Source organism: Gopherus evgoodei, chromosome 2 (genome assembly GCF_007399415.2).
Source record: "Gopherus evgoodei ecotype Sinaloan lineage chromosome 2, rGopEvg1_v1.p, whole genome shotgun sequence".
Taxonomy (NCBI): Eukaryota; Metazoa; Chordata; order Testudines; family Testudinidae; genus Gopherus; species Gopherus evgoodei.
In genome coordinates, this window is record NC_044323.1 from 6,187,609 (window position 1) to 6,259,697 (window position 72,089).

At 45.9% G+C, this 72,089-nt stretch overlaps 1 protein-coding gene across 1 annotated transcript; it reads left to right on the top strand.

Moving 5' to 3' along the window:
- Window positions 1-32,207: 32,207 nt before the first annotated feature.
- Window positions 32,208-55,073, top strand: ARF1 (ADP ribosylation factor 1). Its single transcript, XM_030549864.1, has 5 exons — window positions 32,208-32,315; window positions 49,332-49,516; window positions 50,603-50,713; window positions 51,541-51,665; window positions 53,577-55,073. The coding sequence occupies exons 2-5, from the start codon at window positions 49,369-49,371 to the stop codon at window positions 53,736-53,738; spliced, it is 546 nt and encodes a 181-aa protein (XP_030405724.1). The 5' UTR covers window positions 32,208-32,315; window positions 49,332-49,368; the 3' UTR covers window positions 53,739-55,073.
- The last annotated feature ends 17,016 nt before the right edge of the window (window positions 55,074-72,089 follow it).

The window sequence follows — 72,089 nt, forward strand, 5'->3', positions numbered from 1 at the left end:
ACATGTACTCAGATTAGTTAGGGAGGTATTCTGCCCCTCCCCATTCCAACCTATGTTTGCCATTTTTAGAAGGGGATAATCGTAGCTATTCTGAGTTCTCACTGGCAATTGCCATTCACTCGTGATACCATTTCATTAGCCAGCCCCAGACACAGGAATATCTAGGACACTTGCAATTAAATAAAAATTCCTTTGGTGTTTTCATGTGTGTCTTTCTTCCTCTTGTGCTTTGACTTTATAATTATGCCCACCTCTTTCTATGGAACACTGACTCCATCAATCTCAAAGTGCTTTCCCACGTTCAGTATCACCAGCCCCATTTTACAGATGGGGAAACCGAGGCACAGCTATGTAACATGACGTGTCCACATGCCAGGTCAGTGACAGAGCTAGGAAGAGATCCCAGACTACCTGATTCCCACTCAAGGGCTTTATCCATTGGGCCACTGTATCTCTAGTCTAATGATCTCAGGGTTTCCCCAATGCTCAGGGACATCTTTTAGGGCTGCTGCTCAGCACTTCTAAGTTGCCCCAGTGGTACCGTGCTAGTGGAGGACAGGTATAGCATATCTCCACTGCTCGCTCACAACATAGACTCATAGACTCTAAGACTGGAAGGGACTTCGAGAGGTCATCGAGTCCAGTCCCCTGCCCTCACGGCAGGACCAAATACTGTCTAGACCATCCCTAATAGACATTTATCTAACCTACTCTTAAATATCTCCAGAGATGGAGATTCCACAACTTCCCTAGGCAATCTATTCCAGTGTTTAACTACCCTGACAGTTAGGAAATTTTTCCTAATGTCCAACCTAAATCTCCCTTGCTGCAGTTTAAGCCCATTGCTTCTTGTTCTATCATTGGAGGATAAGGTGAACAAGTTTTCTCCCTCCTCCTGATGACACCCTTTTAGATACCTGAAAACTGCTATCATGTCCCCTCTCAGTCTTCTCTTTTCCAAACAAAACAAACCCAATTCCTTCAGCCTTGCTTCATAGGTCATGTTCTCAAGACCTTTAATCATTCTTGTTGCTCTTCTCTGGACCCTCTCCAATTTCTCCACATCTTTCTTGAAATGCGGTGCCCAGAACTGGACACAATACTCCAGTTGAGGCCTAACCAGCGCAGAGTAAAGCAGAAGAATGACTTCTCGTGTCTTGTTTACCACACACCTGTTAATGCATCCCAGAATCACGTTTGCTTTTTTTGCAACAGTATCACACTGTTTACTCATATTAAGCTTGTGGTCTACTATGACCCCTAGATCTCTTTCTGCCATACTCCTTCCTAGACAGTCTCTTCCCATTCTGTATGTGTGAAACTGATTGTTCCTTCCTAAGTGGAGCACTTTGCATTTATCTTTATTGAACTTCTTCCTGTTTACCTCAGACCATTTCTCCAATTTGTCCAGATCATTTTGAATTTTGACCGTGTCCTCCAAAGCAGTTGCAATCCCTCCCAGTTTGGTATCGTCCGCAAACTTAATAAGCGTACTTTCTATGCCAACATCTAAATCGTTGATGAAGATATTGAACAGAGCCGGTCCCCAAACAGACCCCTGCAGAACCCCACTTGTTATACCTTTCCAGCAGAATTGGGAGCCATTAATAACTACTCTCTGAGTACGGTTATCCAGCCAGTTATGCACCCACCTTATAGTAGCCCCATCTAAATTGTACTTTCCTAGTTTATCTATAAGAATATCATGCGAGACCGTATCAAATGCCTTACTAAAGTCTAGGTATATCACATCCACCGCTTCTCCCTTATCCACAAGGCTCGTTATCCTATCAAAGAATGTTATCAGATTAGTTTGACACGATTTGATCTTTACAAATCCATGCTGGCTATTCCCTATCACCTTACCACCTTCCAAGTGTTTGCAGATGATTTATTTAATTACCTGCTCCATTATCTTTCCTGGCACAGAAGTTAAACTAACTGGTCTGTAGTTTCCTGGGTTGTTTTTATTTCCCTTTTTATAGATGGGCACTATATTTGCCAGGCAGAGGAGTGCAGGACCCAGATGAACTGGCCAAGAATTCCCTTCCAGTAGGGGAACTCTGCTGGGTATTTCTGTCTGTTACCACCCTTTGGCATCACCCAATTGGTGCCAAGGGGTTGTAACATCGCTAAAAAATACGGTCTTCTTTCGGAACAGCCCAAGTGCGAAGAAGCTTTAAAGAGGGTAAATTTTCCTGTTTGGCTGCAGTGAGTGTGCTCCAGCATATGCGAGTATAAAAACTGAAAGCCGCATGCCCTAGCTAGTCTTTGTGCATGAGAGTCAGGTATAGCACACACAGGCTCAGATGAACGTGTGCATGGACATTTAGCCTTGGACTTTGGCCTGTCCATGGTCCAGAGAGCTGAGCCTGTGGGATCTGGTAATTTGCTTGTACATTAAGGGAGTGTGAATGTCCGTTCCTACCCCACCCATGTCAGATTCAAACATTATTTCAAAGCAGCTGGCTCATGGTGAGATGATTGATCCATGTATTAAAGTCTATTTCTGTGTATCTATAGGATCATTATGGTCATCTAGTCACACCTCCTGCATAACACAGGCCATAGATTAATGGCCAAATTCTCAATAGAATTACATCATCAGAGGATCAGGCCATGAATAGTTACTGCTGGGCCAGTACTGATGTTCAGTGTCCTAAGAAGCCAGCTAATGCCATGATTTTCCCCACTTTCTCTACTCAGGTAAGGGAGGGGCTTGTACACACTACCACTTAGGTCAGTATAACATATGTTAATCAAGGGTGCAAACAATCCACCCCCCGAACGACGTAAATTACACCAACCTAAGTGCAGGGGCGAACTGCGATATGTCAGCGGGAGAGCTTCTCATGTAGACTAGCCCATAGAGGAAGATTCAGCCATGAACTCTGTTATGGCATGAAGAGAAAGGTCTACGTGCCATAAGCCAACTGAAATCAAATGGCGATCCAAGTACTCAGCACCTCTGAAAGTCAGGCCCCCCAAGGTTTCAAATTGGGTCTAAAAACTGACCCCCTTGAAGCCAGAGGCCATCATAGAAGATTTGGGGCCATAACATTTCAGGTAACCATACATGTTGGACTAGAAGGGGGCTTGGTATAGAAACAACGGGCCCAATTCTCACTCCTCTACTCTGAAAAGTCCCACCACAGCTCCTGGGGCTGTTTACTCATGTTCAGCAGGGCCTGACCATGCAAAAGTGACAAAATAGGTTCCGTAGACATGGGAGATGGAAGAGGCCTAGTGCACTAGGTTGTCCAGTCCAACCCTGAAATCCTAGCTTGAAATCTCTGGTCCTAAATCATTCTCATCTCCTTGAATACAATTAACAGCTCCCTCTCCCCACCACCCCTTTCAAGGATTACTGGATGCTTATCAGCATTTGCAATCCAAAGCAGCAGTGGAGCAGCAGATTTCTGCTCAATGAGCAACTGGAGGGAGTCGGGTGGAGGGAGCGTTGTCTGGGTGCTGGGAGTTCTTTAAGACAAAAAAGGGCAGAGCAGAGGGAAGAATGCAGCATCCTGTCTTTTGAGAGAGGAACAGAAGACAAACTCTCGGCCTTCCACGCCTCCTTTCATATCGGTTAACGTGCCTCCGAGGATTTTGTTCAGATCATATCTGAAAGACGGCGTATTCAGTCAGGCCTGTAATGATAGAAACTGAATGTGCTTTTGGTTTCCCTGTTGAATGGATCCCCCTCGTAAATGAAGATTTTGAATGGGAGATTTGACCACAACATAGGATAGCCTAGCTCTAGGGTATTTATATCCGTATTACACATTATGAGGCTTTGAGACAAGAAGTTACATAGAAAAATCCTTTTGTCCAGCACCACATAATCTGTTTTTTTGTTCAAGAGACCAAGATAATTGGAATTTAGAAACACCACCTTAATGCTTTTCCAGTGGTCATGGACTTAATTCTGAGGAGAATAACTCCCTGCAGTTATTGCTATAAAGCAATGCAACAATTCAGATAAACCTTTTCAGGCTCTGATGCCTTCGGGCCCACCCAGGCGCCAAGAGAACAAAGCTGTCCTACCACAAGCTGGGAGGGTTGCCGATCACATGATCAGAACCACATGGTCTATTGCCAACCACATGGGGTCAACAGCAATTGGATCATTATGGAAATATTAAGGGGGCTTCCCCCACTCACCCACCCACCCATTCACCATTGTAGGTCGAATCCAATTAGATGAGGACAGATGCTGCTTAGGAATGCTGGGCTCTTTACCCTCATTACAACTTGCATTCATATTGTCCCTTTCATTTTTATGAAATTTAAAAGAGTTGGGGGCAGAGGAGGGGGTTGGCCCCTTTGTTTCTTGCCCAGATTAAGGATCCAGGGAGGAAAGAGAACAGTGCATCAGCCTAAGACTTAAAGAGAGGCAAAGACAAACACAACTGGCCAGGGCAGACCTCCACCCTTTTGACTTTCATGTGACGTTCGCTTCTTCTCTCTGCTCCTCTCAAAGGTTTCAGTCGTGCTATGAAGCCCACAGACTATACTTGGTAGCTCAGCCCTCACACCGCATAGAGCCATGTGAAGTCTGGCTGCAGTCGGGGGAAGATATCATGCCATAAGGTCTGGCCATCATCAGAAAAGTGAGTGTTAACAATGACACCCCTCCCAGTCAAAATGGGCAAGATTCACTGGCCAGTCCACTAAGTTGGCCCAAAGAGCATAAATCACTTGCATCTGTCTAGCTGGGGATTCTCCCAGTCTGGAGAAGTTCCCAACCAGCATAAGAGCCAGTGTGGTCAATTCCTATGCACTCCCACTGCAACCTGAGTGCAGGCAACGTGGTGGATATGTGGAGGGCAGGCCAGGGTTGGGACTGGAGTATAGCAATCCAGCTACCCACAGCTGGCAGACAGTCTCTTGGGCAGCTAGCAGACAGTCCTATGACCAACCAAGCAGAGAACCAGGCAGCTGTTAAGTGGCTTCCTGGCATGGTCCCCTCTGCTACACTAAGTGGATCTCAGATTCATCTAAGAAATCTATCCCAATATCTTCTCCATCTGGGTCTTGTCAATTAGCATCACAAATTATGCTGACAACCCCCTTGCAAAAGTAAGGGTGGGATGGATCTGAATTACATTGTCTCTTATGTGTTATCAACAAAGTTCTGGCTGCAGAACACTCATTAAGGAAAGGAAGGAGTGAGAGCCACAGAAAGACAATGGACTTCCAAAAAGGCAGACTGTAACCCATTAAAGAACTGGTACTGACAGTCCCAGGGGAAGAAAATCCAAGGGATAAAGGAGTTCAAGAGAGTTGGCAGTTTCTCAAAAGAGACAATATTAAAGGCACAACAGCAAACTATCCCGATGCAAAGGAAAGATAAGTTGACGAATAAGAGGTCAATATGGCTCCATCAGGAGCTCAATAATGACCTCAAATCAAAAAGCAATTCTATAAAAAAGTGGCAAAGAGTCCTGTGGCACCTTATAGACTAACAGATGTATTGGAGCATGAGCTTTCATGGGTGAATACCCACTTCGTCAGATGAATGGACAAATTGCTAAGGAAGCATACCAAAGAATAGCATAAGCCTGTAGGGACAATATCAGAAAGTCTAAGGCACAAAATGAATTACACCAAGGCCATAAGAACAGGTTCTATAAATACATTAGGACCAAGAGAAAGATGAAGAAAAGTGTAGATCCATTACTTAGCAGGAAAGGAGAGGTAATAATGGCTGCCATCCAAGAAGGCTCAGGTGTTTAGAGACTATTTTGCTTCAGTCTTCAATAAAAAGGTAAATTGTGATCAGATACTTAACACAATTAATATTAAAAACAAGGAGGAAGGAACGCAAGCCAAAATAGAGAAAGAACGGGTTAAAGAATATTAAGATAAATTAGATGTATTCAAGTCAGCAAGACCTGATGAAATTCACCCTACAGTACTTAAGAAACTTGCTGAACCATTAGAAATTCTTTTTGAAAACTCATGGAGGAGGATGAGGTCCAAGAGGACGGGAGAACAGCAAACATAGTACCTATCTTTAAAAGGAGGAGCAAAGAGAACTGGGGGATTATAGACCCACCAGCCTAACTTCAGTACCTGGAAAGTTACTGGAACAAACTATTACACAACCAATTTGTAAGCATCTACAGGTTAATAGGATTATGAGGAATAGCCAACACAGATTTGTCAAGAACAAAACGTGCCAAACCAATGTAATCTCCTTCTTTGACAGGGTTACTGGCCTAGTGGATGAGGAAAGCTGTAGATAAATTTGCAGATGACACCATAATGGAAGAACAGGATTAGAATTCAAAACAATCCTGACAAATTGGACAATTGGTCTGAAATCAATAAGATGAAATTCAATAAAGACAAGTGCAAAGTACTTTACTAAGGAAGGAAAAAATCAAATGTACAAACACAAAGTAGGAGTTAACTGGCTAGGCAGCAGTACTGCTGAAAAGATCTGGTGTTTATAGTGGATCACAAATTTCACAGGAGTCAGCAATGGGATGCCGTTGCAAAAAAAGCTAATATTCTGAGGTGTATTAACAGGAGTGTCATATGTAAGACATCGGAGATCACTGTCCCGCTCAACTTGGCACTGGTGCAGCCTCATCTGGAGAACTGTGTCCAATTCTGGCCGCCGCATGTTAGGAAATATGTGAACAAATTGGAGAGAGTTCAAAGGAGAGCAACAAAAACAATGAAAGGAAAACCTATAAGGAAAGGTTAAAAAAATTGGGCATGGGTAGTCTTGAGAAAAGATTGAAGGAGGACCTGATAACAGTCTTCAACTAAGGTAAAGGTTGTTATCAAAAGATGCTCATCAATTGTTCTCCATGTCCACTAATGATGGGACAAGAAATAATGGACTTAATCTGAAGCAAACGAGATTTAATTTAGCTATTCGAAAAAACTTTCTAACTATAAGAGTAATTAATCTCTGGAATAGGCTTTCCAAGGAGGTTGTGAAATCCCCATTGTTGGAAGTTTCAGAGAACAGATTGGCCAAGCACCTGTCAAGGATGGTTTAGGTTTACGTGGTCCCGACAGAGGGTTGAATCTGATGACATCTCAGGTCCCTTCCAGCCCTACATTTCTATGATTCTCCATTTACCAGTGATAATTGGCTGAGCAATAACTGTCTGTTTAAGGCACCTACGGAAGGGGCACCTAAGCACCACACAAGCCCATTTATTTTGGGCCAGACTTCTTGACATGAAGACCCCTTTACACCACCTTGGCAGCATTTACACCCACCTTTTACCATGCTGACAAAACAAAGGAGGTGTACGGTCAATGTAAGTGCTTCCAGGGAGGTGTAAAAGGGTCCTTATTGTCAATGAGAATCTGGCCCTTGGTGTTCAGCACGTCCATCTTTGATGTCAGCTGTCCAAGATGGTTTTGTTCCCCAGCCATCTGTCACCAACCCCATTGGAAGATGGCCATGTTGGGTGTTGTCACAGGAGAAAGCAGTAGCACCACCGTTCTGAAACCTTCAGCCCTAGTGTCCTGTATCTGACAGTCAGCTGTACTTTGGTATTCCACCTTCTTCACAGTCATTTGAATGGACTCTGATTCTTTTCCGTAGAACCAACCCACACACTTGGTATCACTGTCTGAGTACCACTGCTCTCGAGCTGAATATGGCCATGGCCTTGATGTGACAAAGATGCAGGAGGCAGATTGGGTACTGCTCAGCTTTCAGATCACAGACTGAGTTTCCACTCCTGGCTGTTAGAAAAGGCACCTGCTGTCTTTCAAACTGAGCAGGAAGCCAAAGACAGAGACTAAATCCACAGCTACACAATGTCACAGTCACACTCCTGTGTATGAGTCAGATCAAAGCCCCACTGAAGTCAGCGGGAGTTTGGCCATTGACTTCCGCACTGCCAAGATGTGCCCCTATAACTACATTTTAATGCAGTCACTTTAGACCTGTGAAGGGCCCAACCCCATTTCCCCCCAGGAATTCGATATGCAGCATAGATAGGCACAGAGGGTACTCCTCCCCTTCTGTAATCAAGGCTCAATGAAAGGAGAGCAAGGATGGTCCAGTGATGATGGGATGTGGGAGACTTACTGACAATTCCCTGCCCTGCCACGGACTTATTGTGTGATGTTGGGCAAGTCACTTAGCCTCTCTGCTACCTGTAACATGAGGATAATAGCACTTCCCCACCTCCAGGGGTGCTGTGAGGACAGATTGTGAGGTGCTCGGATGCTATGGTGGGTCGCCTAGGGCGCTGAGATTTGGGGGGTGGCAACCGCGGCAGCTGAACATCTGGCCGCCACGGTTGTTGGTGGTATTTTGGGGATGCGATCTTTCACCGCCTCTGTCGGGGGCACCATTTTGGGGGGGGTGACCTTCCACCACCTAGGGTGCCAAAAAGGCTGCCAGCGCTCCTGCTGTAACCTGGTCACTCCTGATCCTATAATTGGATCCACACAGGCAGACCTTTCTATGCCCTGATCCAGAAAAGTACTGAACTATGCCAGTCATTCACTGATGTCAATGACTCATGGGCTTTTCTGGATCTGGGTCCCAATGCCATGGAATCCCAGCGACATCAGCTGGGCTCCACACCCATAGGGAATTACCATCATGGCTTCACTGGGGAGTGAAAGGGAGACAAGATCTGTAGCTACTCACTATTCTGCACTGTCACGTATATTCATGCCCAGATACTTTCCCTAGGCGGTAGCTGCGCTTTTGTGCAAGTCACGGGGGAGCAGAAATTAAATTTACCACCAGCCGCAGCTTGTAAGTAAAAGAACTATATGAACATCTGTAGATTCTCTGATCCCATCGTGCCCAATATGTTAAACGTCATATTAATATAAACGTTTCCTGAAAAGAAACAATGTCTGAACACTGGAGCCTATTGTCTGTGCTTTGCCGAGAACATTTTCATATCAGGTCAGATTCTGACATCAGTTCGCTGCCTGACGATAACAGCAACTGTCTAGAAACTTAAATTAACTTTATCAGAAACAAAATTGTCCGGGAGAGGAACTCAAATGCCTTCAATTGGGATGGCTGTGTGGCTCTGACTGCCTCAGCTGAATGTCTGTATTGTGAAGCGCAGCCTTATCTTGAAGCCGGGACGATGTATATGAGCACACAGCTCAAGAGACACCTGCAAACTGAGACTCAGCCTGCATCAAACAAGATCTCTCCCCCGGTCTGATAAAATACTACCTGTCTGCATCTCTTCCTACATTCAACTGCTGCTGGGCGAAAGCAAATTTGCCTGAGATACTGTACTGAGCAGAGGCTCCCCTTTTTTAGTTCGGAGCAAGGCTATTGTTGGGACTAAGGAACTGGCTTGCGACTCAGAAGATCTGGGGTCAATGCACAGCTCTGCCACAGACTCCCTGGGTGACCTTGGGAAAGTCACTTCTACCTCTCCAGGCCTCAGTTCCCCCACTACAAAATGGTGATAATAATATTACTCTCTCCCACCGTTTGTATTGCCTGTTCAGGCTGCAAGCCCTTCCGGGACTGTCTCAGATCATGTGTGGGTCCTGCGCCTCACACAATGGGGTCCCATCCCCAGTCTCATTTCGGGGCTCCAGGCACTATCATAATTAGAGCCCTACCAAATTCATGGCCACGAAAAACGCATCACAGACTTGAAATCTAGTCTTTTGGGTGCTTTTATCCTATACTATACAGCTTTCATGGGGAGACCAGCGTTTCTCAAACTGAGAGTCCTTACCCAAAAGGGAGTTGCATGGGGATTGCAAGGTTATTTTAGGGGTGTTGCAGTATTGCCACCCTTACTTCTGTTCTGCCTTCAGAGCTGGGCAGCCAGAGAGTGATGGCTGTTAGCCAGGTGCCCAGTTCTGAAGGCAACGTCCTGCCAGCAGCGGCGCAGAAGTAAGAGTGGCAATACCAGATCATGCCATCCTTACTTCTTTGCTGCTGCTGGTGGTGGCCCTGCCTTCAGAGCTGGGTTCCTGGACAGCAGCCGCCGCTCTCCAGCTGCCCAGCTCTGACAGCTGAGCCGCCAACAGCATTGCAGAAGTAAGGGTATCAGTGCCACAACTTCCCTACAATAACCTTGCAATCCCCCCCCCCCCCACCCACACACACACACATACACACACATTCCCTTTTGGGTCAGGACACCTACAATTACAACACCATGAAATTTCGATTTAATTATCTGAAATCCTCTCTTGGACCAGTGCAAGGATCCTTGCCTGGACACTACTGTTTCCTTCATGTTCTCACCATTGTTATGGCTGTGGCCGCAGCAGTCCTGAAGCTTTATTTTATTCTCATTCAAAACGTTCATAAACAGTTCTGTTAGGCCTTTTCCAGTACAGTCGTCCACAGACCGGAAACAGATAAAGTGTTCCTCTGCTTGGATACAGCCATACTCGTCGTCAACAAATCTTACTGTAAATGACATTTTCACTGTGACTTATGTCGGGAGTGTAGGCCATTATTATGGCATAGTACTTTGCTTTGCTGAGCCACATCAATATGTTATCAAGCATCTTCTTGCCATAAGGTCAGTCAATTCGTTTTGAATTGTTTTGATGCAGTTGTGGTCCATAGCTTCTTTATGAACTGTTTGACGTAGGTGCTCACGCATGACATCATCATACTTCCCAAGGAGCTGTACCAAACTGAGGAAATTACCATTATGTTCAGTGAACAACTTATCTGATGAGACCTGGAAAGCCAAATTATTCTTTTCAAGGAAGAGGGTGATTGAGATTGGACACTCGAGCACATTCCTCCTGTGCTGGGTTTCTACATTAATAATGTGCTGGTTTTCTGCGGCTATGCATTTATTCAACTTCAGCCTGGACTCGACCTCCATCCATTTGGAGCAGGCTGTAAAATGGCTGGGTGACTTTTCACATTGCTTCAGATCATCAGCTAAGTTATGCCAGTAATTGTACCTGGACAGCGTGTGCAACGATTTGGCATCCTTGTCAAATATTTGCAAAAAAAACCAGAACAATTTGTCAGTTGATTTCAAGTAATCTAGCCAACGCCATTTCAGTCTCTCACCAGTCTTGAGCACTCTTTCACAGTGTGACTTTGAGAAGCATCCCCTCTTTTCATTTACTGGATTTTCGCAGCCCATTCAAAATTGTACCATCAATACTGGCAGACTTCAGGATCGCTGGCCATAAAGCAGGATCTGATGTAATGATTTGTGGTGTGCAATTTTTCTCACGTCACACTGTTTCTGTCATCATAGAAGGCTGATTCTTCTTTATCATTTCTCTCCTTTTCATGTAAGCCAGATTTTTCTTTGTTGTTACTCTCCTTTTTCTTGTAAGCCACTTTCTTCTTTATCATCAGTTTCTCTTAGACCACTAGGGAAACTGAACGATTCTCCATCACTTTCCTCATATTTCCATTCCTCTCTTCAAGTCTATCTGCTAATTCCTTAGTAATAGGACGTCCATCATTTACACTTCGCTCCTCAATTTCTTCTGCACTGGGAGGATCACTACAGCCTAAAGCCTGGTCTGTGATATTTTCCCATCAAATTTGCCCCTTGCAGCAAAGTAGATTGCAGTTGAGCTTTTCACTTCCTATGCAAAGCTCCTGAAGGCTTCTTCTTCTTTTATTTTTTCTACAGGGGAAAAACTGTATTAGGAAAAGCAAAAGTCTCTGCTCTGCAGTCTTAGAAAGTCATCAAACATTATGTCAAGTATCAGAGGGGTAGCCGTGTTAGTCTGGATCTGTAAAAGCAGCAAAGAATCCTGTGGCACCTTATAGACTAACAGACGTTTTGGAGCATGAGCTTTCGTGGGTGAATACCCACTTCGTCGGATGCATGTGTTAATTATGGCAAAAAAGTAATAGTATTTCTTTTATATTGTTGTGTAGATAGGGGTTCGATAGATATCTCTGGTAACTCATTAAATATGTCCTTTATTAGTTGCTGCTTACACCCTCCAAGTCTTAAAACACAAGTACACTTTAATAATTACACAATAAAACAAGGTTCACAATATCGCAGCTGGGCTCTCACTTCATTTCACTTCATTCTTATATCTTACTGACCGACTGGCAATGCCACCCTCTTCAGGGAGAGGGATAGCTCAGTGGTTTGAGCATTGGCCTGCTAAACCCAGAGTTATGAGCTCAATCCTTGAGGGGGCCATGTAGGGATCTGAGACAAAAATCTGTCTGGGGACTGGTCTTGCTTTGAGCAGGGGGTTGGACTAGCTGAGGTCCCTTCCAACCCTGATATTCTAAGATCAAAGGTGCTAGGTGATGTATAGAGAAACATTCAGAGGCGAAATGTCCTGAAGAATTCTCAATCTAAAAAGAATCAAACAAATGAATCCACAAGCTGATTCCTCAGGCACCTGATTAAAACATTTACACATACCCCATGATTCAGCAGATCAACAGTTGCCTACAAAGAGGAAACTGAAGCACAGACAGATTGAGACTTTATCAACATCACAGAGAGAGGCACTGAACCTAGATACCCTGACTCACACACCTGTGCCTTAACCCCAATGTTCTCCTTCCTCCCAAGGTGTAAAATGTTTAGCAAAGCTTGGCACTGCAGAGAAGGAAATCCAGAACAATTATAACTCAGTGATATTCAACCCTGAGGCTTGTCAATCATTTCTACTTTTCAGAGTCCAGCGCACGGCTCTCTCCTGGGCTTCGATCCAGGCATCCCACATTGTCCCAGCCTAGACACACCTGCTGCCTTAGGAACTGTGGGCCCAATCCACAGTTGGTGTAAATTAGCCTTACTCCATTGAAGTTAATGGAGCAACATCACCTTCCCCCAGTCGAGGATCTAAACAACCCTTTGCTCAGGCACACTCCATGTTTATGCTGGTAGCAGACTAACGGAAGTGACATGTGTCAAGAGGGCTTCAGGCAGCAGCAAGATAGATAGAGCCAGACCTGGAGAAATGCCAGACATTTCACTGCACCTCAGAGTCAAACCTTATGTAGCTCTTATTTGCTCCAGGCAGGGTTGCATTCAAAATCTGCTTAATACTGGGGGCCAAAGCCCTCCCATGCTGATGCGATAGCCCACTGATCCTTCAGCAGGAGGCTCAGTGTCTATAAAAAAACATGCTCCAACCCTGCCCTATCTGATGTTTGCAGTGTAGTGGATGCTGCATGGGACTGGTTCAAATTTAACTAGGGATCCATAGCAACCAATTGTTATTATGGCGTTACAGCTGTTCGAGCTCAGCCCAAGTACTTCTTCCAGCCGTCTCCAGGACACAAGACCCCTTCCCACATCTGGCACCCTGGATGGAGGTCTCAGCTTGCCATGGAATGACCAGCTGCAGACACCCTTCTAAAGGTGGTCAGGGTTAAAGTGCGTTGGTGGGGCTTGAAGCCTGAGTGAGGTTGAACTGTTTGCTGCACCTAATTCTGTAGGTCAGAGGAGTTGTCCTGTTTCCAGGGCTGTCAGTCCATCATCCTGTATACTCACCACCATTTTTTGTTAAACCCCTCGTGCTTGGTCGATTTTTAAGTCGTGTAAAAACTTGGCTATGATTCATTAAAGCCACTATCAACAGGTGCTTCAGGTTCACTGTAATTTGCCCTCTGAGTGACAATGGGAAATTATGTTACTGTACCTGCAGAACGTCCGTGGCGTCACAGTTGTGATTGGCTTGCTTCACACTGGGCTGTCTCCCTACACAGCTGTGTTAACAGCTGGAATACCTGCCAAGTGCCACCTTTTCAGCAACTAAAACTCATTGCCGCCCCCTGCCAGAGAGAGGTGTAATCAAAATGAAAGCCTTGACTTTACTGAGCCAAAGAGCCATTGTCCAAAGAACTAAAGATTTGGTTTTGCTGTTGCCACTCACAGTTAGTTTCTATATGCTAACTCAGACCGTGTATATAAAATTCATTCAGAACATGAGGAGTGTCTCTGGTAAGGATAGTACACTTCAGGGATCAAGGTGGTGGTTTTGTCCGTGACAAATCATTTGAGATTCTGTGGCCTGCGTTGTGCAGGAGGTCAGACTAGACGATCATAATGGTCCCTTCTGACCTTAAAGTCTATGAGTCTATGATTTCCAGGGCTGTTGAGAAGTATAGTGGACCCTTGGGAGCAACACCAGTAATATTCTTTATCTATTCACTTCTAAAGCGAAGCTTCTCCTTTACTGCCACAGATCAAGTAGGTCCTGACATAAAGGTCTAACATCATAGATGGAGAGGAAGAAGCTGTCTCTGCTTTGGTTCCACTCAGGTCATATTTCGAAGTTTTTCTCTGCAGCCATAACAGGTAGAGACTTATTTTTAAATGAAAACTGAGACTGGAGAGGCCTGTGCGTGTCACCCCATAGTCAGTCCTTCAGCCTCCCCCTCAGGAGTGCACCCCACACTTTGGGAATGCCCCTTTTACCAGACAGGCTCATGATTGCTCAGCTGTGTGTCACAGGGCCCAGCTTAGCAGGGGAGAGCCTCCCATAGCTCAGGCGGCAGGGGCCTGCGTGTCTTTCTAGCATCTGAAGTTTTATTTGAGTCTTCAGAAATATCGATCGCACCCTTCTTGACCCCCTTATCCTTGGTGAAATAGGTCACAGCAATGGGAAAGTACTTTAGATGTCTCTTGTTTGATGCATCAAGAGAGAGAGAAAAAGGTTTTCCCTCCTATATCTCCAGTGTAACTGATTGTACTGCATACGGGCACAACACGTGTACAATTGCTTCACTTCTTGTTCTTCCACAGTGTAGCTTCTTCGCAACTTTGGAGTCTGGAAAGACCTTTGTACAGAGCTTGTTCCCACAACCCTAAAATAAAAAATAAAAATACTAAATGTTAACAGCATGTATGCTCTGACATTGAAGTATGCACTGTCTTTTCTAATTTCTACATCCAAGTATATTCAACTTTTGTGCCCCTTACTGGATTTCTTTACAATAACCTTTAACAGTAACTTAACTTAGGCTTTGTCTACACAGGAAACAGAATGACACGTGCAAACAGATGGATATCATACCAAATGGACTGAAGGTAAAAAATCCATTGCAATCAACATATTACACTGACTATGGTAAGAGATTGTGCCACACACTCTCAGAGAAACTGAGAAACCATCTGATCAGCATCCTGTACAGCAGACAGGAGAAGATCCAGAATGAGCTTTCAAAACTGGAGAGTCTCATACTAAACCAACCTTCCATGCAAACTTCCACGTGGCTGGACTTTACAAAAACTAGACGAGCCATTTACAATGCACACTTCTCTATAGAGGAAAAAGGACAGTAAACTATCTAAACTCCTACATGCCACAGGGGGCTACAACAGTAGTACCCTTAACTCATCCAACAATATTGTTAATCTATCCAACCACAAACTTAGCCCGGTGGAAGAGTCTGTCCTATCTCGGGGACTCTCTTTCTGCCCCACCACCCCCATGCACTTGATACAGTTCTGTGGCGATCTGGAAACCTACTTTCACCATCTCCGACTCAAGGAATATTTTCAACAGCCCACTGAACAGTGCACTGACCCACAGGAACCCTCCTACCAGCACTACAAGAAGAAGCATTCTGCGTGGACTCCTTCTAACAGTCAAAATGATCGACTGGACTTCTATACAGAGTGCTTCCGCAGACATGCACAGACTGAAATTGTGAACGAACATCATCACTTGCCGTACAGAACGCAACACCATCCACAGCCTCAGAAACAACTCTGACATTATAATCAAAGGTGGGGCTGACAAAGGAGGTGCTGTTATCATAATGAACAGGTTGGATTACGAACAGGAGGCTGCCAGCCAACTCTCCAACACCACATTCTACAGGCCACTATCCTCCGATCTCATTGAGAAGTATCAAAAGAAATGACACCATTTGCTCAAGAAACTCTCTGCATGAACAAATCTGCACAGACACACCCCTAGAGCCCCAACCAGGGGTATTCTATCTGCTATTCAAGATCCATAAACCTGGAAACCCTGGATGCCTGGGGGAGGGATAGCTCAGTGGTTTGCCAAATGGCATCCGGACATAAAAGCCAAAAACCAGACTGTCCTGGTAAAACCTGGATGGATGGCAACCCCACATGGGCCGCTTCCTACCTCCGAGCTCTTTGTACTGCTCCCTTGAGGCCTGTGCTGGACACAGTCTCTCCTCCAGTTACCAGGCTTCTGGCTTCCCCTCAGGGTCTCCCAGCTCCTTCTTTCCCTGGGGAATACCATCCCCTTAGCGCTGCCTTGCTGTGCCAGTGGGAGCTGACTTACACCCTATGTGAGATTTGCTTTGGAGAGGTCCCTCTTTGTTCCATGTCTGGGTGAAGAAGCACTGGCAGAGCCCTGGTGATTTTGGTAAGGACAAGGGAGGAGAGGGGCAGGAGTGGCTTTCTCTAGCTCTGTGTGTGCATCTTTACTGCAGTCGGATGGCTTCTATTACCCTCCACCCACTGTCCTGATTTTTCACACTTGCTATCTGGTCATCCTAGTCCCCTCCTGTTCAAATTTATGGGCAGACAGGTCAGGTGCCCAGCTAAGGTCAGTGGACATGATCCTCTTTATACTGGGGGGGAGGCACAGGGATCAGGTCAGTGCGGTTTGGATAATCCTGGTTGTGCTGAATCTCGCTATTGGGTGCAATGCCCCTCTTCCCCAGCCCTAGATTGCCTGGAGGTGAGTAGCCAGAGTGGTCCTCACAATTCTCCAGCGTCCCTTTATATATGGCAGCTTGGCTAATGTCTAAAGCGGTCCCTGGGGGAAGTTTTGTCTCTTAGATTCACACACTGCGAAGGCACTGGTAAGTGCCTCCTTGCCTGTGGCTATATATAACTCAGTCTGACAAGCACTTTGAGGTGATGCAACCTCATTAGCTGGTTTAGAATTACAGTTTTCACACCTCCCAAGACACAGCTTCAGATCTTGGATTCTAAATTCAGCTGGGCAACCTCCAGAATTCTCTGGCACTAAATTGTCCCTGCCTGTTGCTGGCTTTGCCATTAAGAAGCCTACAGTCCATGCTTTCCTACCACTTCATCTGAACTAAGTGAGATGCCAGGGTGATGGGCACAACATAGGAAATTAGGCTCAGTGGATCTGCCTTAGACCAGTCTCCCTATCACATATCTTATTACGGTATCAATACAGCAGGACAGATCAAGGTTCAGTCCATCTTACTAGCAAATTTCCTTTGTCTTGGGAGGTTTATGTCTATTTTCATCACATAACTGGAATCACCAGTAAAGATTTTGTAAGTAAGCAGTGCATGCCCCTGGTCTGGAGTAAAGGGACAAAGGAACAGGAGAGGGTGTAATCATTTCTAGCCCACACAGATTGAATGAGTGCATCTATATGCATATTATCTGCAGGAATGTGTGTGCCTAACTCCCTCCCCGGTAAGTTTTAAATGTTACAGAGCTGAGTCAAAGGGTGATTCATTATATCGCCTCTGTAACCACATCACGGATCCAGGTTAACTGAAATATATTTCGCTAGCATAAATCAAACCGCAACTGCTAATCAGTTTCCCCAGAGATAAGACCATCATGCGTTGGCTATAAATGTAAATTAATAATTGAAATAACTGGGAGTTTGCCTGAGTGGGGACTAAATAAAACCTGAGGGATCAGATCATACTCCTGCATGGGCAGAGGGTGGGACAATTCATGGGTTTCTTGTGCATTCTTCTGCTTGGAGGGATATGAGCACTACGGGAAAGGGAGGCTGGTCCAGTGGTCAGGGTACTCGCCTAGGCAGGGGCCGATCTGAGTGCAAAGCCCTGCTCTGACACAGACTTCATGTGTGACCTCTGGAAAGGCATTTAGTCTCTCTATGCCTCAGGTCCCCATCAGCACAAGGAGGATAACAGCGCCTCATGGGGTCCTGGGAGGAGAAACACCTTAAAGACTGTGAGGTGCTCAGATACAACTGTGAGAGGGGCCATGTATGTAGTAAGGTAGATCGCCAACGGTAATTGATTCTTTAATTCAAGGAAATACTCATAGAGGTTTTGCATTTATTTATTTTGCAGTCTCTGCTCAGCTCTCCCTGTGCCTGAACTCACTCCAATGATGTCAGTGGAAAAACTCCTTTTAAATTCAGTCGATTTGCATGGGGACAACTACAGAGACCCATGATCAGTCTTTACAGGAACACCTTTGACTCAACTGGCTGCAGCCTGAAGCCAGTTTTGGAAGTGGCCATATGAGGCTTTATATTCTTTGCACATTTGTTATGGATCATTTTTTGTTCCACGTCTCAGCATGTGTTTACATACAAAGCCTTGAAGGGTGTTCCTGCTGTCCCAGGTTGGTTCTGCATTGAAAAAAACAGTCAAAGTTAAAAAGTGGAAAGAAGGAAAACACAGACTGGCTGATCTTTCTGGATCCACTTCAGAAGTGCTCTCCTGTTCAAAACGCTTCCTGAGCCAACCAGCCTATCCCCCAGATCTTGGCCCGAATACAGCTTGCTTTATTTATCCACACCATCCCGACTGCTCCTGAAAGTGAAATGAGCTAGCTTTGACCCTATCACAGATTTTATCAGGCCAGACGGGACCGCTATATGACTATAATCTGACCTCCTGCTTCTGGAACAGCCTCCCTGTATCTCTTCTGCCTTCTCAACCTTCCTTCTCCCTTGAAATCTCAGCTAAGCATGTATCCTAGTTCCCTTCCCCCATACTCTAACTTCTCTCTCCATCTACTTTTATTTAAGTTTTACTTTAGCAACTGTATCTTCTCACATAGCTCCATGAAGCAGTTGGTGAGATGGTTTACTTGTATGGAGCTAGTCAGTATAAAGCAGTATCCTAGTGGCCTATGAAGAGTTTCCAACAGATTGTATATTCAGCAAAGTAATGTGTCTAGATTCACAGCAGCAGGACTCCCTGAGCTGCAGTCAGGTTTTTTTTTCCATCTTGCAGGTGTCCCATTAGGGTATGTGACCTGACATTGATGTTATAATTAGGCGAGGTTGCATTTTTCTCCTTGCATCTGAAACAATCAGCATCATTCTTGTGAGAGGTCAAAGTTCACTTCTAGCCAGTGACGGCTGTGACGTTGATTGGCAGATCCCAGGCTGACTTCTGTCTTCCTCTCTTACGCAGGTTGTCGGGTCTGTGTTTATCAATTAGTAGGTTGCATGGCCTAATGAGGTTCTGATGATGGAAAATAGCCGGAATTTAGTTCCCATCTAGGAAAATCAGCTGCGATAATAACCCTGATTCCCCTGGCTTTACAACCATTTATATATCAGTAGCCATGCCACCTCAAACGGCAGTCCAGACAGATCTCTGAAGTTAGGATGTGTCACTATGTAGTGAGACTCCTCTAAGGAAAAAGCCAGGTGCTACAGGAAGTAGCATTGGTGATTCAGTAGGTGGCACTCTTCTCTCTGGTTCTGTACCAAACCAGTGCCCTAGCGCAGAATTACAGTGCACTCTGCTGCTGGAGGTGATATCTTTCAGATGAGACTTTAAACTCCACAAACTAGGGAAATACAACCTCAGTGGAGCTACTGTAAGGTGGGCACATAACTGGTTGGAAAACCGTTCCCAGAGAGTAGTTATCAGTGGTTCACAGTCAAGCTGGAAGGCACACCAAGTGGGGTCCTACAGTTTTGGGTCCAGTTCTATTCAATATCATCATCAATTATTTAGATAATGGCATAGACAGTACACTTATAAAATTTGCAGATGAGGGGTTGCAAGTGCTTTGGAGGATAGGGTTAAAATTCAGAATGATCTGGACAAACTAGAGGAATGGTCTGAAGTAAATAGGATGTAATTCAATAAAGACAAATGCAAAGTACTCCATTTAAAAAGGAATACAAAATGGGGAATAGCTGCTTAGGAAGAAGTACTGTGGACAGGGATCTGGGGATCATAGATCACAAGCTAAAAATGAGTCAACAGTGTAACGCTGTTGCAAGAAAAGCAAACATCATTTTGGGATGTATTAGCAGGAGTGTTGTAAGCAGAACACAAGAAGTAATTATTCTGCTCTGCTCTGCACTGATTAAGCCTCAAGTGGAGTATTGTATACAGTTCTGGATGCCACATTTCAGGAAAGATGTGAACAAATTGGAGAAAGTCCAAAGAACTACAAAAATGACTATAGGTTTAGAAAACACGACCTATGAGGGAAGATTGAAAAAACTGGAGAAGAGAAGACTACGGGTTTGGCTACACTTGCAGGTGTGCAGCGCTGGGAGTTAAAGCTGTCTTCATACAGCTGTGTAGGGAAAGCGCTGCAGTCTGGCCACACTGACAGCTACCAGCGCTGCAGTGTGGCCACATTTGCAGCATTTGCAGCGGTGTTAGGAGTGGTGCATTATAGGCAGCTATCCCAGCGTTCAAGTGGCTGCAACGTGCTTTTCAAAAGAGGGGGTGGGGTGGAGTGTGACAGGGAGCGTGGGGGAGACAGAGAGAGTGGATTTTTGGAGCTGACATTGTGTCAGCTCCCTGCCTTGCAAGTTCCGACCCCTTCCCCCACCCCTCTCCCATTCACTAAATGCAAATAGCCTTCTTTGTTTTTTTTCCTCACAGACTAGATAAGCAGCTGCTCCTCTGTGGACATCCCAAAGGAATCCCCCTGCCTGCCTCATTCACAGCAAACAGTAGCTGTGTTTGTTTTTCAGATAAGCAGCTCCGGGAGCCCCAAGTTCACAACAAAACAAAGCGAGTTATCTTTATTTAAAAGCATTATGGAAAGGTTCCGGAGGTCAGTTACAGCATAGAAAGATTAATCACTGTTTACACTGGCACCCCAGCGCTGCAACAGCAGCGCTGTTGTCTATATTCCTCTTGTTGAGGTGGAGTACATGCAGTGCAGTAGCCAGGGAGATACAGCGCTGTATGTGCATAGCCAGTGTGGACAGGGAGTAGGTTACAGCGCTGTAAAGTCACCACCAGCGCTGTAACTCTCAAGCGTAGCCAAGCCCTCGAGGGAACACGATAACAGTTTTCAAGTACAAAAACAATCATTACAAGGAGGAGGGAGAAAACTTGTTCTCATTTGCCTCTGAGGATAGGAAAAGAAGCAATGGACTTAAGTTGCAGCAAGGGCAGTTTAGATTGGACATTAGGAAAAACTTCCTATCTATCAGGGTACTTAAGCACTGGAATAAATTGCCTAGGGAGGTTGTGGAATCTCCATCATTGGAGATTTTTAAGAGCCAGTTAGACAAACATCTCTCAAGGATCGTCTAGATCAGGGATCAGCAACCTTTGGCAAGCGGCTCGCCAGGGTAAGCACCCTGGCAGGCCAAGCCGGTTGTTTACCTGCCATGTCAGCAGGTTCGGCCAATTGTGGCTCCCACTGGCCGCAGTTCGCCATCCCAGGCCAACAGGGGCTGTGGGAAGCGGCAGCCAGCATATCCGTCAGCCCACGCTGCTTTCCAAAGCACCCATTGGCCTGGAGTGGCGAACTGCAGCCAGTGGGAGCCATGATCAGCCGAACCTGTGGATGGCAGCAGATAAACAAACCAGCCCGGCCTGCCAGGGTGCTTGCCCTGGAGACCTTCATGCCAAAGGTTGCAGATCCCTGGTCTATATAGTACTTGGTCCTGCCCTGAGTGCAGATGACTGGACAAGAAGATCTCTTGAGACCTATGATTCTATGATTGTAGCTACATAGTCACTAAACATCCTATGGCACTTTGTACACAGCTGCCTACTTGGCATTCAGATACCATAATGATGGGCAATGAGAGAGACATTCTGTAAGGGTGCTGGCTCTGATATCTTCATCAAATTACAAAGTGGGTACCATGGTTCTGCCAGTCTGTATCCTCCATGTTTTCAGTTGGATACAGTGTTCTTTTGCACTTCGCAGATATAGCTGCATTTCCCTGATGAGTCGAGTGCTTCATATGCAGCTTACAATTTACTTTGGGATCTTTTAGGATGAAAACTACTAAATACATGTCAGATCATTATCAGAGGAGTTACACCTGGGGATGCTTTCCTGAGCTTCTGTTGAATGCCGTCAGCTGCTTTAACATCATTTCAGCTTTATATAATCAAAGGTGCACTTGATAAAGAAATTTTGTAAAATCAGATGTGATTTTTACCTAGGCAATGTCCCCTTCTGCTTCTAAGGGAGTGAAGTGGGGTGGTCACCCCACTCCTGTCCTGAAGGGCTTAAAACAGCACTGTGGGAGAGGGCAAGGCAAGAGCTGGGCTGATTGGGGGAAGAAGCCATAAGTGGGGCCAGGCCCCAATCAGACCACAGCTGGCTCTATAAGAGGGCTGAGGGCCAGAAACTGACAGACACATTGTCTCTCTAGGTTTGAGAGAGAGAGAGAGAGAGAGATAGAGAAGGACCTGGCTGCCTGGGAAGCTGAGGAGGGTACCTAGGGTGAAGCAGGGCTGGGGAAGGGCAGAGGGAGCTGGGGAGCTCCAGCCTAGCTAAGCCCCAGGCTGCAGGCCGAGTTAAGGGCCCACAAGAAGGTATTAGGGCTGCAGAGGGGCAGCCCAGATATAGACAGAGGCAGCAGGTCTAACCCCCCTTGCCCATGATGAGTGGTTTACAGACTGCAGTTTGCTCCAGGGCGGGGGCGAGATGGTGACTGGCAGTAGCCACTGAGGCAAGGTGGGGATAGGAAGTTGGGGGTTCCCTGGGGAGGGGAGACCCAGAGAGAGGGGGCACTGCAGTGGGCAGAACCCCTGAACAAAGGACACCAATGTCTGGGAGGGACACAGGGGCCAGCAGCAGGCAAGCTACCGGCCTGCAGAGGGCGCTGTGGGCTGGAAAGGGCTAATTCCCAAGCTGACCAGCAGGAGGTGCCGCACCAGCGAGTCCTCACCCTGCCATGGGGAGGCTATTCTTCCCTGCACTTTGCTGCATTCTTGAGGGGATTTTTTCCCTCCCCCTCCCGAGGACACAGGAACTCGTGGAATTAAAGATAAACCCTACAAAAAGAACAGTTAAAGTGCTCTAGTAGATCACTGCCACAGCAACAGCCCAAGATGGCCTGGTCAGTATCTCACAGGTGTGCAGGATGGGCAGTATAATGTAGCAAGGATATGCATCTTTCTGCCTTTTCACTGCACAGTTGCAAAATATATTTCACAAGCAAGTCAAAATAGGGCTCAATGAGAGAGCAAGTGTCAGAGGAGAGCCTTGGGTTCCATTCCAGAATTAGCCATCAACTTCCTGTGTGACTTCGGCCAACTCACTGCACAGCTTTGTGCCTCAGTTTACCAATCTGTAAAATGGGACACCTATGATCCCTTTTAGAAGTGTTGAGGTTTAATTAATATCTACAATGTAATTTGAAATCTTCATATAAAAGTTGCCCTGTAAAATAAATAAACAGCACTGTTTGAATGGCATCTCTTCACCCTCCATTATATATAGACCATCTCTCATGACAATCTCTGCCTGCTGTAATAAAAGTGCTCCCCTGAACAGTTTAGATTAAACTGAGCACCACAAACTGTGAGTGAGTAGTTCCGGGTGTCACCAAGCAGAAGTATTTTGTAATATCAGGAAGAGATAGGTGGGGATACCATATCAATACTAAAGCTGTACAAATTTTCAGTTCCATTTCTCATGGAGTTGGCTGAGCTCGTAAGTTTCACTCTCCCTTCTAGGTTCAAATCCCCATGTCACTGTGAGAGTCAAAACTGAAACATGATCTCAATAGGAATTAATCCCACTTATGCCAAACCTGAATTTGAACTTTGAACCTTTGTTGTGATTCCAGAAACTTGGGGCTCTTGGCCTAATAGAAATGATGGGTTTTTTTCAATTTAACTCACATTTCAATTTCCAGCCTTACTGGTAACTAGGGTGACAAGACATCCCAATAAAATCAGGACCATCTCGATATTTAGATGTTTGTCCTGCATCCTGACCAATCTTGGGTCGGGATGCAATTTGTCCTGATATTTCGTTCCGCTGGCAGCACTCGCCTTTTCTTTCCCCCCTCCTCCAGCAGGTCCCTCCCCCACATGTGTCCCGATATTTTCTCCCTCTCATCTGGTCACCCTACCAGTAATATGCAAAATATATGACTCAAACACTTTCTCCAAACACAAAGCCATCCGATAGATGGCAGACAGTTCTCCCCTCAAAGAATAATTCTAGAATGCCTATGCCCAAGCTGAGTACAGTATTTATACAAACACTCTGTAACACAGAGAGACAGACGGCTGAAAACCCAGGAGTTTTCGCATTACGTCTCTCATCATTGTGAAACAATTTGTTCATGGCAACAGTTGCTTTGTTATTCTGTTCTTTAAGTTTCTCTAAAAGACCCATTTTTGCCATGCTGCCCTTAGTGGATCTGTATTTTTTTTCAATCCTTATTTGTTGTTCCCCTTTCCCTAACCTCTGTGTCTTTACACTCTGAGGTCCCCAAGGCAGTGGCTGTCCCTCCTTCAATGACTGAAAAGTGCTAGTTAAATGTGCGTCCTACTATAAATAAAATTATTACTACTAGATAGTCATTTACAGCAGTGGTGCCCGATCTTTCTTTTCTCTGAGGGATTGGAGGATGGATCCCTTTTCCTCCCAAGGTCCCCTCTAACCATGTCTCAGTACAGTCACTCTCCTTTTTTCTATCAATTTTCTCTTTCCTGTCCTTTTCTTTCTCTTTGGTTTTAATCCTGTATTATTGTGGGGGATGTTTTATTTTTCGATTGTTGTTTTTCTCTTTTCCTTGATGTGTTGGTGGCAGCAAGGTCCTGCATGCATCTGCTCTTGTAGCTTTGAGTGCCCAAGGAGTAGACCTAAGAAGTGGAGTTAGAGCCAGCAGGCAGGGCTGCCTGAGAATATAACCTTGTCCCTGTGAGTTGTTCCCACCACCAATTATACTGAGGGTTACTATCAGAATGCCAAGGGAAGGTGGGTGGCTTTGAAGAAGCCTGCCACTGTTTTAGAGTATGCAAGAGTATGTTTGCAACATGAGGAGTGATGGATCCAAGATCACAGAGTTTTCATCACCTCTCCATTCCTACCCTTTGCCTCATGCCCTCCCCATGCCCCCAAGCCTATTTCCCCCTCCATGGCCCAGGCTGGAAACCTATTAAGCTATTAATTGGTTTCAATGTAAAATAAAACAATATAAAATACTGTTTAAAAAATATTCTTCCTGGATTATTTAATAACATTTTTGGTTGCTAAAGAGAGTCTTAAAAGTCAAATTTTGCTTTCCTCTAGTTCTGCAATTTGAAAACTTGTTTGCACTTTATTCACCACAGACAGTGAAACTATAGATTGGTCTGTTTCACTTTCTGTTTAATAACACTTTCCAGTGTTGCCAACTCTCATGTTTTTATGGAGAATCTCAAAATCATGAGCCACGGTTACTGGAGTTATGTGAGTACATCAGAATCTTAGCTTTCATTGGTTAAAAAATAAGTTTCTAGCCCTCACAGTGGCAGAGAAATGCATAAAAATGTGACCCCTACGTAACTTAAGGCCACCAAATCAGAAGACAAATAAAAATAAACCCAAAGGGTGTTTTTTAATCTCATGAGCTTCATGTCACTGTGAGAATCAAAAATGAAACACGATCTCGACAGGAATTATTCCCACTTATGCCAAACCTGAATTTGAATCACTAACTTTTTGTAACATTTGGAGTTGGCGATACTGCTTTGCACCAGCGGCGTATTATCACCTAGGCCAACAAGGCCTAGGCTGGCAAATTTACTCATGCCCCCTCCCCAACTCCACCCCTTCCCCAAATCCCCGGCCCGCTTCCTCCCCCAGGCATGCCGCGCTTCCCTCCTTCCGCCTCCCTCCCAGGCGTGCTGCGCGAAAGTGCTGGGAGGGAGAAGCGAGTAGCAGCACTTGGAGGAGGCAGAGCAGAGGTGAGCTGGGGCCTGCGGGTGTGGGGAGTAACCGGAGGGGGCCGGGAACCGCTCCCCGCCCCAAGTCACCTCCGCTCCACCGCTGCCATCTCCCGAGTGCGCTGCAACTCCCCTTCTCTCCCCTCGCTCCCAGGCTTGCTGCACGAAAGCGCTGGGAGGGAGGGAGAAAGAAGCGAGTAGCAGCGCGCTCGAGGGATAATGGAGGTGATCTGAAGCCGGTGGGCGCGGGGAGTGAATCTTGGGGGCAGGGGCAGAGAACCACTCCCTGCCCCAGCTCACCATCACTCCATCCCCGCCATCCCCTGAGCGTGCCACATCTCCCCCCTCCCTCCTAGTTTTGCTGCGGGGGAGCAGAGGTGAGCTGGCGCAGGGAGCGGGGTGGCAATTTTTTGAGGGCCTGGGGGTGCCAGATTTGTTAATCCACCCCTGCTTTATACGCGTACATAGCACCTTCCATCTCAGGCTGTAAAAGCACTTTAGATATTCATATCATTTGAGGTGAGACAGGTAAGTATTCTTATCCTCCAGATGTGGAAATTGGGGTACAGAACAGTGAAGCAACTTTGTCCCAGGTTCACACACAAACAATGTGGCAAAGGTAAGAACAGAACCTAAATCTCTGGCTTCCAGTCTTCTGCCTTTCTCCATGTGTTTAGTCATTATAACTGGAAGTGTGGTGACAGCTTAGTTAACCCAGGCCTTCTCAAACTTTAACATAGAATGGGTGGACCTTATTTTAATAGAGAACTACCTCCCCTCCTACCCCATATCTCCGCTCCCAATCACAACACCATCACATCCTTATAGCAACTCCAGAAAATGTTTATTTAAAAGACTAATATTAGGAAAGGATGTCCCCTTTGCTTCCTCCACCCCTACATGTGACTCTGCTGCTTGGTTCTTTTCCCTCTACACCCCTGCACTTGTTGCTCGGCTTCCTTATACCACTCTCCCCTGCTCCTCTGGATGTTGCATTCTGGTGAGTAGCAGTTCCAGTCCCACTGGTGGTTCCCATGCCTGATGATGGTCCTATTTTCAATCCTTTTCTGCATCTGCAGCTTCTAATAGAGGCACCCAGGTTGAGTCCTCATTGTTTTCATCTGCTTTTACAAGCCACTTTTGCAATTGGCAAGCCTGGTTGCTTGTGGCAGTAGCTGGAAACAAGGAATACCATCATGTGATTCAATACATGCTGTCATGGGTTGGATCACAGAAACCTCTTTGGGAGCTGCCAACTGATGTGACAAGACTACTTCTGCCCCTGCTTTCCTGCCCTGGTAGCTTGGGACTTCAGTGCCCTGCCTGGCTTGAGCCAGACCCACTAGCTTGCTACAAACCCAGACCCAGGTCTGAACCACATCCCCTAACACCTGCAGGCTTAATTGAAAGCAGCTTAAGAAGTGTTTCTGTCTTTAACACTCAGATGCCCAACTCCCAATGGGGTTCAAACCTCAAATAAATCTGTTTTACCCTGTATAGATCTTATACAGAGTAAACTCATAAATTGTTCACCCTCTATAACACTGATAGAGAGATATGCACAGCTGTTTGCCCCCTCCCCCCAGGTATTAATACATACTCTGGGTTAATTAATAAGTAAAAAGGTATTTTTATTAAATACAGAAAGTAGGATTTAAGTGGTTCCAAGCAGTAACAGATAGAACAAAGTGAATTACCAAGTAAAATAAAATAAAACACGCAAGTCTAAGACTAATACAGTAAGAAAACTCAATGCAGATAAAACCTCACCCTCAGAGGTCTTCCAGTAAGCTTCCTTTTACAGACTAGTCTTCTTCTAGTCTGGGTCCAGCAATCACTCACACCTCCTGCAGTTACTGTCCTTTGTTCCAGTTCTTCTCAGGTATCCTTCAGGGTGGTCAGGCTATCTCTTGAGCCAGCTGAAGACAAAATAGAGGGGTCTCCCAGGGGTTTAAATAGACTTTCTCTTGTGGGTGGATACCCCTTCCTTCCCTGGTGTAGAATTCCAGCTCCAAGATGGAGTTTTGGAGTCACATGGGCAAGTCACATGTCCATGCATGATTCAGAACTTACAGATAGCAGCCATGGTTCACATGGTACCTTGAACATCCTCAAGTAGACTTCTTATGTGGATTGGAGCATTCCAAGATCCATTGTTCGTTAAGTGTTTCTTGATTGGGCACTTAACTTTCACATTCCTTTCTCAACAAGCAGACCAAGTGCTTTACTAAGGCTACTTAAAAATCAAGCAAGTACACAGCCAATATTCATAACTTTGAATACAAAAATGATATATGCATGCAAATAGGATGAATAGACTCAGTAGATCATAACCTTTACAGAGATATGTTACATGGTATATGTAGCATAAAACATATTCCAGTTATGTCATATATACATTCATAAGCATATTTCCATAAAGCCTTATAGAGTGCACCCTCACACATATCAACAGCCAGTGCTCTGTGGACCATTGGCCTAAATATTTTCATTATAATTATCCTTTGTAAGCTATTCAGACATTTCTAAAATGTTCACCTTTCAGCCTGAATTTTTTCAGACCTGGTCTCTGCCTGAATGTTTTTGGAGGGTTTTTAAGTTTGAGCAAAACCAGTTCAATGAACACAGCATACTTTTTCCACTTAAGCACAAAAAAAAAAAAAAAAGCAACATTTTTAGAACTGCTCTAGTGCTAAAAAGGGTGAGGGCAAGATGTTGAAATCTGGCAAGGAAATAGCTCTCAGGAAGAAGTGCCTTTCACTGTCCTGATGAAAATCTGTTTTGATTTCATGAAACTGTGAAAGTTTGAAAACCATTGTCTGTGGATGCACATTCATCTTCTAACAACTTTGATGCCTTTTAGCAACTGCTTCCCAATATTCTACATATGAAAGAGAGGTGCATTGATAAATTGGTATGGCAGTAAAAAACGTGGTGAGCCCTTCCTCATTTAATGCAAGAGTTCAGGTACTAAAGGAAAATCAAGAACATTAAGCTCTTGGGGGTAGGGAAGGTCGTTTTGTACAGCACCTAGAATAATGGTGTCCTGGCCCTTGATCAAGGGCTCCTAGGCACTACAGTAGTATCATATGATATCTTGATAAACTGGGGCGCTAATCTAGGTTTGAATAACAACATAGTCCCCGACATGCTCCTAATACACAATGGGAAGCTCAAGCTATTGTGACACATCCCAGCGGTGCTTTGGGGAAACATCATTGTGCTCCATCATTAGCATCAACAGACAGTAATGTGAAACATCACCAAAGAGACACCAACACATGAAAATAAAACCATGCCATGCAGGGCCGGCACAACCCATTAAGTGACCGCCTAGGTTGCCTAGGGCACTGACATTTGGGGCCCGTGGTGGCCGAACATCCGGCCGCCGTGGTCGTCGGTGGTATTTCGGGTCAGGACCTTCTGCCACATCTGTCGGGGGCACCTTTTTGGGGGCGGGACCTTCCACCACCTAGGGCGCCAAAAAAGCTGCCGGCACTCCTGGTGCCACGGTGCCACCAGACAACACACCATCACATGAAAAAGTCACTGTGACACATCAAAATATCACAGTGACAGCACACCAAAACATCACATTTGTGCTTCAGTGCACAAATACTTCACATCACCACTGTCAGTGACCAAGTCGTGGGTGGTCTTGCCTAATGGTTGGAGCAACAATCCATCCTGCTAATTAGTGTTGACTCCAGTTGGGGTGGATTGAAAGTCACACAGCTTCTGACTGTGCTCATTAAGTTTCCAAGTGACTGGCTCTGCCACAGGCTGGCCCCTGCGAACCACAAAGCATGGTCTTGTCTTCACAGGGCATGAAGGTCTCCGTGAGGTGTGACCATTTCACAAGAAGGGTGTGTCATAACATTTCTTCCCAGATCTGGACCTTAGCGTCCAAAATATGGGTGTTAGCATGAAAACCTCCAAGCTTAGTTACCAGCTTGGACCTGGTAATTGCTGCCACCAGCTAGGAATTATACAGTGCCTAGCTTACTGTGGTCTCCCCAAAACCTTCCCTGGGGGACCCCCAGACTCAGTTGCCTTGAGTCTTACAACAAAGGGAAATAACCCCCTCCCCTTGTTTCCTTGTTACTTCCTCCCAGGCTCCCCTCCCTGGACGACCCTAGGAGATTCCCTGCTTCCAGTCCTGGAAACACAAGTACCGAGAGATCTAATCTCTCTTCCTCCTCACCCAGAGGGTATGCAAAGTCAGGCTTAGTAAATCTAACACAAAGAGATTTTCCCCCGACTTCTTCCTCCCACCAATTCCCTGGTGAGCTGCAGACTCAATTCCCTGGAGTCCCCACTAAAGAAAAACTCCAACAGGTTTTTAAAAGAAAGCTTTATATAAGAAGAAAGAAAAAGGACATTAAAAATAGTCTCTGTATCCAGGTGACAATATACAGGGTCAATTGCTTAAAAGAAAAATGAATAAACAGCCTTATCCAAAAAGAATACAATTTAACACATTCCAGCAACTACACCCATGTAAATACAAAAAAAAGCAATATAAACCTATTGTCTTACTATCCTTGTACTTACAACTTGGAAACAGAAGATTAGAAAGCCTGGAGATAGAAAAATCACTCTCAGAGCCGAGAGGGCACAGACACAAGACAAAGAACAAAGAACTCACACCCAAAACTTCCCTCCACCCAGATTTGAAAAAGTCTTGTTTCCTGATTGGTCCTCTGGTCAGGTGTTTGGTTCCCTGTGTTAACCCTTTACAGGTAAAAGAACATTAACCCTTAGCTATCTGTTTATGACAGGGTGTGAGGCATGAACAAAGCATGAATGACTATATGGTGGCTCAAGTGTGAAAAGATGATACATGGCATGAACTTGTTCATGGGGCAGTGCAAGGCCTGAACGTGACAGTGCAGCAAGGGGCTTAAATGTGTCACCATGAGGCACAAAGTACATCTGTATCTTCATGAAGCATGTGCATGTCACCACATGTGTGTCACCATGAAGCAGTCCATCATCACAGGTGTGTATGTTTCATCACAAGGCATGATGTGTGCCAATGTCCTCACAGGGTACGTGCTTGTCACCACAAACCATTAAGTGCCAGTGTCACGACAGAACATGATGTGTTCCCATGTCTCCATAAGGTGTGTGCTCTCACCACAAGATGTGTGTGTGTCACAAGCATGTGTCACCACAAGATGTGTGCATGTCCTACAAGATGTTTGTGTCACAAGGTGTGTGCATGTCACCACGAGGTGTGCAGCGTGCCTATGTCACCATGAGGTGTGTGCTATTTCCACGAGGTGTTTGTGTGTCACTGCAAGGCATGAAGCATGCCCGTGTGAGCACGAGGCGTGTGCTGTCACCCCAAGGTGTGTAGCATGCCCATGCCATGCAACATTTGCTGTCACCATGAGGTGTAAAGCGTGCCTGTCACAAGGCGGGTGCATATCACCATGAAACACGTCACCATGAGGTGTGAAGCATGCCCATGTCACCAAAAGGCATGTGCTATCACCAGGAGGTGTGTGCATGTCACGAGGCATGCAGCATGCCCGAGTCACCACAAGGTGTGTGTCACCAGGGATGTGCAAGTCATCACAAGCCATATGTGCGTTACCAAAAGGGGTGTGCTATCACAAGGCAAGTATGTCACCACAAGCCATGTGCGTGTCACCACAAGGGGTGTGCATCACCACAAGCCATGTGCGTGTCACCACACGGGGTGTGCTATCACCACAAGCCATGTGCGTGTCACCACAAGGCAAGTATGTCACCACAAGGCAAGTATGTCACCACAAGCCATGTGCGTGTCACCACAAGGGGTGTGCTATCACCATAAGGGGTGTGCATCACCACAAGCCATGTGCGTGTCACCACAAGGGGTGTGCCATCACCATAAGGGGTGTGCATCACCACAAGCCATGTGCGTGTCACCACAAGGGGTGTGCTATCACCATAAGGGGTGTGCGTCACCACAAACCATGTGCGTGTCACCACAAGAGGTGTGCTATCACCACAAGGCAAGTATGTCACCACAAGCCATGTGCGTGTCACCACAAGGGATGTGCTATCACCGTAAGGGGTGTGCTATCACAAAGGTGCGCAAGGTGCTCGTGTCACCCCCCCTCCCCCGATGCGAGGCGTACGTGTGTCGCCAGGCGCCTGCGGCTTCGCCAGCAGGACGGACAGGCCCGCTCTGCCCCAGGGCCGCCCAGGCCGCTCACATCCCGCCCCGCCCAGCGGGCAAAGGCCCAACGCAGCACGCGGCAAAAGCCTCCTCTACTCCCAGGCCCCGCCCCCGGCGCGCGCCTCCCTGAGGCTCTCGGCCCCGCCCCCGCGGCGCGCGCGACGGGGATACCGCGACCCCGCCCCCTAGCGCGCCACCTCGTCGCTCCTGCCCCCTCCCCCGTCTGCCCGCCGAACCTGGGCGCCGCGGGAGCCCCGCCCACCGGTCCCCTCCTCGGTTACCCGTCGTGCTCCGCGCAGCCCTGGCACTGACGTGGCTGCCCGCAGCCGCCATCTTGTGAGCCTGGGCGGGGAGCGCGAGAGAAGCGCAGGAGGGAGCCGACCCAGAGCCGGGGGCAGCCAGCGCCGGGTAAGCGGCCACAGTCCCCTCGCGCCGCCGGCCCAGCCTCCGCCCCACGCCCTCCCGCCCCCCGCGGCGGCCTGGGGCCGTTCGGCGCAGGAGGCCGGGCCCGGGGGTGGGGGAGCGGCGGGGCCCGGCCTGCTGGGTGTCCCGGAGCAGCGGGGGCGGCCTGGCGCGTCCCTGCCGAGGGCCCGTGTTGCCCAGCAGGCCGCCCCGCCCTGGGGAGCGTGGGACGCTCGGGGAGCTGCGAGCGATTCAAACGGTCGCTGCCCGGGTGGGGTTCCAGTCCTGCCTTCCTCCCCCTCTCCCCCCCAGGCCCGGCCTAGGCCCTCTCTCTTTCCCCCAGCCTGGCCCTGGCCTAGGCCCTCTCTCCCCTTCCCCCCCCTCAGCCTGGCCCTGGCCTAGGCCCTCTCTCCCCTTCTCCTCGCCCCCCAGCCTGGACCCGGCCTAGGCCCTCTCTCCCCTTTCCCCCCTCCCCCCCCCAGCCTGGACCCGGCCTAGGCCCCCTCTCCCCTCCTCCCCCCAGCCTGGACCCGGCCTAGGCCCCCTCTCCCCTCCTCCCCCCAGCCTGGACCCGGCCTAGGCCCCCTCTCCCCTCCTCCCCCCAGCCTGGACCCGGCCTAGGCACCTGACCTGTGTCCCCCTCAGCCCAGAACCCCCCACCTTGGCCTGGTCAGCTCTATGCACCTAACTCCCCAAACTTGGCCCTGTCAGGCAGGTCTACAGGTCCAACATTCTCTTCCCCCCCTTGGGGGAGTTGGATGGGGGTGGCTGTCAGGTCAGATCTCCCTCTCCAGGTAACTCAGAGCTGGCCCAAGGCATACGGATTCTCCTCTTCCTCAGACTCTTGGCTCTCTATAGGTATTTAATGTCTGTCCAGTCTTGGGAGTGTGATCAGGGATGTGTGCTGAGTATGTGCCTTCATTAAAGGTTTGAGGGTATAATTGCTTAATTCTTGTAGTGCTTGAGTCGGGTTGTGTGATAGGATAAAATGGTGAGGAGTAGAGTTGCTGTCTTTACCCTGGAACAGAATTTCTTCCCAGTCTCAACTGCTTGGGTGGGTGACCCAGGAGATCAGCCTTCCACCCTACTCAGTGTGCATGGCTTCCTTATGACAGATTAGCGGCTGACCTATAAAATCCCATTTGCCTTTATCTGTGTCCCATATATGATACTCCAGGAAGGTAACCTCCTCCCACAATCCAGCTTGCCAGAAGTATAGTGCTCTACATGAAAGAATTCATTGATCATGAGGCATGATTGGTTTTACTCCATTTTAGTATCATTAAAACTGTTTTGTCACAAAATCATCTAGTCAAAGTATTTGACTGGCACTTGCCCTACCAAAGCAAATTCCACAGGTTGGCTGAGTGTATGCATAAGTTTTATTTTGACTCCATCAGCTTCATCTATAGCTGAAATATTAACTATTCAGATAATAATTTGCTGTGCAACCACTGAGCCTCACAATACCTCTTTGAAGAGCATTATTATCCCTGTTGTACCAATGAGAAATTGAGAACTTAAAGTTGAGTGATTTGTCCAAGGTCATATAGCAGAAAAATTCTATTACTATTTTTGCCACTCTAATAACCTGGCAGTTTTTTATCTGAATTTGGGTATTCCCTATCATTCTCTTCCTTTAAGGGAGTTAGACTTTTTCTCCAAATATCCTTTAGTTCTTTGTGGCTTTCTACTCAAAATTTTACCATTATGTACAGTGTTAAGCTTGTAGGTATGGAAGGAAAGGGATTTTCTGAAAATGTATTTAGGGGGTTAGTTTGATGCCATTATTTCTTCTACTGGGCACCCATAATTGTTGCAAAGCTTGGGAGCTGCCTGCTTCCCCCAACCCATTATTGTAATGGTAGCCCTGGATAAAAAGGTGAGGAAATTTACCTGACTTGAAGCTCTTACATTGGCTGGCTCGACTGTCTTCATTTGCCATGCTTACTGACACCTCTGCTCTGGCAGAGCAGCAAAACCAAGAGATGGTTTAAACAAATGTCACTTCTACAAACTCAGCGGCTTTGGGAGCTATAGCAATGGACACTGGTTAAAAAACTCATTTTAAAAATTAGGTGCAGGTTAGGTTGTGCCCATAAATAGGTGGCTTGACTGATCATGGTGTCCACTTATTTGCCATGAGTTCTTAATTCAAGAAACTTGAATCAGATATAGTGTCTGTTACTCATCTCAACATCAGTCTGTATCAGCAAATCCCTTTATATAAAGTTATATGAAAGTAATTTTTTTTTTTGCATTCTTATCTGAAAAGGGACTATAAAAGTGGTACATTCTTACTCAATAGATCTTTTGTGTAGGTCTGAGTCATACTTGCTGAGTGTGTTGACAAAATGGAGAGTTGTCCTAGGCTTTGGAGCTAGCAGAGTTAGGAGTAGACTGGATTCTCTTCCTTTTTGTGACTCATCAGAATTGTTCAGTGTGTGTTACCCCATGTGAAACTGTCTGTGGGAACTAGGGGTGCATGGGTACATCTAAGGGCATAATTACCCCTCAGAACCCTTATTACATACATTCGTGGAAGAAGGAAAGAAACCCATCTTGACAACAAGATTGGTTGAGTTCAGAAGGATGCGAGTTAAGTGAAATGACTCTCTTCCTATCAAACCTGCTCAGAAAATCACTGAGATGACAATATTTTCGTTGCAGAGTAGTAGTACACTTTAGTTTCATCATCTGTTACAAAATATTTTATCATGTGTAGGTCATTCTCATGAGTATTTCAGTATTCTGGATTCTTTACAATGGGTACATTTGGTCAACATAGCTTATGGCTACACTACAGCTTAAGTCAACACAAGTTGTGTTGCTCAGGGGTGTGAATTGGCCACCCCCCTGAGGGACATAACTTGTGCCTGGTTAAGCACCAATGTGGTCAGCACTATGGCAGCAGGAGAGCTCCGGATAACATAGCCACTGCCATTCATTGGGGGTGGGTTAGTTAAGTGAACAGGAGACTCCCATCTGCTTAGAGCAGTGACATTAGAGAGCTTACAGTGACACAGCTCCATTGGTGCCACTGTGCTGCTGTAAGTGCTCTCATGTAGCCATAGTTGTATAAAATTGAGATTCCATGAAAAATCAGGTGTCTTTTTTTCCCTCCCAGTCTGTTGAAGGCCTTGTTAGCGTGGAAGCTGTAGAGCTGGTATTACAGCTACCACTATCCCCAGTTATCATGCTCTCCTTTTCCTGATGGGCAAAAGTTTTGAATCAGTTTCCTGCTACAACAGCTGTTTTTCTGCATTATTCAGCATTTTTTCTTGCTGCTTGCAAGTATCTAATTTTATTTCTTGTTTCTAATACATGGAAACATTGTGTGAATATATGATATTACTTTTGCTGATGTCTCAATTCTAATATTCCTCTTCATATGTTGATCTTGATCCAAACAATCAGTTGAGCATTGGCTCTTGGATTTGGTCATGTGTCAACCACCAATCTTGTTTCATTTATTCTTTAACTTGACTTTATTCACAGTATCTAGGGTGAATTTAATCATAGTGTTGAACTCATAGTGGGTGGGGTAGTATGTCAGACACATACACCTCTATGCTTAAATAACACGAATTCGGATACAACGCAGTAAAGCAGCACTCCAGGGCGGGGGAGGCGGGGCTGCACGATCCAGTAGATCAAACCAAGTTAAATATAACGCTTTTTCACCTATAACACGGTAAGATTTTTTTGGCTCCCGAGGACAGCGTTATATCGAGGTAGAGGTGTAGTAGTTTTAAAGTGTATAAGTATTTTGCTATTTTAAGTCTGAGCCACATTCTGTTTAAGTGGAAGTCGTCAACACTTTCTGCTGGTTAGGCTGAGCATAGTGTTCTTAGGTTTCACCATTTTTAATAGCAGATACAGCTGTGATCAAATTACTTTAGATGTGACTTGACTGGGTAGCAGACTACACTTAACTCTGACATCATCTTTCAGGCAATTGGGGACAGCCAGAAGTTAAAAAATAGAAGAGGCTTCTGCCCAGAAATCTCGTGATTGTAGTCAAAATCCTTCCAGTAAAGTGAATCCTTTACATTTTTTGCCAACCTTTTTGTAAAGGAAGATACAGAAGTTATGATCCAAATGAGTCTCTCTAAACTTAAAAAATGTGGACTGCCAAAAGTTGAGAGAACTCACTGAATTACTATGGAATATGTTAAATTGTTCACCTGTATTTTTAGATAAACGTTATTGGGTTACCCCTGTTCTTTGTCTTGTGATACACCAGTTGTTCATAATATTTTAATGTGGTTCAGGGTTTTATTTTTGAAACTTAGAAGTGCGTCGCTGCTTCTTATGCATCAGATTGAACTTGAAAACAAGAACCCCAGACTGATGTGCTTTTGAGTAAAATGTTAAAGGGTCCATCTTTTGTTTCCATGGGTTCTAGAACATTGTGCAATCTACTTCTGTTCGCGTTACTGCGGGAATGACTAAATCTTTAGTGCGCTAGGGCAATATCTAACTGTTGATACACATATTCCTCCTATTTGTTTCTATTACAGTAGCACCTACGGGCCCCATTATGCTTAGCACTGTACGTGCACACAGTGTGAAGAAGGTTTCTTCCCAGAAGAACTTACAATTTAAGTAGACATAGGTGAATGTAACAGATAGAAGAGATGTAATGGGATTTAGGTGGACTATGTTCTTTAAGAGTCATGGTTCGTTCTCCTGCAGAAGCAATTGAGAAACTGTGGCCAAAGTTGCAAGTAAGATATACTGTCAATGAAGAACATAATCTTGATCTGAAGAGGTGCTAAGCCGCCTTCAGCCCCTGCAGCAGTTGCATTTATTTGGTCCTGATATTTAGCTGCTCTTGTATGGCAGTTTGGCAGAGAAGTTCACTTCATTTGGAGAAGCATTTGAGAACAGTTGTGGCCCGCAGCATTCCTCTGGATCTGTAAAAGCAGCAAAGAATGCTGTGGCACCTTATAGACTAACAGACGTTTTGGAGCATGAGCTTTCGTGGGTGAATACCCACTTCCTCAGGTATATATATGCTAGCATATATATATATATATATACACACACACATACATATACATATACATATACATATACATGCCTGCCTGCCTGCCTGCCCCTGGATATTTCCACCACATGCATCTGAAGAAGTGGGTATTCACCCACGAAAGCTCATGCTCCAAAACGTCTGTTAGTCTATAAGGTGCCACAGGATTCTTTGCTGTTAATACATCATGAGAGTATTAAATGATACCATCTCTTGCTTTGCAGCTTATCTTTAAATACTTTGTATATGACTCATTTTTAGTTATAAGACTTCATAGAAAGTTAGATTCCTGATGATGATACATACTTAGACTAAAAATTCTGAAAATTAACATGACTTCTACCTCTAAAACAGTTTCTCTCAAATTGGGATTGCTGCTTGTATAGGGAAAGCCCCTGGCAGGCCAGGCCAGTTTGTTTACTTGCCCCGTCCGCAGGTCCAGTTGATCACAGCTCACAGTGGCAGCAGTTCGCTGCTCCAGGCTAATGGGGGCTGCTGGAAGCATTGTGAGCCGAGGGACTTACTGACCGCCGCTTCCAGCAGTCCCCATTAGCCTGCAGCGGTGAACCACAGCCAATGGGAGCTGCAATCGACTGGGGCAGGTAAACGAACCAGCCCAGCCCACCAGGGGCTTTCCCACCACAAGCAGCAACCCCCGTTTGAGAGAAACTGATCTAAAATTTATGCTTAATTTTAGTCTTGTAAATAGTATCTTGAAAGTAGCAGTCTTGATTTCAATAGAAAAAATTAGAAATCAAAAACTATAATTCCAGCTTCAAAGAATTCTTTGAGTTGACTACAACTACTTCCTATTTAGCTGTCTTTCATCCTTTGCTTCATAGGTGAAAGGCCAGTAAACTTCTACTAATCGTTGGGTATAACTGTTGTTGAATAGTCATCTATGGAGTCAGTGAAGTTACATCCTTGACAGTATTCTGATCAAGAGCTATTTTTAAAATTTGCTGCAGTAGAACATTTTTAAGCTGCAAGGAAACAGATTCTTCAAGTACAAAAGAAAGCAGGCAGGTATGTTTAACTGGCTATATCCATTTCAGGTGTGAAATACTATGCTGCTAGATTACATTGCCACTAAAACTTCTAAGGCCATGTCTACATTTAAAATTTTGCAGCGCTGGTTGTTACAGCTGTATTAGTACAGCTGTATAGGGCCAGCGCTGCAGAGTGGCCACACTTACAGCAACCAGCGCTGCAAGTGGTGTTAGATGTGGCCACACTGCAGCGCTGTTGGGCGGCTTCAAGGGGGGGCTTGGAGAACGCGAGAGCAAACCGGGGAAGGAGACCAGCTTCGCCGCGGTTTGCTCTCGTGTTCCCGAACCCCTCTGCAAACCGCAGGGAAGGAGACCTGCTTGCTCGGGGTTCGGGGAACGCGAGAGCAACCCGGGAAAGGAGACCAGCTTCGCCGCGGTTTGCTCTCGCGTTCCCGAACCCCTCTGCAAACCACAGGGAAGGAGACCTGCTTGCTCGGGGTTCGGGGAACGCGAGAGCAAACCGGGAAAGGAGACCAGCTTCACCGCGGTTTGCTCTCGCGTTCCCGAACCCCTCTGCAAACCGCAGGGAAGGAGACCTGCTTGCTCGGGGAACGCGAGAGCAAACCGCGGCGAAGCTGGTCTCCTTTCCCGGTTTGCTCTCGCGTTCCCGAACCCCCCCTGCAAACTGCAGGGAAGGAGACCTGCTTGCTCGGGGTTTGGGGAACGCGAGAGCAAACCGGGAAAGGAGACCAGCTTCGCCACGGTTTGCTCTCGCGTTCCCGAACCCCTCTGCAAACCACAGGGAAGGAGACCTGCTTGCTCGGGGAACGCGAGAGCAAACCGCGGCGAAGCTGGTCTCCTTTCCCGGTTTGCTCTCGCGTTCCCGATCCCCCCTGCAAACCGCAGGGAAGGAGACCTGCTTGCTCGGGGTTCCGGGAACGCGAGAGCAAGCTGGGGAAGGAGACCAGCTTGATTACCAGAGGCTTCCTCCTTCCACGGAGGTCAAGAAAAGCGCTGGTAAGTGTTTACATTGGATTACCAGCGCTGGATCACCAGCGCTGGATCCTCTACACCCGAGACAAAACGGGAGTACGGCCAGCGCTGCAAACAGGGAGTTGCAGCGCTGGTGATGCCCTGCAGATGTGTACACCTTCAAAGTTGCAGCGCTGTAACTCCCTCACCAGCGCTGCAACTTTCTGATGTAGACAAGCCCTAAGATAGTTTATCCCTGTGAAAGTTAGAAATGACCCAACATCTAAACAGTACTTTACAGGTCAAAGGCATAGTGCCAACTTCAAAATTGCTCTTTGTTCTAAGTATTTTGTCTACTATTCTTACAAGCCACAGCAAGGAAAACTAAAGAAGTTGAGTAAAACTATTTTTCTTTGATTTTGTTTTTCCTCACTCTGTTCATTTGTTAGCACTTTGTAGAAGTCTATGGAAATACAAATTTTACTTAGTCTTCAATGAGGAAGAGTGCCTTTGATGTTTTTTTATTAGGGGGAGGAGGGGAATTGATTCATAAGCATGTCATTCATGCCCATTAAGCATATAAGTAGCTGGCAAAACATTTGGACACACGAAGCAGTTTCTATAATTACATTTTGGTTATATTGACAAGAAAGCTAATATAGGCAGTTGGGGATGGAGAAAAGGACTGCTGTGAACAATATTTTAAATACATATCTGAAATCACAAGTTTAATATTACATTTCAGACCAGTAGTGCTGTGGCTTCAAAGTGGTCAGTTTTTTAATACAAAGAAGGCATTTTGACTAGTTATATTGTAAATAGCATGTTGTGGTGCACAAGAATGTGTATGTACATTAATGATACTCTTTACCAGTTGTAGCTATTGAAAGAAAAAGCTGAAGGAAAAACAGCTGAAACTGCTAGTGCTGGCTAAAGGCTTTGCAAGTCTTCAGAATGCCTTCCTTACAGATGCTTTCACTTTTTAACAGACATCGAATATCAGGGTTGGAAGGGACATCAGGAGGTCATCTAGTCCAACCCCCTGCTCAGAGCAGGACCAATTCCCAACTAAATCATCCCAGCCAGGGCTTTGTCAAGCCTGACCTTAAAAACCTCTAAGGAAGGAGATTCACCACCTCCCTCGGTAACCCATTCCAGTGCTCCACCACCCTCCTACTGAAACAGTTTTTCCAAACGTCCAACCTAAACCTCCCCCACTGCAACTTGAGACCGTTACTCCTTGTTCTGTCATCAGGTACCACTGAGAACAGTCTAGATACATCCTCTTTGGAACCCCCTTTCAGGTAGTTGAAAGCAGTTATCAAATCCCCCCTCATTCTTCTCTTCTGCAGACTAAACAATCCCGGTTCCCTCAGCATCTCCTCATAAGTCATGTGCTCCGGCCCCCTAATCATTTTTGTTGCCCTCCACTGGACTCTTTCCAGTTTTTCCACACCCTCCTTGTAGTGTGGAGCCCAAAACTGGACACAGTACTCCAGATGGGGCCTCACCAAAGTTGAATAGAGGGGAATGATCATGTCTATCGATCTGCTGACAATACCCCTACTTATGCAGCCCAAAATGCCGTTAGCCTTCTTGGCAGGAAGGGCACACTGTTGACTCATATCCAGCTTCTCGTCCACTGTAACCCGTATGTCCTTTTCTGCAGAACTGCTTCCTAGCCATTCTGTCCCTAGTCTGTAACAGTGCCTGGGATTCTTCCGTCCTAAGTGCAGGACTCTGAACTTGTCCTTGTTGAACCTCATCAGGTTTCTTTTGGCCCAATCCTCTAATTTGTCTAGGCCCCTCTGTATCCTGTCCCTACCCTCGAATGTATTTACCACTCCTCCCGTGACATGCTTGTACTCTGAAGTAAGGAATTAAGCTTTTCTGCAGTCAGTCTTATTTGCTAGCAGTGCCTTTCCATCTTTTCAGTGTTGGATGTCATCTGTAGTAGAAGAGTTTGTGAGCAAGATGCTTATGCTCCTGCCCAGTAGCTTTTCTTGCAGTGGTTTGAAACAGTGAACACGTGTGACACCAGTTTAATTGCTGCTGAAGCTCGATGTGAGTGCTGTTATGGAGGAGCACAGATGTAAATATACTTGTATTGCATCAACATTCTACTCCTTAAATTGTGAAAATGGCAGAAGAATGTTGGATGTACAGGTTTTTCCCCACTCTGTTGCCTTAAAGCATTCTACAATATCTTTTAGTTAAAACAGTGTACAGTTGCAGGAGATGGCGGCTTACATCACAATTGCTTTTTTTTCAGTCGATAAAGAAGTTGAATCAGTTGTACATGGCCAAATGGAACTGTGCCATGAAAGACTAAAACGGGGTGGCCAACCTGTGGCTCTGGAGCCACATTCGGCTTGTCAGAAGTTAATATGCAGCTCCTTGTATAGGGACTGACCCCAGGGCTGGTGCTACAGGCACCAACTTTCCAATGTGCTAGGGGGTGCTCACTGCTCAACCCTTGGCTCTGGGATAGGCCCTGCTCCCTCCCCTGAGCCTGTCGTGCCCTCGCTCCCCCCCCCCCCCCCCCCCCGAGCATTCTGCATGCCACAAAAATGGTGATTGGGAGTGAGGGGGAGGCGCTGATCGGCGCTGCCGATGGGTGGAAGCCTCAGGGAGGGGGACTTGCTGACGTATTACTGTGGCTATTTGGAAATGTACATTGGTAAATTCTGGCTCCTTCTCAGGCTGTCCGACCATGGACTAAAAAATTGCATTCTAGTTTTCAAAGATCTTAAATCCTAGTTAAAACATCAGTACAAATATGCACCTTTCTTGTCAGATTTACAGTATAGTTTGAATTAAAATTAGTAGACTGGCTTTATTCAACAACTATTGGACAGCATGTGAGCAGGAAAAGGAGGAACATACTGAATTTCTAAAGGCATGCAAGTAAAATAAAATGTCATTAAAACTGGTATGGATGCAGAAGTATAGAACACTACTAACCATGTAAATTTTAGTCACATCTTTTATTTTAGATTGTGTAATGTTTAAAGCCACTTGTCTGTGGTGCCTTGCCACTTGACAAACTTCTACAATGAATCCTGCATAGTAAAACATTAGTATAAGACTCATTGACTCTAATTTTAACTTTGCTGTGAGTTTAAGATACATCACTTGCTAGAAATTTACCTGTAGTTTGAGATCTTCTACTTCCTGTTATAAATTTGCAGAGTCTTATCCAGAAATGAGTCTTTGTTCCTCTTATTGCTTACCAATGACACACAAGGTCTTAACTGAACCTGAATAACAGGTTTCTACCACTGTGCAAACCTTATGGGAGGTGCTATAGAATGCAATATCAGAGTACGGGTGTGCTCTGTAGTGCTCGGGGCTTGTCTACACTTACAACCACGCAGCGATGCAGCTGCCACTGTAGCGCTTAGTTAAGGCTCTGCCTATGCTGACAGAAAAGCTTCTCCTTTTGACGTAGGCACTCCACATCCCTGAGTGGCAATAGCTAAGTCGATGGGAGAAGCCCTCCCATTAAGAGTTTTGTCTGCCCCAGTGGTTTGGTCAGTATAACTGTTCCGCTCAGGTGTGGGTTTTCACCTGAGGGATATAGTTCCACCAACATATGTTTGCAGTGTAGTCCAGGGCTCGGCCTAATGAGGAGCAACAAAACAGGAGTAAGAGCAGCAAGGGGTGTTTTGGAATATTCAGAGCTGGTGAATGGTACTAGATTGACATCCAGGGAGGCTGAAATCGTGTCTACAAAACGCTGTTGGCACATTTAGCAGCAGCTCAATCTGTCCAACCCCTGACCTGGAGGACCCTCCCTTACAGGTGATAAGAAAATAGAATCTGTTCATTTTCTAGTATCTCTTTTGGGGATGCCAGATGGGACTTGCTTATAATGCAAAACTACCTGTTGCTGACAATGGGTGGTGCTGAATATGGTTTGGCTGCATATAAAGACAAGGATAAACCATATTAAGGTAGCTTTTGCCATGTAGACAAGCCCCAGCTGAACTACTTGTGCTCGTTATACCTGTGCACTGGTGTCATAGCATTCCCTCTCAGATCTGAACCTTACAGTTGAGAAAATGAGATACTAGCACCTGAATCCTCTAAGCTTAATTACCAGCTTAGATCTGATAGCACTGGGAACTAGACTGAGACCACCAAATTATCTTCATCTGGACTGTCATACAGCCAACAGTGGTAATATTTGGGGTCTCTACTAACTTGAGTAGAGGAAGATTCTTTATTTAAGAATAGACCATATATTGGGTAGTTAAGACTCTCACTCTAGTATAGTTTGCCTTTTCTCAGGTAAGACACATAATGGCACATGTCCAGACATCTGGAACAGGCAAGAGAATGAGAAAACACTGGTATGTCTACACTATAAATGTGTGCGGCGGGCCCATGTCAGCTGACTCTGGCTCATGAAGCTCAGGCTGCAGGGCTGTTTACTTTTCATGGGCCTTTTTGAGTATGTTCACACTGCAATTAAAGGTCTCTCCATATGGAGTGGAGAATAACTATTCAGAAATTGTCAGTGTTAATAATTAGGCTGGTGATCTTCATAAGTAGATGTGCTAGGGGAAAGAACTAGAAGACACTGTTTATATTACAGTAGTGTGAGATGCCCCAGTCGTGATTAGTAAGTCCCTGTTATACTTTGCACTATACAGACATGTGAAGATACAGAAGGCATGACTGAATACTATTGTTAATGTAAGAGAATGTGTAAAAATAGCACAAACTAGTCTTAAAAAAAGAGCGAGATTATGGGGTGGTGACAATGCAAGTTATGCTGATTGGAAGGAGACAGAAAAGGAATTGGAGACTGGAAGAGGGGTAAAATAATAGAAGCTTCCCTCCATCCAGCAGCCATGCCAGGGGGTAAGTTTTATCTGACACCTGGCCAGAGACAAATACAGAAGAGTCCCCAAGCAGAGTCCACGAATAGCACCAGGAATTGCATAATTAACTCAGGTTTGCAGCTGGGTTTCTCACTAGAGCAGTGGTCCCCAACCTTTTTGTGGCCAGTAGCACATTCATGTTTTCAGAATAGTGTGATGGGCACCAACAATTTTTCAAGACTTATTTTGTATTTGTACATTAAATAATACAAAAAATCATTTAATATTACATAATATATGAATCAAGAGAGAAGCCGGAGAAAAGCCGTGAGGAAAGAGAAGACTGGTGCCTGCAGCCCCGGAGTACTCTGTCCCCAGCAGGCGCGGGGCCCCAGATTCTCTCCTCTGCTGGACACTAGGTGGGGCCCTGCGCCTGCCGGGGACCAAGAACACTGGCGCCTGCAGCATTAATTCTGTCCCCAGCAGGCGCAGGGCCGTTGCTTCTTTCCCCTGCTGAGCACTAGGCGGGCACACATAAATGCCCTGGCGAGCGCCATGGTGCCCACAGGCACCACGTTGGGGACCACTGCACTAGAGCATTGCTACTGGTAAGTCTTGCTTCTGTGAGATGGGTACCTAATGTTTCAAGTTCTGACTCTTACAAGGATGAAAACTGTACTACAGCTGTATCGTCTCAAGTATTGGGTACTGTTTGGGTGCTACTATAGAGAATATTGGACTAGATACAGAACTGGATAACAAGTGTAGTAAAAGATACATTGTATCTGAGAAGAGTTAAGATAATTTAAAATGGAGACATAGCGGAAAGTGTAAAAATCTGAAGTTGAATAGAAAGGTGGATGTCATAAAACTAATGAGGAAGATGATAGTTTTAATTTAGGCTTAAATGGGGAGCACAAACTTATCTGCCATGGAAAGGATTCAAGGAAAATCCTACTAGGTCTCTCTAGTTTGTGGAAGGGAAGTAGCAATGGAATGCAAGTGTAAACATAGAAACTTCTTACTGTAAGACAAGCACAGATTTTATGCTTTTTTTGAGGCATGGGAAGATGTTGAGAATCTCAACTACATGTTAACTGAGTATCAAATTTTAAATGGCTACTGTCAAGATAGTCATAACCTAAATTGAGTTACATGCCTTTAAACGTGTAAAATGTCTTTTAAAAATTTACTCTTAACTTTTTACAGGACTTGTAAAGTAGCCTAATAGTGGTCGTACTCAGACCTCCAACGGGGCTGTGGTTATAAATCTTTTTTTTTTTTTAAAGAGGAGACTTGGACTTTATTTTCTTATATAATCTGGTATAGGGAGCTGCTGTGGAGGCAGCATACTGGTGCCCAGTGGAGCACTTCCTGTCATTCACTCCCCTCTCGCCAAATAAGGATTGGCAGTGTCTGCTGCGAAAGGAGGCATCTCCTGTTCTTGTCTGGAAGACCCGTGACAGTCTTTTGAGGAAATAGGGGCTCTAGAAAGAAGGAAATGCATTCCTTTGCAAATGAGTCATGCCACAGTCTTTCTGTTTGATACAGCATTCATAAGTTGAGCTTCCGTTCTCTCTGATAGCCCAGTGTTTTGGCTCTATAGGGATATGAAAGCAGCATTAAGTTTTCTTAAGAGAAAGCATCTCTTTTTAACAATGACAGTAAAACAAACTTTAACTGGAAGTAAAACCAACACTAAGGACAGTTTCCATGCCACATCTTTTTAAACTTAAGTGAATTAAATGTTGGTGAAAGATTCTAGAATGACAGCCCTTGAGACTGAAGTCTCCTATTCATGGAATAAGCAAAACATGGACATTGGTGCATCAGAAGCATTACACTGTGCCTATCCTAATGTAAACGAGAGCAGTAGCTTCTTGATCATGCTGAAAATAATAAGGATCCCTTTGACAGAAGGCACTGGCATGTGCAGATCTTTCTTGGCCACTACACTGAGTCATATTTAGTCTAAATTCAAATATTTTTATATTGGCTTCAGTAATATTCAGTAATTCCACAATTATTTTTAAAAGTTTGGTTAAATATATAGATTAGAACATTATTTTTAAGAACATTAATTGCTGAGAACCTTCAATGAGTTTTGCAGCGAAACTATACTGTTAACACATTGCTGAACAACTCAAGGTAGATTCTGATTTTTCTCTCTCTGCATTACTCATTGCTAAGTATTTTGGGGATGGGGAAGTGTAGTAACTGGCATGTTTTAGTTATCAAAAGAAAGATGTGTTCTGGGACATGGACTGTCTTAAAAATTTCTTAAATTCAAGGGACAATCATAAGTCTCACTTGCCTACTGCACATGTGCAATAAACTTTCAGATGACTGATTCATTGGTAATGTGTTAACAAAGAACACATATAAAGAATTTGGCTTATTGTAGTAAACAGAAATCCTCTAAAACTCATGCAGTTTCTGACTATATATTCCTGCTGTCTTTTTTTGTTCTAAAATTTAATTTTACGTTTCTCAACTTTTCTGTTAGTGATGGTCATCTCTGTGTATATCAGTGTACATTTGAGACCTCAGTTTCTAGGCAAAACAGTAACAAAGTGAATTATGCTAGCAATTCACTGTAATGCAGTGTCACCATCTACTGGTTAAGGAACATAAAAACATTAAGCTTTTGTTTTTAAATGCTTTTAAGTTCTTACCCCTTCTCTCTGGTCAAATTTCTCTTGGATGTAGCTTTCAGTTGAATGCTAACATAAAGTGATATTCGTTAAAAAAAATTTATTGTCGTAAACTGCAATAATCCCTATCCTTAGAATGACATGGTAATATCTTTTATTGAACCAGCTTCTGTTGGTGAGAGACAGGGTTGCTCCAATAAAAGATATTACTTCAGCCACCTTGTCTTGCCAATATCCTGGGACCTGCACAGCTACAACACTGCATATCCTTAGAATGTAATACTGAATTTGCTGATGGCAACATAATGTACCTTTAATGGAAGTGTAGCTGTATGTCAGATACAAAGGTGAACTGCAAAGGTTTTGCTGAAAATGTAACCCTGTGGGTCAAGACTTAAAAGTAGAAAAGCAGGTATCTGTTAAAAATTAGTCTTGTATTTTAACAGTTTGAGCACTAGTTTCCTCAAATCCTAAAGACTCAAATTCTGAGCTATTTTTTGGTCTTCAACTTTCATCCCAACCTCAGTACTCACTCATGTATAGAAAGGATTAGACTAGAGTGATTGAGAAAGTGATGGTGGTGTCCTTTTGACTGATATTTTTGCATACCCAATATCAACCAACAGTCAGTGATATCTCATAGAAAGTTTCAATAAAACCAGTTGATCCACTTTTGAGAAGAATGTGTCAAAGATGCGGGTTTGGTGTTTAGCAAAGCCTCAGCCAATATGATTGCGCTGCAAATTGTCTTCCTCTTATAAATCAATCCACCGGTGAGGAGGGAAGAAACTGTTAAAGAGCAAGGAAACATGGTGGGCTGTGTCATGGGATTTCTCTATTCCTGCTTTTTTGTTTAATAAACAGGATAATGTTGAAGTGTTTTTAAAAAAAAAAAAAAAAAGTAAAGGCTCAGGTCTTATCTTCTAGCCAGCTTAGAGTGAATGGTATATTTATCATTTTGAGGTAATATATGTGCTATGAGTAACCCGCACAAAGCGTTGGGGCGAGATGAAATAGTCAAATGTGTTGTTCATGTTGATAAATCATAGGTACACTTCAGTGTTTTCTTTCACTAAAAATTAATGATTAGCTTTCCAATAACTTTTCAGCATTGGAGAAGGATGGTGATACTGAATGTCAGTAATTGAAAGACATTGTGTAAGCATACTAACAAAAGATTCAGGAGTACTTACGGTAGCTATCTTATAATTAGGACTACCTTTTCCCCATTTGTCAAAGTGCTTGAATTTTCCATATTGAGGCAAAACAATTTTTAAAACCCACTAATCTGTATCTAGTGCATTTTAAAATCCTGAAATATACCGTAAGCTCCTTACAGCTTTCTTAGAATGTGTTCAGCTGCTAGTCTATAGCTTTTCTTAGCCCATGTTACTATGAAGAATGTTGTCAGTAGTTATACGTGCAGTAACTTGTACATAAGACCAGATGGGATTCACCCAAGAGTTCTGAAGAAACTCAAATATGAAACTGCAGAATTACTAATTGTGGTATGTAACCTGTTGTGTAAATCAGCCTCTGTACCAGATGACTGGAGGATAGCTAACATAATGCAAATTTTTAAGAGGCTCCAGAGACAATCCTGGCGATTACAAGGTGGTAAGCATAACTTCAGTACCAGTCAAATTGGTTGAAAATAGAGTAAAGAACAAAATTGTCAGACAAAAATGGACTCAGTATGCTGGAGAAGAGTCAGTGTGGCTTGTGTAAAGGGAAATTCTCTCACCAATCTGTTAGAATCCTTTGAGGGTGTTAGAATGGAAAAAGTATGGAGAAGGGCAACACACGCTTTGCTTGTATGTGAGGAGAGATTAAAAACATGGACTGTTTATCTCAGAAAAGAGATAATTGAGGGGGTTATGATAGAGCAGAGGTTCTCAAACTGGGGGTCGGGACCCCTCGGGGGGGTCACGAGGTTATTCCATGGGGGGGGTCACAAATTGTCAGCCTCCACCCCAAATCCTGCTTTTCCTTCAGCTTTTATAATGGTGTTAAATATATAAAAATGTGCTCAATTTATAAGAGGGGAGTTGCACTCAGAGGCTTGCTATGCGAAAGGGATCACTAGTATAAAAGTTTGAGAACCACTGTGATAGAGGTTTATACAATCACAAATGGGGGAGAGAAAGTGAATTAGGAAGTGTTAGTTACCCTTTCACAGAACACACGAATCAAGGATCGCCCAATGAAATAAATATGCAGCAGATTTAAAAAAAAACCATAAGGCAGTACTTCTTCACACACTTCACAATTAACCTGTGGAACTCATTGCCTGGGGATGTTGTGAAGGCCAAAAATGTAACTGGGTTCTGAAAAGAATACGTTCATGGAGGATTGGTCCATCAGTGGCTACTAGCGAAGATTGTGAGTCACACACCCCTAACCCAACCCAGTTACTGCCCTGTTCTGTTCATTCCCTCTGAAGCATCCCACACCTGCCACTGTTAGAAGAGCCAAATGGATCATTGGTCTGACCCAGTATAACAATTATGATGTTCTTTTAATTGTCTCAAATTTCTTCTCTCTAGATTTCATTGGCCAGTGAGGGGACACCTTGTTTCAAGCATGGGAAATATTTTTGCTAACCTCTTCAAAGGCCTTTTTGGCAAAAAAGAAATGCGTATTCTTATGGTTGGTCTGGATGCTGCAGGAAAGACCACTATTTTGTACAAACTTAAACTTGGTGAAATAGTAACTACTATCCCTACTATAGGTAAGATATTTACACTTTGCTTGCTTTTTTTAAACTTTTTGAGATTCTGGTCCCAGTGACACATTGTTCACATCCGTGTCTTTAGTTAGTCACATGCTTTGCTGGTTTCATGGCTCAGTTGCAGTGCTGCATCCTGACTTGGCTCTAGTGACAGTTTGCCTCTGATGGGTTGGGGTGGAAGCACTACCTCTTTAAGCCGGAGAGGAGAAGAGAACATATGACCAATGTTCCTTCTAATTTTTTACATCACTGTGCACAATAAATTTTGTTACGTGCACCAATATGAGGTGATGTGTGGCAGTTTAAGGACTGAGGGGTTCAGAGTATGGGGGAAGCAGAAGGTTGGGATGCAGGGGGCAGGGACGAGGGCTGGGGATGAGGGGGCTGGGGTAGAGGGATAGGGAGTGGGGCTCTAGTTGGGGATGAGGGTTGGGGGTGCAGCTGCTCTGGGGCTGTGGTGTGGGGGAAGGAATCCTCCTGGCCCTATCTCAGTGCAGTGGGCCAGGGGAGAGGCACCTTTGGTTGCACACCTGCATGGCCCTTGATAGCCTGCTGTGTGGCTGCGCTGCTTATAGAGAACTTAGCATATGACCGCTTTTAACTTCATTCCTTCTGGCCAAGGTGTGGAGCAGCTCTTGATAGGTGGGGAAGTCTGTCTTAACTTCTCTTTGCTAAGGGCACCATGAACATGAAGTATTTTGGAGGGTAGGGGTGGAAAAACAGAGTGGCTCTTCTAGGGAGATGGAATGATCAGAGGTTAGAATCAAATCAATAAAATCTGAAGATAAGGTACTAAGGAATATATTTAGAAGTCCTTTTAGTTCCTCTTACAGTTCCAGCTGCAGAAGTTTCAGTTGAGGAGCCAGTCATAGACACTCATTACTGTATATTTTTAGGGGACTTCAGAAGGTAAGAGAAATAAGTCTTAACCATATTGAGGTCTTGAGAGGAAAAGTGTGAAATTACAGCATCTAAATTCAACTTCATATACTTATCTTTTTTATGATTAACTTCCAAGCATGAATTGGAGACCGTAGTGTGTATTTTCCTGCTTGATCAATGTTTTTGTCACAATTTCTATTTCAGGTTTCAATGTAGAAACAGTAGAATACAAGAACATTAGCTTCACAGTGTGGGATGTAGGTGGTCAGGATAAGATCAGACCTCTCTGGCGCCATTATTTCCAGAATACACAAGGTGAGTCATCGGTTAAATGACTGTCTGTGTTAAAGAAACTTGTGCATATGTTAAACTTTTTTCCTGAATTGCTTGCTACATGAAAACATAAGCCAAAGCATCAAACGGTCCATTCAAGCGTTTGGTAAGTGGGTACCAATCAATTCTTCAGTGTGTTTGTTTCAATTCCAAAATTAGATTAATGTAGATGCAAAAATGACAACAGTTGCCCCTTTAAAACACTTGAAAATCAGCTCTGCTGCTTACCTGTCAAAACCAGAGTTCCGAATTGTTTCCTCTGCAAGAGTTGAAAATCTGCTTTCAAACTAATGGAGAGAGTATAGGAAAATAGGCTCTTTTTTAAGTGCTTGTCATCTACTACAGAGCTAACATAGAACCATGAGTCAGGGACATCAGATAACTAGAGGAATTGATGTTAAAACACGTCAAATAAGTCTTATAGCAACTCTCCTGCCCTATACCAATTCTTTAAGAGAACTTACACTATCTGAAAATATTTTTGTGGTTTTAGTTCTGTGTGTATATAATTTGAAATTTGTTCTTGGCCCAAAATTGGGAGGAAATCTGTGCATAGTCAGCATTTGTTTGGATTTGTCATTATCTCAAACAAAAGATATTGTAGTAGCCAGAGATGATACATGGAGTGGTACGTATTGATAAGCTGTTTGCTTATCTTCTGTTAAAATTTCAAAATACTACAGATTTAGCCTTGATTGTTCCCCGGCCCCTACCCTCTGCCCACCAGAAAAAACGGGGATTTTTTTTTTAAAGTAGAATTTCTGGTGTGAAGCCAATTTTTTTTAGTAATGATTGTTTTTGTTTTATAGGTTTGATTTTTGTGGTTGACAGTAATGACAGAGAACGAGTGAATGAGGCCAGAGAAGAGCTTATGAGAATGTTGGCTGAAGATGAGCTGAGAGATGCTGTCTTATTAGTGTTTGCTAACAAACAGGTATGCGTTAGCAAGTGATCTTAAAGGCTTCTATAAAAAAAAAAATCTGAAGTCATGAAATAGTTGCGCTAAAATGTTTAGTACACTGCAGTATGACAGTCTTCGACATTCCTTAGTGAGAGACTGAAAGGGTACTCAGTAGAATGCCATATTGACTGATCTGTAGCTCCATTGGCTACAGCAAAATTTTAAGTGTTTTTTCTCTGAAAACTGACTCCATTGAAGTGAAATCATAGGTTTTTATTTGTCTCACTAATTTCCATATCAGATTCTCAGCTTGCTAGTAAAGAATGCTGCCAACTTGAATTTAAGTTAATTTAAAAGTGTTTTCTGCTATTGTATCTGTCTGGGTTTCCCCAGGCAGTCAGGAAACTGACTATAAATAAACACTGCCAAAGCATGCAATAAACTGGAGATAGTTTATCTAATGCGTCAGTTATGACAGTGGTCCCCAACCTTTTCAGGGTGCCAGGAGCCACATGACGAGAACCATGGCTGGCGAACAAGCATCCGCCGAAATGCCACCAAGAAGCGGCAATGTCAAGAGGCGTCACTGCTGAAATCCTGCTGAAAACCAGCTGCATTTCGGCAGTGACGCTGCTTTTCAGCGGCATTTTGGCAGCAACACCTCTTGATGATGATGCTTTTCGTCGGCATTTCAGCAGATGCTTATCCACCGGCCAGTACGTGGGCACACATAGGTGCCTGGCGGGTGTCATGGCACCCTCGGGCACTGCGTTGGGGACCCCCAAGTTATGGTAAATTTAGGTGTCTCTTGTAATAGGTACAAAAATTCTGTCGGTTGACTGCCTTTGTGGTATCCCTTCTACAAAAACATTTTTTTTGTTTTTGAGTGGCAAGCTCTGCAAACTCCCCATAAACTCAGTCTAGCTGGATTTTCTGTCTCATACATCACCACCAGTAGTGCTTGCTTGGCTTGGTCCAGATTAGGTCCTCCTTAAAACTCATGTAACTGGATTGCAAATTTGAACACATGCAACTAATTAACTTTTCTGTGTATAAGAATAGAATTCATCTGACTCAGCTTTACTGGCTACAGCTATTAAAAGCAATAAGTCATCATTGTTAAAACTGAAGGTAGGCAGGGAGCAGAGCTGTTAAGAGTGCTATTTATGTACCTGCTCTTCAGAACGGCACTTTAAGTTTTTTCAGAAAAATCTCATTTCCTCAACCTTGAAGAGAACCTTCTGAATAAATGGGAGCTGACATTGTGAGATCTCCCAGGTAACCTGAAACAGTAACCCTGAAGTGTGAACTATCTTCTCAATGCATGTTAATTCTGAATCTTAGTGAGTTTAAATGACATTAACCATTTTGCTGCTGATCTCTTGGCAGAAGCATCCAGCAATTATAGAATTGTAGACCGCTTGAATAGCGTTCCACCACTTTTTTTAATTTGATCCCTGACTGTAAGATTCCCTTTTTTAAAAAGCACATTACCAAAGTTAAAAGATTAAACAGAAAGCCGTTACTTTGAATTGACAGCTTAGAGAAAGCAGAATCTTAACCTGAGAGCAGAGATTTTCAGAGGTGTAATTTAAATTCTTAAAAATTGCTAAATTAAAATTTAACTGCTAATTTAACTAAAAAGGTAAATTTTTAGATATCCTTGCTTTTCCATTTGATAGAATGAATTCTGCATTTCAGTTCTCCATTATCAGTTTCCTTTTTCTTCAGGGGCAGTTTCATTCATAGGATGAAATAAATCCTTTTTTCTGAAAACTCGCTTTTAGTCAGGATAGTTACTGAGGTGTTATGCAAATACTTCTGTGTTCATTTAAGGAGGTAGTTATTCTTGGTTTCGTACCTTCTCATATGTGAACACTTTTTAACTGGAATATGTAAAGGATTTCTAAGTGGAAAATGACTTCCTTGTTTTCCCTCATTCAGGACCTCCCTAATGCAATGAATGCAGCAGAAATTACAGACAAACTTGGACTCCATTCTCTTCGTCACAGGAACTGGTATATCCAGGCAACCTGTGCCACTAGTGGAGATGGGCTCTATGAAGGACTGGACTGGTTGTCCAATCAGCTCCGAAACCAGAAATGAAACCATAAAACTTCCTCTTCCCTCTTTTTCCACCCCTCCCTTTTATTTCCTCCTCTTCGCCCTTCGCTTTACTCTAATGTGGCAAACTGTGCTACTTTGTGGTATTGAGTGCCGGAAGCTGTTTTCATTACTTTTGTCACAGTATGTATTGCACCATGCTGTAAATGTGGCAAGTACAAGCCTGAAAACAGTTAGGTTTCTTATTTAATGTAAATAGTTTTTGTTTCCAATGAGGCAGTTTCTGGTACTCCTATGCAATATTACTCAGCTTTTTTATTGTAAAGAATCAACTAACTGTTTAGTACTGGGAAGGGATTTAAGCGGATTAACATATGGGTTGCCAGTAATCAATGTGCAATAGAGCTGAAGATTGTCCCTGTTGGGTTGTGAGATCTGTGGTGAGATCCATTTTGGTGGTTGGTTTTTAACTTGAACTCTATTTTTTAAATAGCTACAGAAAAGTAAAACACTTGAACACATAAGTAGTATGTTGGACATAATTTCTGTGATTCCAGTTTGAATACCAGTGATTTCTTAATTATTTTGACACGGCAAAGCAGAAATGAAAGCAAGCTTCATCTGATTAAAATACAGATCTATGTAACTGCGAGATCTCTGGATCTTTCTGTAGTTCATAGCATGTGTGTTCAAAGGTTTGTTTGAACTGGTTTAAAGCAGTTTGCAAATTTATTCATACAACTTAAACCACTGTATTTTGCTTCAGATACGGTTGATATTGTGATCTTCTATCAGACTTCAATAATTTCTGGGAGGTTCACATTTTTAACTTGTTAACATTCTATGTAAAGTGTTTTGTACTTTACTTGTGTGTAAACCACTCCAGAAGGCAAAACCTTTCCACAGAAGGCACAGCCTACATCAGTCCTAAGCTCTATAGTCAGAAAGTACTGTACGTAAATAAGAAATACCATGAAAAAGTCACCAAACATCTAGGTATAGTGTCTAGAAAAAAGCATGAGAGTCTGGAGAGTCATTCCATTCTAGAAGTATTCAATCCCATTTTGGAACAATCCCATATCTGTATATGTGTGAAAACCCTAGGCATCCCTCATACTGCAAGGTTCAGATTTGCCATCAGAAAAAGATCTCTTTACTTTTTTCTTTTGTATTTTGATAAACACTGAAGAAGCTGGAGCTGTTGAAAACATTAAACTTGAGGAACTATGAGAACTGGTTTGTTTAGTGTTGCGGAAACCTGTATGCTTTCAATACACAATTAGTAATCAAACTGTTTTGTATACTTGTTTCAGTTTTCATTTTGACAAACAAGCACTGTAATTAAAGCTATTAGAATAAAATCTCTTAACTATTTCATGTTTTTATGTCTTGCTGTTTATTTGATCACCTCAGAATCATATAAAGAAATATTTGTCAAATAAAATGTTTCCTGAAACTTGCACTAGTATTATTCATAGATCACAATGATCCCTTCCAGTCTTGGAATCACCTTGTCTTGCCTCCTGTATAACGGAGGCCATAAAACCCCCCAAAATAATTCCTAGAGCAGATCTACTAGAAAAACATCTGCTCTTGATTTAAAGATTCAGTGATCTGTGGCATGCTGAGTTGCATCACTGCCTGACCTGTACTATGGGTCACATTTCTACCTGAGCAGTAAGGAATCCTCTCAGAGAGGTGTTGGGCCTTAAATTTGCTGAAATCCATTGGGGGTTGCTCACCAATCTACCCCTTGTCGTACTTCTAAGCAGTAACTTAATGTGGGATCTCAAAATAAGCCTTCTCTTAGTTGAACAAGGTGGTTAATAAAATTTCAGCATCCCAACAGTGTCTCCTTCTGGAGGTTGGTTGTTAAGGAGTTCTGGGGTGAAGTCAACCTGTCAACAGAACATTATAGCATAGCTGCTGTAATTGTTTCTGGGGGACTGCGGTGAACCTGGCTGTGGGCTGGAGCAAAGCCATATCAAGAAATACTGCAGTACATTGGCTTAAGATCGTAGACACAACAGATGCATAGCAGGCAAAACAATGCCTCTGAGGTGCTGATTTCAGATTAGTTCCTGTGGGCACTGAGGTCTTCTGCACTGCAATTGCTTCCTGCTTCAACAGAGGGAAGGGAAGTTTGATCTTGAGAAAAATCCAGTGAGCTGAGAGGATTCAGAACAAGGGAAGAGACTAGTACTCAGCCTGGGGGCTGGAGCTATTTCTAAGCAGGGGCAGTATTCTGATCTGGGTGGGGTTGGCTGGCTTGGGCAAGTGGAGTGGGAGAATTGATTGTGGATGGATAGGTGAGGTGGTTGGGCTGGGGGAAGACAGGAGGAGGAAATGGGTGCATAAGCATTGGATTCGAGGGCATACAGAAATGATCTGTGAGCAGGAGAATCAGGCCCATTCTTAAAATGGCTGTTAATATCCCCCTCATCCCTGAACTCTAATCCAAACTCCACTTTCAGATCTGACTTCACTTCTGCAACAACAAAACAATCCTGCCCTGGCAGGGTGTCAGTTTGATGACCTAAGACTCTCTTCCTTTTGCCATTGTGAAGTGTGATCAGCAAAGAAGGCTGGGAAAAGGGCAAAATGAGCGCCATCTGGCACGGGTGCCTGTTCAGCCATAGCTGATGCAAGCAAGTTCTTGCTCTGTGGGAGATACTGGGGCCTAAGCTGGATTCATTTTGTTTTGTTTCATTGTGAGGGGGTGTTTTACCCCCTGCAATTGCCTGGAAAGAGAGAGCAGAGAAAGCAGAGGGCTAATTAACCCCACAGGCCACAGCTGAGGGGGATCAGCTGCTAAGCACTCTCCTGACAGTGAGAGTGCCCAGCTCAAGAGGAAGGAGCTGGGCTGGATTTATAAAGACAGGAAATTGGCAGCAGAAGGGGGCTGCTGGGAAAGTGTGGTCACTCCCTGGGAAGAGAGGTGTTTGGGCTGGCGAGCCAGGAAGGTAGGACGAGGCTCAGAGAAAGGCAGGTCTAGAAGGAAACAGGCCTTGACTGGTGATTAGAGAGCCCCTGAGCTGGAACCCAGAGTAAAGGGTGGGACCAAGTTACGGAGCAGCACTGCAAGGCAGTTACTGGGATGAATGCCTAGGAGTGCTGGTAAGGAAAGGCTTGCCACTCCCTGAAGAGGAAACCATCTGGTGACCCAGCTGGAGAGCCAAGTTACAAAGAAGCTAGCGCAGGTGAGGAAGGGCAGTCCAGGGGATGGGGTGGGCTTGTGCATATGTGCAGAGCAAATCCCTTGTGCAGTCAGCGAGGAGGGGCTGGGGTGTGTGTGGAAGAGGGCAGTCCCCCATTCTAGCCGCGGGCTGGGGAAGGGGTGGGTACTTCTCCATCCGCATGCAGCCCAAATTCATTCCGGCCGGCCATCCTCCCTATCCAATATAATCCACACATGCCCCCCCCCCCACCTGTATGGCCCTCATCCCCACAGCCTCTGCCAACTCCAGCGCTACGCGAGTGGAGGAAATGTCACTCACCCCACAGCAGAGCACTCGTTCGCTTCCCTGTGCTCCAGTGACCCCTGCACATTGACACGCAGCGGGGGCTGAAAACGGAGAACCTGCCGCTGGGCTGACGGACTGCTGTGCATCGGGATGCTCTGCCCCTTCCCTTCCCTTGTCGTGCGGGAAGTCCCAAGCATCGATCAAACCACCAGTTTAATAGGACTCATAAAACCAAAGAGGCAAAGGCTGTAACGGGACACCGGACCTTAGGAGCCCACACGGTTTGGGATGCACTTGAAAGGGAAAAAGCAAATTATGGAGTCGGGATATTTCACAGCTGTTCAGAGTATTCCTGAATGTTCTCTAGGGTGTATTAGGGGTGGGGTATGAGAAGGGAGCCAAATAATCTCGCCTTGGCCTCAAAGCCAGAGCTGATGCGTGACTGGCTGAGCAGCCCGGCTGGATTTCAAAAGGGCAGGCCTGTGCTCCGAGGAGGACTAAGGGAACGGCTTAGGGCACGTAAGCGGATTGTGGAAACTGCAATCAAGCAGGCGGGGTGTTCTCCAAGCATGGTGGTGGGGAGAGGCAACTTGGTAAACTGATAGAGTGAAAAGAGCAACCTGCAAACGGGAAGGTTGGGAACCAAGGGGCCTGGATAGCAAACGAGCTTCTGGACCATTCTGTCCCTGTTGGAGGTACAGAAACTGAGGGCTGCGGAGGGTTTGGCTAGAGCAGGGGTGGGCACACTTTTTGGCTTGAGGGCCACATTGGGGTTGCAAAACTTTATGGAGGGCCGGGAGTGTGTGCCGAACACTAGCCAACAGGACCTCTGTTCTGTCTGAGCCAGTGACCAACACTAGAAGCAGCGTGGTCGTGCCGGGGAAAACTGGCATTTTTTCCCAGTTGTGCTTACAACAAAGTGAGTGACACAATATGTCCCCTGGGAAGAGTTTGCTCCCCCTTTGCTCTTGGGACGCAGCATGACTGAGTGGGTAGCACACCTGACAGGGACTCAGGCTCTGCCACTGGCCTGCTGGGTGACCTTGGGCAAGTCACTGCCTCCTGCTGTGTGCCTCGGTTTCCCCATATGTAAAATGGGGATGCTGATCCTGTCGTCCTTTTGCAAAGCACTTTGGAATGTAGGGATTAAAGTGGTGAGAGCTAGGTATTATTAGCAAGCGCTACAGAAAGAGGGTTCAGTAGAGAGGCAAGGGGGCTAGAAAGGAGGACAGAGCAGGACAGCTAGATTCTCCCATGGGAGTTGGGCACCTAACTTCCTTCAACTCCTTTCAAAATTCCCAGGCCAGAATCCAGCTGTGCTGCTGTGGGACCGTGGGGGAGTCAATCCATCTGTCTGGGGCGTGGTAAATGCTCCCTCGGTGGAGCAGGCTATCAACCACAGCTGAGTTTGCTTCTGCCAGCTTCTCTCTGAGCTTCATCTTCATCAAGTCCTCGGAGAGCCTCCGACAGCAGGCAACAGAGACGAGGAGCAGCACGAATTATTGCCAGTGTCAGCTAAACGGGATTGGGGGGCAGATCCTCTCCCGGTATAAATTGTGACAGCTCTATTGAGTCCAATGGAACGATGATGTTTCACACCAGTCTGGGATCGGCCCCGTTGACTGCAGTGGAGCTGGGACATTTTAAACCAGCTGGGGACTTGTCCCATTGAGCACAATGGAGCTGGGCCATTTAACACCAGCCGAGGAGCTTTCCCGTCAGGTATAAGGAAAGTTCGCAGCAGACATGCAAACGACCAGCTCGACTAGGATGGCACAAGGCAAGGATTGTTGCAGCCGGTCTGTGGAAATGATGCCGAAGGCCAAGGCCGGCTTCTGGGAGTTACACAAAACATGATCCTGTAATGGAAAGCGGGCGGTAGAGTGGAAGGCCGTGCCAATGCCTCGGATTGTGTAGCTGTTTACAAGGTGCAGCCAGGAGCTCTCAAAGGCTGAGACATAAACACAACCCAGCCCTGAGCAATATGCCCCTCCGCTCTCCCCTACCTCCCGGTACAATCACTGGGACACACGGGGCTCAGCGCCTCTGAGGACGTGGGCCCAGATGCTCACGTACATGTTTGCTTTCAGTGGAAGTTTGGAGCCTAAATCCTTCTGGGGATCTGGCCTTAACACTTTGTGCCCGAATCGGCCTGTGATCGCCAGGTGCCCAGCGTGTTGTGTGCGTCTGGGAGCTGCAGACTCGGCTCCCAGAACTGGGTTCTCATTTCTTTTTCTGGTCCTTTTTACCCTCTCACACAGTGCAGAGCTGCAGGGATGCTTGGAAAGGAACGAATCACCGAGCTGTGTTATTCTTTATCCAGGCACTTCCCTAGCACTCGGCACTGCAATTCTGCAGCACCTTAGGCACATGGCTGTGATGGCAGGTGCTCTGCAAGCACGGTGTATGTCCCATATTTTGAAAAACCAGTCGCTGAATCAATCTGTTCGTAGCAGATGATCTGAACAGCCCTGACTGCTTACAAGGCCGTGGCCAGATGACTCAGCAGGAATCACAGGCAAGTGGAGTCAGCGTGGGTTTTTCCTTAGCCCCAGAAAGCAAACTGCGTTAATACAAGCAAAATCCCTGGCCTGGGGCTCACCTCATTCCTGGGAGTGGGGCTGTGGGTCCCTGTCTTCCCAAAGGCAGCCTCAGCCCTCTGTCTCCCACAAGCAACCCATTATAGCCCTTCCCCTGAACATCTGTGCACGGGGAAGTTGAAGTGAGGTGAACCTCTTGTGCACCAGGGAATGATGAGCACTGCCTGCGTGCATGGGCCCATCCAGCCTTAAATGCCCAGCGTGGACAAGGGAAAGACATGCCTGATGCCGTACTCTACTGCTTCCTAAAATCAGGCTCAGTCGGACACATGAGGGAGAGTGAGTCCCATAGCCAGGGACTTGCTGCTGAAAAAAACTGCCCTGGGCCTCCCAGGATATGCCGCTAGGACCTAGCAGCAGCTCTGCTGATCTCTGCCCAGACACCTGCTCGCGGCGTCAGTGGGAACTCTACACGCGTCTCGCCTCTGCCGAAATGGCCACCCAGCCACCAGCTGCTGGATGCAGCCCTACATGGCTCTGCAGAGCACTGCAGGGCCTAGCCCTGCTGCTCACCTCTTCCCGCCCGCAGAAGGTCCTGTTGACTCAATGGGGCCAGTCCCATGAGGCAGACGAGCAGATTTGGGGCCTGAGGGCTCAGCAGCATTTTTTCATGCATCTCAGAAATGACTTTGGGTCACATGGCTCTTGCTGACAAACACGCTCAGGGAGGTCTCTCCACACCCTCCCAATTTGCTGAAGGCCAATACCTGGAAATCAGGAGGGCAGGAGAAACAAATAGTTTAACTATGTCTCTCAGTGACTGGCCCTCAGCCTTGGGATAATTCACTCAGGGGCCTCTCTAGCTCTTCCCTCCGCTGCCACAAACTGGTGGGTGATCTCCAGGGGAACTCACTGGCTAAGACCCTGCATGGCATCATCAAACGTCGGCTTTGGGTGTCCCGGGGATCGTTCCCAGCCCGGTGAAGTCTAGCTAGGTGCCTCAGCACAGCAGCCGTCCGTTCCACCCTAAAGGCTGGTTTAAGCCACCGAGTGGGTGCAGATCAAACATTTGCCATCACGCGCACAAGGAGGAACGGGAACGTTTCTCAAAACGTTATTCCAAGGGTGCTGCAACGGCGATAAATGAGAATGATCTGGGCACCTGTGGGGGTAGGGAAAACCAACATCCTCCTTTAAGAGGCAAGGCGATGTCCTATAGGGTTTTTGTACAGTGTGCATGTATGCCCAGCATGTCATTCCTCTGGCTAGTGAGTGGCCTTCTAGGGGTTAACAACCTCCTACTGCTAACGGGGCTACTCCTTTTGCTCATGCAGTAAAGCCCCAGTGCTGCAAATTGTGGATTTAAATCCTGCTGGCAAGCCCTACGGCAAGGGGAGGTCATTATACCTTCCTATCAATATTATTACAAAACACCCTTCGGTTTACAGTAACTGAGTGACTGGAGCAGTTATTTTAAAAGATATTGTCTATTAATCAGCATTTTTACGTGCCCAATAGTGTAGTATCTAGGCATCAACAATAGTGTAGGGGCATTGGGCCAAATCTTAATGTCTTTATGCCATGATTTCAAATGGCGTTTTGACGGACTCTTGATTACTAAGTATTAAACTGAGTAAAGATTTCAGGAGTCCGCCTCGTAGTTTAACAGCATTGTGTCTTCCCCAGGGCTGTCAGAAGAAACGCTCCACGCGTATGGAAAATTCCAGAGCTGGTTTGGCACTAATAAGCCAATGCTGTTGTGTTAGGATTTCCAACACAGCAGGGGAAGGTTTGATTCTTCAGTCTGTGCCACCCATCAAAACAAAAAACAAAAAACCAGACAGACCTGGCGTTGTTAAAATGTTAAGAAAATCCTGACATTTCCATGCGGATTGTCCATTAGGTTCCATAAAATGGTTTTTAAAATACTCCATTTTGGCACAGTGCCTTTAAACTGGAAATGGACGGAGCTTGTTGTATTTGATATGGGCAATGGCATGAGGCTATGCAGAGCCAGATTCTGAGCTGTGGCCAAGGAGAAATCTGTGCAGCTCAGTGGGAGAGATAGCAGCTTTGAGCTGCTTCTGTGCTCCCCTGGTCTGGACTGATCTGAGTTAGGCCTTTCCCAAGCACAAATTAGAGTAGCCTCAGGGCTGCTCTAAGTTGCACCAGTTGCTATTGACAGTTGGGGATCTTTGAGACATGGGGATATCCCAGCCATGCTTCCTTTTTCCCCAGCCACTGTCCCTGTATGGCTGCAGTGGAGGGTATCAGAGCAGCTACACTGGCTCTGTGTCCCTAGAGGATCCCCTTACACGTGAGTGATCCTGATGTGGCTGGTTACACCCGCTCCAGGGCAGCTTTGTGACAATGAAGCAGTGCAAAGCTCCCTAAACACGGCCCTGGCTCTAGCCCACAGGCCCTAGTCCGATAGTATTTGCCAAGTACTATTCAGCAAAACGCTCAAGCACTTCCCTATTCAGCAAAGCCCACTGATTTACAGCTGAATTAGGCACGTGCGTAAAGTGAAGCGTGTGCTTAAGTGCTTTCCCAAATCAGTGACAATGGGCTTTATTTTCACTTTGTGACACATGCACAAACCACTCCCCTGGGTTAGGAACATGACTGTCATTTGAAAACATTCAACGAATCGCTCCAGCAAACAAACAGCAGCCTAAGGCATATAAACATGCAGGCTTTCAAGCTAGTTACACAAGTATCCTGGGCCCAGATCCTCCATGGGAGTGTGATGGGATCCACTGGCAGCGCCTCCTCCAGGCCATCCTAGGGATTAGTTCTGCCAGGCATTGCACCCTCCTCTGGTGGTGTCTTCACCCGTCCTGTCTCACCCTGCAGCCCCGCTCGCTCCAGGAACTGCAGCCTCCTCTTCGTGACTCAGCCCTCCAGCTAGGTCTTCAGATGGATTCCCCTTCCGGAGGTAGCAAAGTTCGTCTTGACCACTGGGCGCAGGCAGCCTTCCTGCTCATTGCTTCACAATGCCACTTCAGCAGCAGCTGGTGGGGGGACCCAGGCTTGCCCTCCACTCCAGTTCTAGCTCAGGAGCCCTCTAGTCAGCAGCCAAGGCCTGCACTGTCCTACCTTGCTGCTTTCCCCTGAGCCTTCTCCTACCTTTCTCGGTTTGCCAACCTCCCTCCTCTAATGGAGCAAGTGCGGCCTGCTTCCGGGCAGCTTCCTTTGGTTGCCTGTTCCTCCTCAGCTGGGCTTCATTCTTCGGGGGCAGGTCCTTCTCTCCGAGAGGGACCAAGGGACTTGCCGCTGAAGACCCGGACGTGCCACCCGTTTCCGTTGGCCACCCCAAGCACCTGCTTCCTGCGCTGGTGCCTGGAGCCAGGCCTGCCCCTGGCTTTTCCTCCAGCTGCAGCCTGGGCAGTTAATAGGCCTACCTGGCCACCTTAACCCCTTCCTGTCCTGTGTAAGGTGGACACTCCGTCACAGGAGTGAAATGCCTAAATACCTTCGAGGCGCTGGGTCCTAGTTGCCTTATCCATGGACTACGGGTATTTGACCCAGTCAAGCAGGCAGGTTTTGAAGCTTTGTGACTCTGAAAAGGCAGGAATTCTGTCTAGTAAATGCCAGACACTCACCATGGACCCCAGCCCAGTAAATCCCCAGCAAGACACAAAACACACTCCCTGTTTAAGAAGAGAAAATATCATCATTATCTTGAAGCTTAAAAGAAACACGGATGGCCGTGTTAAGGAGGACTGTGCTTCTGTTCCTTCAGCGCTGTGATCCGTTGGGTTTTCAGTACCCAGCTCTGTTGCGTACAAGGGAGCTGACTTGCCAAATACCTTTCCCTTCAATAGTGCCACTGCCCAGCTGACTTCCTGCTTTGCAGCTGGAGCAGTGCTGTGTGTTCAGAGGTACTTATAGCAGTGAGCAGGGCAGGGCAGGAGCGGGCAGCAGGTGGGGTAGAAAAGTTCGTGTTTGTGCCAGAGAAAGTGAGAGCTGGTGAACGGGGCACAGTCCCCTGATGAATCTATTTTGGATAGCTCCATGCAGCTCTGCATTGCTGTATGTGGTGCTCAGGCACTCCAGTGATAGCAGCTATGTTCAAAACAGATTGAGCCTGAGAAAAAAGTGCGGTGAAATACTAGCAAGTGGGCTACCTGGGTTCTATGCCCATCTCTGCCATTTATTTTCTGTGTAGCCGTGGTCAAGCCACGTAATCGCTCTGTGCCTCAGTTTCCCCCTCTGTTAAATGGGGTATGGATACAGCTGTGGAAAAGTCGCTTGGAACACATTGCACAGGGGGAGTGGCGCAGAAGTGCCCTCGGGTTTCTACTTTTCAAAAGCACCTTTTTTAGCTATTGCACACCCAGCGGGGCAAATTCAGCCTTGGAATGAAGTCATCCCAAACCAGGGCTCGATTTGAGCAGCACAAGCATCTTCACATAACAGAACTAAAACCAAATCACTCCCTAGCAACCAGCCCTTTGGGGTGGAGGTCCACGAAACTGCAGCAAATGGCATCCCGAGGCCGAGGCAGGTAGAAGGATGGAAAGACCAAAAATCTCAGCTAAACTCCCCCCCAACTAGCCCCTTCTTTGCCTGACACAGCAAGAGAGCTCCCCCCTCTGGCCTCCCAAGTCACCTGCAACAGTTGCTGCCTCTTTCAAGGTGCTGTCAGTTGTAACAGCAGCTAGAAGGTCTCTCTCTTTATGGCACTCGGCTGAGCAAAGATTTGAGTCTGAGTCCCGCTCTCCTAAGGGCTGTCCAGGCCAAGCAAGAGTCCCAGCACTACTCCCCTGTTCCCCATGACATTTCTACACATACTGTTTTTATTCTTGAAAGAGCAAAAGACATAACAGTCCCCTTGAAGAGGCCTGGGGAGTCAGGGAGGGGAATCGTTGCAGTAATTGGAATTGAGGAAGAGTAAATGAGCCGCATGTTATAGTATCCCAAAGAGATGGGCAGAGGGTAGAGTGACCAGCTGTCCAGGTGTTATCCGAAGTGTCCCAATATTAGGGGCTTTGTCTTAGACTCCATCCTCCCACGCCTGGAAAGAAAAAGTGCTGATTTTTCACACTTGCTATCTGATCCGCCTAGCAGAAGGGCTGTTATAAACGTGGCCAGTGCTTTGGAAATGTGACTGATTCAGCCTATCATGGAGAGGTATTTCAATTGTAGAAAACCTTTTAAGAGGCAGAAGGAGAAGGGATGACACTATGGTATGAAGCGCTGGCTTCCTTAGGAGGCCAATGATCAGCTGCAGCTCTGCTGGGCTCTCCTCCCCGGCCCCCGATCACTGGGGAATGGGAGGGGATCCAGACCTCACTGATTTAAATGGCATTTTACAGTGCTCAGGATCAGGCCCCTAACTTGGCCTGATCCAATTCCCATCTAAGTCAATAGGTATAATTCCCACTGATTCCAGTGGAGCTGGATTAAGTCCTAAACCACCTGAAGTCCTAGTCTGTTGCATCCTGGGGCTTTGCATGGACTGGAGGCTACACAGCCTGTTCCCTTGGTTCATTGTAGGCCTGCCCCACCCCTGGGTCTAGATCCCAGCCTCCCTCTCTTTAAATCACCAACTGCAGTTTGCATCAGGGCCCACTGGCATTTTGCAGACTGGCCTTTGCGGAGCTGAGGGCCATTTGTCAACGGTGCCCCGGCTTCCCCTTCTCATGTCAGCCAGACGGTGAGTTCAGAGTTTCTCCCAACAGCCGATAATTATCTCCATTTCCTTTTTCTCTTTATCAAAAGAGGCCATTCTTCAGCCAAAAGGGATTACCTGAAACTGTACATCATCCCCTGACATCATGCACAGTGGGGGAAATCTACCCCTCCGGGCAAACAGCCATCATCACAAAGCTTAGGCACGCGGCAAGTCCCCCTCCAGCCCATAATGGTGCATAGTCCCATGCCCAGAGGTAAGTTTCACCCAGTATGTGTGAAGGCTCCCACATAGCCGGCATCCAGGGGCCAGGCTGGGGAGCTCTCCTTGCAAAAGAGCTTCTCCTGGGTGTGCCACATGCATTCCAGCCACACTGAAATACTGTGATTCATTTAGCAACCGTGCCTGCTTCCTGTGCTCTCACCTCAAAATAGGGGCCTAAAAATAGATCCTCTTTATACGGCTGGAGGAAAAGTGAGTTGGAAAAGCCCAACATAAAGTGGCCTTTTATTGTTGTGCTGTTGGAATGGCATAGCCCAGGGACGATACTGTCAGTGTCACTCCTGTGCTGGAAATGAACGGGGTCTGCAGACTGTGTTTCTACTTGTCAGTTAATAAAACTGCAGGGTACCTGCAAACCAAATAATCATCCATCCAAAGTACACGGTTGTGGAATGGCTCATCTGCATGGGCACTACTGCCCTCTACTGGATAGACTCAGAACTGCTCAACTGTGTGGCACAGTCTCTTTATTACAAGCAGCAGATGGGGATTCTCCTTTAGCTCATGTAGTAAAAGCCCATGATGTTGGAGTTGGGCTCTAGGAAGACTGTGTGTGGAGGGCATCAGTGTGGACAGCTCAACAAAAGCCTCTCTTCTGTCTTCAGCAGCAATGGAAATAAAGGAATCCAAATGTAGGCTGCATAAAGAATGAGACAGATAATAACACTGTAACCATGGGCTATAAAGCAATGAGCTATGCTGGCCTGCAACGTATTCAGTTCTGGTCACCGTGTCTCAAGAAGGGTAGAGGAGAAATCCAGGGGTTTCAGAGCTGGGAAATGAAAATGACTAGAGGTCTGGGTAAACTTCTATAGGCATGAAGAGAGGCTGAAAAGATTGGGGGCTGTTTAATTCTGAGGGGAGATGGATAACGAGGCCTGATGATAAAGGTTTACAAAATAAGGAATGGCACAGAGAAGGCAAATGAGATGCTGCTAATCACACCTCCTACTATCAGTTACAAACAAGGGAACATTCAGAACAATTGGAAGGCAGCTCATTTCAAATAATAAAGGAAAATTCATTTTTTTCTCAAGGCACAATGAGCCTGTGGAACTCATTCCCACTGGATATCAAGTCTGAAAGCACAGCAGGATTGAGCTTTTTTATGAATAATATGAACATTCAGAGGACTTTTTCACAGGAAGTTTGGATGCGCGATGAACCTTCCTGCTTCATGGCATAAACCACACTCTAACTATTGGAGGTCAGGAAATAACACCCCATTAGGGCAGTTTATCCCTGAAGGCTTTCCTGCACCTTCCTTTGAAGCAGTGGGTGCTGGCTATTGTTGGAAACAGAATCCAGAGATGGATGGAGCCTAGGTCTGATCTGCTATGGCAGTTCTGTTCCTAGGGAAATTTTTTCCTAGTTCCAGGGCCAGAGACCTCTGTTTGAGCTGACAGCTCTGGGTTCTAATCCTGGTGTAATTGGCTACTGTTCTGCAACACAGGGGTTTGTTTCACAATGCAGCCGGGGAAAGGCGGGGTGGGAGGCGTCTGGTGTATGCAAAGGTTAGGGCACCGGTGAATCACTGCTGGGAAGGCCTTTGTCTTAGGAGGATCCTGTCAGGGTTGTTTCCTGACCTTTGAGATGTGGAACATACCTGTGCCTGATTTATACCATTAACAGAGATTTCCAAGGCTAATGAAGTCATCTCCACTTCCTCTCGCCTCTCGATTGAGACCAACGCTCCTGCTTAGACCTGTCTCCACAACAGTAATTAAAGGCTTTATTGAGCTGAGGGAGGGAGGGAACCACAGTTCATCCTCAGGGTGTTTCCTGAGTGAAAGGGACAAGGAGGGGGGGTCAGCTGGATCAGCAGGGACCCACTGGGAAATCCGAAGAATCAGGGGCCCTTTCAAAGAGATTTCCCTTTCCCAAAGGCTCCTAGGCATTGCTGCAGCACAAATTAATAGTAACAATCATTTTGATTCATTATTATATCTCTCTGAGAAACACCTTGAGCCCACCCCAGCCCCTTTTGGATTTCAGCTGTCCTTCCCCCTGCTGACAGGCCAGCAGAGAGCACATGAGCAGGGCCCTTCGTTATCAGTTTTTCTTTTCTTTAATTTCCCCCGGGGAATTTATCAGTGTTTATTACAACAAAAAAAGGTGAAAATAAATGCAAAACATTATTTACACTTTTCTTGGGTAAATATTGGGTTTACTTTGGTGTATGGAAAGATGGGGGAGTAAAGGGGGGGGGGAAGTATTCACTAGTTTCATGCTTTAAATCCTGTTCGTCCATGTGGTTTGCTGCGGCACTAAAATGGAATTCAAAATACAATGCCACCTCTGAAAACAAGATATCGCTAATCTCCCAAATCAAACTTTTCTCCTGAATAAACAAGTCACTGTTGTAGATTTGGAACAATTAGCCTACAAATATTTACATTTAATCATTGGGCCTCACCGTTTACAGTGCGCACACACAGCTTCAGCCTTTCTCCTGGTTTTGTTTCGTTAAGACTTTCAAATACTTCCTTGTGTTCTGAACCATGGTCTAATACAGATGGTTGTTTTCTTCCCATTTTAGCGTGTCAGATCTTTAAACCCTTATCTGCCAACAGCTTGAAGTGTGCGGTGGGCGTGAGATTCATCAGTAGGTTCAGATGGGCACGCGCTTCAGAGCTTGTGTGCGTGGTTGTTTATTGTGTGTATCTTCTAGCCTAATGCATGGCCTTACTTCAACAGGCAGCCTTGCATATACACGCAGACTAATGCGTTATCGTAGTACATAGATCTCATGCAACGTATTGCATTTTCCTAATAAAACAAGTTATTGTTTGTATATTTGAATGATACAAAAGTAGGGTGAAAATCAGAAAAAAATGAATACTTTTTGTAAAACCCACGCATTTTTCGGTAAAAATGAGTTTAATGCAGAAATGAAGGGGTTTGCACATGAGGCAGGTGTCCCAACCAAGCCGGGCCATCATTCTAGCTCGCCACATTGGCAAGGTCAGGCTTGACAAAGCCCTGGCTGGGATGATTTAGTTGGCAGTTGGTCCTGCTTTGAGCAGGGGGTTGGACTAGATGACCTCCTAAGGTCCCTTCCAAACCTGATATTCTATGATTCTAAGGGTCCCCATAGGAACACTTGATCCTAGTAGGGAAGCCCCCAGCCATGGGGCTCTCTGCATTGATAGACTCCTCAGCTCTGGGGCTCCTCACACTGGCATGATTCAGTAGCAGGATTCCCCACACAGGACCTGGAAATGGGATGCTTCCGGCATCTGAGGGCATCTTCTAGGTGCTGATGGGCCAAGACCACTGCTAACCAGTACTGTCTCATTGTTTCCTCGTACTGCCCTGTTGGTCTGGATCCATCTGTTGTCTCTTGTCAGAGATTTAGATTATAAACTCTTTGGAGCCTGTCTGTTTGTTCTGTTTGTACAGCACCTGGCGCAAAGGGGCTCCCAGATGCGATGATAATACAAATCATCATCCTCTAAGGTGGCTGCTGGGACTACAGCTGCAGGGGATGAACAATCAAAGCGTCGGATAAATGTCTGGCAATTCAGGAGCGCGATTCACCCTGGGTAACTCTGATTTTGTGCCGGCATAACCCTGTTGAGTTCAATAAAGTTATTCCAGTGTCAATTTGCAGCAACACAAGGAAAACTTGCTCTGGAATTGCTTCCGGGCAAGTCAGCCTGAAGCCCTTCAGGTTCTGGTCTGGGGGTCTAGCTGACTGGCGAACCCTAAAGGCAGCATGATGTCATCTAACAGGTGTCAGGCAAGGGACCGTGGTCCACAGGGGAAAGTCTGGCCCTGAGCGGCTGCCAGCATTGGCACTGATGTAGCCATCCTGGGGCAAACCACACCTGTGGTCAGGTTGCACTGGTGTAAAGTGGACCTTGCACCAATGTAATTTACTCCAGTCATTTACAAGAATGAGCTGGGCCACCATGAGCCCCATCTTGCACCCATGCAGCACGTCTGCTTTCCAGGGCGACCACTGTGCAGCTGCGTCAATGCAAACTTCCCCACGGGCATCGGACCTTGCTTGTCCAAACTGCCCACTGGCAGCCCCAGAGTCCTGGAACAACCACCTCTGCCCCTATGCTTTGGTCAGTTTGGCCATGCCCCAGAACTGGGGGCGAACCCTGGTAGAATTTGAGGCACCCAATTTGGAGAGTGCATCGGCAAATGTATACGCGTGGGCCTGATTCTCCTTTGCTCTGTACCTTGGGCCAGTGCCCAGTGGCTGTGAAACACGCCCAGATCTGAAGGGTAGCAGGCTGCACTAGCTTCGCTGCACTGTACATGACAACACAAGTGGCAGGGCTGCTCTGTATCAGCCCCCCGGGCTTTCCTTTTGTTGTAGCTGGAAAGCAAAGATGCCAGACTGGCCGCAGCTGTCAGATTTCAAAGCCACTTTTTTACGGTGCTGAAATTTCACAGTGTCTTTCCTACTACTCCTAGCCCAAGCTTTCTGGTCCAGGCCTAGAACCCAGTGGATCATAAAGCTTCATTTCCCATAGTTAAGCACCAGTTAACACATACGTGACAGGACCCTCACTGCTCCGCACTTTATTACGTGTGTGGGGTGGGGACACACAATTCCTCTTTTATTCAGTCGTTACTTTAGCTTCAAGGGGATATTATTTTCCTCCCCCACTTCCTTTCTCACTTGCAGCATGAAATCAAGATTAAAAACACGACCCAGGGCCTACGGAGAAGGGGCGCTCGCCTAAAAAACGCCCCCACACTTTTACAGCCCTTCAAGTGTCCCTCATAAAGCAATTGTGGGCTCTAAAAACAGCTCCCCTTGTAAAAGAGCAACACCCCACCCAGACCTGTCATTTCACTCCAGCAGCAAAGAACCACCTGGCCTGAGCCCCTGGAAGTAGGTAGCAATCACTGGGATAAAAATGGGTTTATTCCTCCCTGTAAACCCATCTTGTCATTTTCAGCGGGGAGTGAAATTGATCCGTGATTTTCCTAATTAACCAGAGGTGTCAACTCTCCCTCAGCAGAGAGACCCATTCCTCCTCTTTTCTTACTGTCATGGCACTTCCTCCTGCTTGCCCACCATTTGAAAAGAGCTCAAACTGAGCTGAAAGGGAACCCAGACAGGACCAAAGGGCTAGATCCATCCAGTCTCATATTTACTTCTGACTTCAAGGGGAACAGGATTGGGCCCTTGCCGAGCAGAAAGAGGGAAGGTGACTGGAGGCTGAATCAACATGCAGGGTCCATTGGGCTACTGCAGTGGCAGAGACAATGATTAGCACCCGGCAAAGGGGTAGGTGTTGCTGTACTGCCAGGCAGAGGCTCTGAGGCTGGGTTCAGAGATTGCTGCCTGTAGCAGAGACATATTTGAGACAGATAGGAGAACAGACAGGGGTAGATGAGATGAGCATGGATGTAGACAGAGCAGCATACTAGGAATGGACAGAGATGCTAGCTGAGCGGGTCAAGGATGAAACAAACAATGAAGGCCATGTCCCGGCTCCTCAAAGGTATTTTGAAATCAGTGGGAGTTAGGCACCAAAATACCTTTGAGAATCTGGGCCCGAACTCCCTTCTAACTTTGCCAGGTGATGGCTGAGCCAAGCTGGCCAGGCAGCAGCCTCTCGCATTGACAGCTGCCTGTGCTGGCTTGCTCTCTGGAGAAACAAAGGCCGCCAAGCTCTGGGGCTGTCGCTCCAGCACCTTCCACCAGCCTGACCGTCGTTCTGAATTTCTGAGACGTGGAAAAAGTAAAATGACTGAGGGAAAACTCTGCAGCCAGAGCGCTATGGTCACCGTGGAGATCGCTGAATCAGTTCAGATTGAACGGCTCCATGGAAACTGCTGGGCTCGCTCTAGGGGTTCTGTGGCTTTTCTCTCATCACAGGTACCGTCAGCAGCAGCGTGTGATCAAAGCATCTCTTGGTAGGACAATGGCTCATCCAAGGAGAGGAGGGGAAATCTAGGGCTTTGTTCCTCTTTAGTCGGATACCTATAACTACAGCTGCCTTTCAAAGCCAGCACAATTACAAAGACAGGACTTACCTAGCGTCCTCTCAGGGAGTGAGCCAGTGTGGGCATGGCGAGAGCTTCTCCCCTCAGGGGTTCCCTGTGGAGATTCCAGCTGCCAGGTCATCTCCCGAGGGGAATTAGAGAGCTTTCTGTCTGTTTCTGCTACCACACCTCATGCTTGGGGTAGTGGTTTTTGGCACTAGCAAAGCACAGGAGCCATAGAGGGAAACACATCAAGTGAAATAAACAAGAGATCAAGAATCTGGATAGATAGCTATCTAAAAGGTGCTCACAAGCCATGTCGTAAGCACCTCCCAGTCCTTCATGTATTTATCCTGCCAACACTCCTGTGAGGTAGGCAGTGCTGTTACCCTCATTGTCACTGATGGGAAACTGAGACACAAAGAGACTAAGGGTTAGATCCACAAAGGGATTTAGGAACCTAACTGCCACATTAGGTGACCAAGTTCAACATTTAGATCCTCAAAACCTCCCT

Bases quoted from the DNA above. Each gene is read 5' to 3' on its own strand.
- ARF1 (XM_030549864.1), top strand. From the start codon at position 49,369: ATGGGAAATATTTTTGCTAACCTCTTCAAAGGCCTTTTTGGCAAAAAA. The intron at 49,517-50,602 runs GTAAGATATTTA...TTTCTATTTCAG, and splicing joins AACTACTATCCCTACTATAG to GTTTCAATGTAGAAACAGTA. The intron at 51,666-53,576 runs GTATGCGTTAGC...TCCCTCATTCAG, and splicing joins TAGTGTTTGCTAACAAACAG to GACCTCCCTAATGCAATGAA.